This window comes from Panthera leo, chromosome A1 (assembly GCF_018350215.1).
Source record: "Panthera leo isolate Ple1 chromosome A1, P.leo_Ple1_pat1.1, whole genome shotgun sequence".
Taxonomy (NCBI): domain Eukaryota; kingdom Metazoa; phylum Chordata; class Mammalia; order Carnivora; family Felidae; genus Panthera; species Panthera leo.
In genome coordinates this window covers 93,696,771-93,757,718 of record NC_056679.1, presented here as the reverse complement: position 1 = coordinate 93,757,718, position 60,948 = coordinate 93,696,771, and the positions used below count along the sequence as shown (strand labels likewise).

Sequence of the window (60,948 nt, the reverse complement as noted above, 5' to 3'; positions counted from 1 at the left end):
CACAGAATCCGAAGCAAGCTCCAGGCTCCAAGCTGTTAGCACAGAGCCTGATGTGGGGCTCAAACCCATGAACCATGAGATCATGACCTGAGCCGAAGTCAGACGCTTAACTGACTGAGCCACCCAGGCGCCCCTTAAACCATTTTTAAGTGTGCAATTCAGCAGCATTAATTACATTCATGATGTGCACCCATCACCATTAACTACATCCAAAACCTTTTCATCCTCCCCGACATAAACTCTGTATCCATTAAAGAGTTAACTCCCCATTCCCTACCCCACTCCCAGCCCCTCTCATCTACGTTCTATCCCTATGAATTGGCTTATTCTAGATATCTCATATATGTGAAATCATATAATATTTGACCTTCTATATCTGGCTTATTTCACTTAGCATGTTTTCAAGGTCCATTGTAGCATTGGACATATTGTAGCATATATCAGAATTTCATTCCACTTTATCGCCAAGTAATAATCCATTATATGTATATACCACACTTTGTTTACCTTTCATCTATGGATCAACACTTGGCTTGTTTCTATCTATCTTTTTTTTTTTAAGTTTATTTATTTATTTTGAGAGAGAGAGAGAGAAAGTGTCAGCAGGGGAGGGACAGAGAGAGAGGGAGAGAGAGAGAATAGAAAGCAGGCTCCATGCTGTCAGCGCAGAGCCTGACATGGGGCTCCAACTCATGAACAGTGAAGTCATGACCTGAGCAGAAACCAAGAGTCTGATACTCAACTCACTGAGCCACCAGGTGACCCTCTATCTTTTGATTATTGTACAGAGAGTGGCAGTGAACATTTGTGAATAAGTATCTGTTTATGTCTCTGTTTTCAGTACTTTGGGGTCTATCACTAGAATTGGAATTGCTGGGTTCTTTGGTAATTTTTTGTTTAACTTTTGGCAGGATCATCAAACTGTTTCTCAAATGACTCTACCATTTTACATTTGCAGCAGTCACGGGTTCCAATTTCTCCATATTGTCACTGGCACTTATTTTCCAGTTTTGTTTGTTTGTTTGTTTTAATTATAGCTCTCCTAAGAGGTATATGAAGTGGAATCAATTGTGGTTTTGATTTGTATTTCTCTAATGACTGATGATGTTCAACATCTTATTTTTAAGTTTATTTATTTTGGGGGGGGGGAGGGAATATGAGTGGGGTAGGGGGAGGGGGGGGAGAGAGAATCCCAAGCAGGCTTCATGCTGTCAACTTGGAGCCCGACGTGAGGCTTGATCCCACAAACCCCAAGATCATGACCTGAGCCAAAATCAACAGAAGACCCACTTAATGTTTAATTATATCTCACCCATTAAGAAAAAAATTGCTAACTCCCATGTTAGACCACAAAAAGGCTTCAATATATTAAAAAATTCTTTTTAAGTTTATTTATTTACGTTGAGAGAGACAGAGACAGTGTGAGTGGGGGAAGGGCAGAGAGAGAGAGGGAGAGAGAGAATCCTAAGCAGGCTCCCAGCTGCCAGCGCAGACCCTGATGTGGGGCTTGAATTCATAAAACCATAAGATCACGACCTGAGCTGAAACCAAGAGTTGGATGCTTAACCGACTGACCCACCCAGGCACCCCAAGCCTCAATATATTTTAAAAACAGAAATCAGTTAAAGGATGGTTTTTGTTCAAAACAGCATTAGATTGGAAGTCAGTATAGAAACATGAGAAATCTAAAATATTTAGGAGTTTGGAATTTGTGAAGAAACCACATGGGTAATTTAGAAAATATTTCTCACTGAAGGAAAACAAAAACACAACATATGAAAATTTGTGAAATATAGGTAAATCAGTACTTAATGGTTAAAGACAGAATGCTTCTCTTCTGTGATTGGGAATAAGGCAAGGATGTCCACTGTTGTCATGTTGACTTAATATTGTGCTGAAGGTGCTATTCAGAGCAATAGGTGAGAAAAATAAAGGTATAAAGTTTGGAAAGGGAAAAGTAAAACTTGTTTAATTATACATAGTATGATAAGGAATCTACAAATAAAACCTATTAGAATTAATAAATGAGTTTGGTAACATTGCAAGATACAAGTTCATTATGCAATTATTAGTTGTATTTCTATATGCAAGCAATGAGCAACCCAAAAATGAAATTAAGAAATCATGTACCAAAAGGAGTACAGTGCTTCCAACACCCAAAGCTATTAAGCATAGCTAAGAGACGTTAAAGACAATCTCAATAAATGGAGAGATATTCCAGTGTTTTAAAACTGGATTGTGGGGGGCATCTGACTTTTGATTTTGTTTCATGGTTCATGGGATCAAGCGCTTCATCTCTCTCTCTTTCTCAAAATAAATGAATAAATTAAAAAAAAAAAACCTGGATTATGGGATGCTTGCATAACTCTATAATTTAATTTAAAAAACTGTCCACTTACAGTGGACACTTACATTGGTGGATTTTACAGAATGTAAATCATACTTCAACAAAGCTGTTTAAAAAAAACAATTTCAGGGCACCCGGGTGGCTCAGTCAGTTAAGCATCCAACTTCAGCTTGGGTCATGATCTCACGTCTTGTGAGTTCAAGCCCCACATCAGGCTCTGTGCTGACAGCTCAGAGCCTGGAGCCTGCTTCAGATTCTGTGTCTCCCTTGCTCTCTGCCTCTCCCTTGCTCACGCTCTGTCTCTCTTGCTCTCTCAAAAAGAAACAAAACATTAAAAAATTAAAAAAAAAAAAAGATTTGGGTTTTTAAAATGACCTTTCTGGGTACAGGTGCTAGGATGCATTTTTGTCAGAAAGCCACATTTTTCTGCTTGTACTTTTGAAATAAAAACCAAGCGTTTACCAAAACCGAGATCTTTTTTAGATTTCTTATTCCAGCCTCTAACTCTTAAACTGCTACCCATTCATCATCATAGATTTCAACCTTCTAAACCTCCACACCTATTTGTGTCCACAGTTTAAGAAAAACTTGAAATATGTTTTCTGTCAGTATTTGTTAAAACTCTTAATGTATCATGTTGTTTACCCTCAGAAGGAGAAAGTAGGGTGTTAGGGGTGAAAATGAAGTCAAGACTGCGTATGCGTTATGTTTACTTCAGTAATTGGCACGGTATTGGAGCAGTTGCATTGAAGTCCTTCTCTGTTAGATGGAGGTTGGCAATTAGAGGGTTTCCCACAGCAAGTGACCCATTTAGCATCGCTAGTCCTCTCTGTGTGAAAAATTCACACATTACATAATCCCACTGTTAAATACCTTTCTCTTAGGTAGGAAAGCTCCCTGTGAAGCAGCATCTGTCATGTTAATCTCGTGATATTTAAGACATGTGAATTAACTTTTTTAAAAAATTTATTTATTTATTTTGCAAGAGAAAGTGCAGTGTGTGGGTGCACAAGTGAGGGAGGGGCAGAGAGAAGGAGAGACAGAATCCCAAGCGGGCTCTGAGCCAACAGCCAGCGTAGAACTGGATGTGGGGCTTGAACTCGTGAACCCTGAGGTCATGACCTGAGATCAAGAGTCGTTCACTTTAATAGGCTGAGCCACCCAAGCGCCCCAGTTAATCTTCTTCTTAATTTTGGTTCCTTTGGGGAATGAAGTTTAATTGATATCAGTGTTTATCATATTAATCTTCATTTGTTCTTAGAAAAGCAATGATAAACCACACTTTTGTTTGGTACCTGTTGACTGTCTGTCCCTGTGTCTTTGAGGTTCATGCTTAGAATTTCAGGAGAGATTTTTGTGGTCTTTATTTTGTATGCCTGTCATCTTTGAGAGGTCTTTGCTCCACACCCAACGTGGGGCTCAAACTCACGACACTGAGATTAAGAGTCACATGCTCTACCAACTGAGCTAGCCAGGCGCCCCACTTTGAAAGGTTTTGAATGCTCCATAGTGCCTCACACACTGCCAACCATAAAGAGTGGTAAATACCACCAGGCGTCGGCGTAAACTCCAGGATCTAACCCAGGTTGTAATTTCTGAACACTGATCTGGACTCTCACGGGCACTTCTTCTCCTTGTTGCTGAGCAACTGATTCTAAGACCCTTGTCTCCACCACTATCTTGGTCTTGGGTAGGAATCCAGGCAACTGAGAATGATATTTTGCCTGGGGTGTTTCTGCGGTCAGGTGGACAGACCTTTGACAATAGCAACTTTTTTTTTCAGGGAAAAGTGCTGGTGCTGCCAGATGGCAAAGGGATCCTTAGATCAGAGATCTTAGCGTTAAGACCAGGGAGGGTTAGAGACTGTTTAGTTCCAAACTGGTCATTTTACAGAAGGGAAAGCTGAAACTCAGAAAATTGAATGGACTTACCCAAGGGATAGCAGAAACTAACAATTTCCTATCCAATATCTGTTTCTTCTTCTTCCTTACTAGCAAGTCCTTGATTTTGTTTACAGTGGCAATGCTCCCAGAGTAAAATAATCACCTTCCCAACCTTCCTTGAAGCTAGGGGTGGACATATGACCCAGTTCTCACAAGGGATATGTAAGTGGAAGTCATTGGATGGGGTTTGGGGGAAAGCTTTTTAAGAGGAAACATTTGGCTTGTATGCCCCTTTGTCTCAACTTTCCTCCCTCTTGCTTTTCACGCAGACGGAAGACTAGTTCAGTTCTAACACTGTGGTTTTTATTATGTGCCAGATTCCATTCTGGGGCATGAAAAACTTTCACTTTTAGAGCAGTGCCTCTTTCTGGTAATCTGTTGGCTATTGCTAATGTTAGGGAAGAATCTGTTCATAAATGCTATGGATGTGTTAGAATCCTGCTAGTATTTTGGGGCACCTGGGTGGCTCAGTCCATTAAGCATCCAACTTCGGCTCAGGTCATGATCTCACGGTTCATGGGTTCGAGACCTGCATTAGGCTCTGTGCTGACAGCTCAGAGCCTGGAGCCTGCTTTGGATCCTGTGTCTCCCTCTGTCTCTGCCCTTCCCTGTTTGTGCTCTCTCTCTCTCAAAAATAAAAATAAACATTAAAAAATTTTTTTAAAGAATCCTGCTAGTTTTATTATAGAAGCAAAGAGAACACAGGAGGTTCTCCAGAACTTGAGGACAAGAAGCTTCCAAGCAAGAAGTATTATGATTGTGTCTGACCTCCTACTCAGCCCCAAACACCTAGTGCCTTATCTTTTGCTGCTTTGCTCCAATCAAGAGTCAGCATCAGCTCATAGAGGAATGTAACACATTGAAGAAGTAGGAAAGTTATGATTAGAACAGTTAAGGAGCAACATTATTGAAGCTTTAAGGAGAGGTGTGTAGGGACCAGGGTGGGGGGTGGGTGGGGGAAGAAACACAGCTCTCTGGGCCAGAGGAGAGAAGTCAGAACATGACCAACAACAGAAGAGCCCAAGAGGACCCCCCCCCCCCGCCCCCGTGTATTATGGAGCCTCGAAAGCTGCCCTGTGCCTGCAAAATGGGTCCTTTCCATACACCACCCTGCCCACTGGTGCTGAGCCCAAGCTCAGCACGATGCCAACCTGCTTAAGGAAAGTGGCTTCACTCCTGTAGTAAATCTTGTGTTTGTGTCTAATCCAATTATCGCTGGCTGATTTTGTTTTTGGGGGAAAACTCAAGCCCTTATCGCTTTCCTCCTTTCCGAGGAAGATAAGAGACAGCCCACAGGGGAGTAATAGACCAGGGCAGACTTGTTAAGCCAAGTATTATTTTCAAGGGAAGCAAAGATTGTCAGGTATGAATGAAGCAGGGAGGAGACCGGGAGGCCATTTCAGCCCCCGCTTCCTGGGGGAGCTGCTATTTTAAAAAGAAGTATAAAATGTGAGAAACATGCGCTGAAGGCTTAACTCGGGTAATGAAACGAATTGTTGGAAAAGTGAGTGAGTCGTAACTAAGGGTGTTCATGCAGTGCTGGCAAAAATGATGCTTTTTTTTTTTTTTTTTAAATTATGGGAAAGTCGAGTATCAGGAGGATATAGAGATACAATCGCCCTTGCACACTTAGAGTGTTTAAAATACAATCCTTGTATTTGTTCTCATCTCGGAAGCGCTGGGCTTGGTCTTTGTTACCTATTGGGTTTCAGGAAGGCTGACTTGAGACGCGGCGTTGCCATTTTCTGGGCTCTCATTAATTTTTTTTTTTTTTTTTTTTCCGGCGCTGGCAGGCTGATCCTTTGTTGTTGCCTCCTCTGCATTCATCCTCTCTGCCCTCGCACCTCCAGACAGTGTGATGGTTTTTTTTTTTTCCCCCCAGTCCTCGCGCCAGGAGCTCCGGAAGGCCACCTTCCCCGGCATCCGAGGAGGCACCGCTCTCACCATCCCGAGGGCGGAGGGGGGGGGGGGGGGTGTCGTTGGGCTGGGACCGCGCCACGCCGGGAGCGGACCCGCTTTTGTGTCGCTGTTTGTCTCCGCAGCCGCTCGACCCCGGGCTGGAGGCGCGCGGGCCGCGACCCCCGAGGAGGCGGGGCCTCGGCGCGGGGCCCCGCCTGGTGTGCATTTCACTGCCGCTGCCGCCGCCCTGGTTTGTTCAGATACTCCGCCCTGCCCCTGCCGCTGCACCCAGATCCCAGGACGCGGCCGCCCGGATCCCTCTCGGGCCTCGAGCCCGCCCAACCCCGCTTTGGGCTTTTCCCCGAGCTTGCTGGTTTTGCCTCGTTAACCGCATCCTGGAGCCGCGCTTGGCAAAACTCAGACTAAAAAGAGAGGGTGGGGGGAGAACAAATTCGATGCACCCGTCCGGGTCCTCCAGAGTTTGTGAAGGGTCGTAACCATGACCGAGTCGGGGGAGATAAGTGAGTTTGGCTACATCATGGAATTGCTAGCCAGAGGCAAGGTAAGTGCTGGGGCGCGCGGTGTCGCGGCCTGGGCCCCCACCCCGGCCACTACCTGGCCTGTCACTGTAGGCGTCCCGGTCCCTTCCAGCGCCCGCGGAGGGCGGGGACCGGAACCCCGGGTCCGCGCTCCCAGCCAGGGCGTCCCAGCAGCTGCAGAATGCAAAGTAGCCGCCTTTTCTTTATCGCGCCGCATCTCTGAAATGAGCCAAGGGGACTTGGCCAGCTGGGCGACGGCGGGGGCTCCTGGGACGGCGAGGGGCGCGAGCTCAGCTCCGGGAGATGGAAAGGAGGGCGGGGCGTTGGCCTCCGGGGGCGCTCCTCGACGCCCCCAGGACTGCCCAGTCGTGGTGACTTCGAGTAGGTGACCTCGAGCGTCCAGGCGCGCAGCGCGGAGCGGAGCGGAGGGTCGGACCAGCGGGTGGACAGTCGGGAGGCGGGACCGGGTTCAGCGCGCAGTGCGACCGTGAGGCGGGTAAAAGGCAGAACCCCAGTTCGCAGGCCCTTGGCGTTGTCAGCCCTCTTTCCAGGTCCTTAGGCGCTGCCCGAGGCCGAGAGCATTTCAAGCAGTCTGCTTTTGCAGGGGAGGCGTGGGGGGGGGGGGGGGAATGCCAAGGAGCCGGATTTCAGGCAGGCACCTGTCCGGGAGCCCGTTCGAAACCCGGGCTGGCGCCGTCGGTGTTGCCTCGCGACCACGCCCTCGGCCGGCCCCGGTGGCGCCGAGCCTAGGCAGAAAGCTTGGCGGCAGGCTGGCCTCCGCGCTGCAGCCGAGAAACTGCCCAGGGAGGCACCTGAGTGCTTTGCCGGCCGGCGGTGTCGGGAAATGCAAAGCTGAGCCAGGCGCGCTCAGCCGGGAGTCGCAGCCGGAGAGAGAGAGCGAGAAACGGCGCCTGCCTTTGCCCTCTGCACCTGGAATTTCGATAGGTGCTGGCATGAGGGAGAGAAGGACTTCCTGCGCGCAGTCTTCAGAAAGGAGGATGATCCCGCAGCCCTGCTGTGAGCATCTGAAACTTCGGGCTCACACCTCACCAGCCCCAACTGCGCCAGGTTTTAGCTTTCAGGGCAGGCAGTCCCAAGGCTCCGCGCCGGCGCGGGTCCCCGCACTCCCAGATGAAAGCGTCCCGGGGGAACCGCGCGCCTCCCGGGATTCTCTCTCCCGTTCTGCAAACACGGAATACACTCATCTGAAATAGAATGCTGGTTAACATCTCCAAGATAGAAGCTGTGCTTCGGGCCGCCCCCCGCCCCCCACCGTTGACACCCGGGGCCCAGAAGTACACGTGGAGGACCCGCTTTCCACTTTTCTTTCTACCCTGGGCTCTAGCCTGCACCTGGAAGGGGCCTCTGGCGCGTGCGTGGGAACACCCGGACCACCACATCCAAGCTTCTGTCGCCCAAGAAGCTTCAACCTTGGCCACCCGCTGGGCCTAGGGTGCGTACCACAGCCCGCTCCACCCCTTGGAGGGCCCACCCTGGGAGGAAAGGAGAGGGCCAGAAAGAAGGAAGCGCCGCTTGGAAGGAGGAGACTTGCAGCCAAGGGGTCAGAACCCGGCTTTCTTAAGTGCACCGCAGGATCCAGGCTGTCCATGATCTCTGGGGGCTGGGGGTGCGGAGGAAGCAGGATGCCTTTTGCTGATTGCAAAATAAATGGACCGCTCTTGATGGGGAGGAGTGGGGTGATTGAGAGGTGAGTTCTTCAGAGGGAATCAGAATTGTATTCATTGGCTAATACTTTCCTTCAGTACAGGCCCAAACTTGCAGTTCTGAGAGAATAGCTCTGGGGCGGGCCCCAGGGATCTGCGTGTCGACACCCCAGGTGATTATGAAGCAGACGGATGAACTTCCCATAAACACCAAATAGGCAACTAAGGCAGCACCATTAGTGAATCCTTAACACTTACAATAAAACCAAAACCAAACGCTCAGAGTGAGCCACGTGTTCACACTGTTCTTTCTGAAATGAAACGGGGAGAGCAGAAGAACCTGGCTTCATCCACGGTGTCTGCATCGCTCAGTAGCCACTCACCCGCTCGCTAGGCCGACCCTGTACACCAGGCTTCCCGCCAAGCACCTGCAGCAAGCACATGAGCAGCGTTCTCCACCGACTTCCAAGGTTAGAGGCGTGGGTGTCTTTCTGAAAATCTCTGAGGTTGGGAACCAGGCTCTTGCTGTAAGAACTCAGGACAGTTCCGCCCTGGGCCTTTTTTTTTTTTTTTTTTTTTTTTTTTTTTTTTTTGATGGGGTGGGGGTGGGGGATTAGGAGTAGCCTCCTACCCATTTCCCCTCAAGCTTATTCTCTGCCCACTGTCCTCATACTTCCCGCCCCCACTTATGTGTGTGATTACACAGGATTGGGACACTGAATACCTCTGCGAGCATGAGCCAATGAATAGCAGACCGTTGAGATTCACTTGCTTTCTTTTCCTTTGGGAAGTTAGACCCCACTTTGGAGTTCAGACTTATAGTGTAAAGGATACTATGAAATGGCGCTAATGACACCAAGTCTCCCGAGTTAAAGGAGAGCAGAGGCCCATTATCTTCCTGCCCCCTTCACTCCCCTCCCCATCACTCTCCTCCACTGCCCTCCCCACCACACTTCCCTTCCCTTCCCTTCCTTTCCTTCAAAGTTGAGACCAACAGCTTGACCGTCATTCTAATTGCTTTTGCTTTTCTCTGATGGCTTTACAGCTTTACGACATTAATACGTGCTTGTTTGAGTGTAACAGACTTTACACAAAGTTTTACAGAGTAAAAAAAATGGCACTTCACTCCCACCTCCAAAACCCTGCCCCCCTCCTCCTGGGAGCTGCAGTGTCTTGTGTGTCTCTTTCCAATTAAATTAGCTTATTGTGTGTTCTCTGAACGTGTGTGTGGGGGGGGGGGTGGGCGGTGAGGCCACATTCATCTGAGGGTAACCTAAAACCTGCATCACAAACTTGATCAACCTATTTTGATCAGCTTATTTCACTCTCTTGTGATGACGACTTTAATATTTAATGGACACAGGATTCTCTACCATTGTGGTCTTTCTGCTCAGCAAACCATGACCTGGAAGTATAGTTGATGCCTGTGATAATTCTCAGGAGGCTTAAAAATCAACGTACATGGACCGCCTTATATTTCACTCTCAGAGACATTTGTGCCACTTCTGGGAGATACTTTTTGGGCTTTTGTTTGTTTGTTTTTGTCTCTTTTGTATCTCATCCCTTTGGACTAAAATAGACCTTTCCAAATCTGTGGTCCATGTCCAGGATTACTCAAAGCAATATTTTCAAAACTTTTGGGCTCTAGAAGGGTTTGGCTTATTAATTTTTTTTATCATCCTCATTCACCTTTTCCCTTCACACCATCACACACTCTGGAACCATATAATGAAGATTTGATGACAGTGGAAGAATTGTCCATACAAATGGAAGAATTTATATTTAGGGTACCTCTTTATATTTAGACAATTTAACACATTTATATTTATGTATAAATAGTCAGAAAGTACTATTTGGTTTTTGTTTTTTTAAAGTTTATTCATTTTTGAGATTTGAGAGAGGCAGAGCATGAGCAGGGGAAGGGCAGAGAGAGAGAGGGAGAACAGAATCCGAAGCAGGCTCCAGTCTCTGAGCTGTCAGCACAGAGCCCAACGTGGGCGTGGGGTTCGAACTCAGGAACGGTGAGATCATGACCTCAGCCAAAGTTGGACGCTTAACCAACTGAGCCATCCAGGCGCCCCTAGAAAATGCTACTTGTTTTTTCCCATAGTTCAATAGTTCCTGTTCAGACACCTCCAAGGAGTATAATAGTTTGAGCAGAATAAAAGCAGCTTTGGAAAGCTTACTATTTAACTTTGATAGAGAAACGGCGATGATTCCATTATCTGGTGAATTATTACTTTTAATTTTGAATATCTCTGAAGCATAAAAACTACAAGAACTTTCATAAGCACAAAATTTACTGTGAAACAAGAAGATACTTGTATTCAGAAAGAATTAGGTTTAGAAAATCCTCAAATCTAGACTAATGGAAAGTCTTAAAACCTCTCCCGGGACCAAAACAAAAATACCACCAAATGATCTGTTTCAGAAGGCTCAATAGGTACTTGCTCACACAACCAAAATCTAAACTGGGTGATAATGCTAAGGTTGGGTCCACTGCAAAGTATTCTTTAAAATATTTTTTTATATCCTGGGATAGGGTGAAATGTGTGCGTTGTGGGGGGTAGGAAAGGCAAACAGAAAATTCAGACTTTAGCAATATATTTGCAAAGTAGCCAATTTCACAAATATAATTTTCCTGTTTTTTTTTTTACTTGTTCAATAGATAATTTGAAAAAAAAAGGATCTTAAACTACTTAGTCATATAATGCTTAAATCGTATTTTTTTGTGCAACTGTGAATTACATGTTGTATATTTATCTGTGGGCAGTGCAATAGGGATGCTGGAGGGAGACTCAAATTTGAATCTCAAGGTTCTTTGGTATCTGGTCATGTGACCTTGAGGGTATTACTTAATCTCTGGTTAAAGGTGGAGAGCCCTGTCCTGTCTGAAGGGAATCATACCTATTCACAGTGTTATTGCCAGGATTAAATGAGTATTTTACAGAAAGTTCCTAATACTGTTCTTGGCACACAGTAGGCTGTTAAGTGAAAGTTATTACCTCTAGCTGCCATGACAGCAGAGTTTGGTTTTGAGACAACTTTATCCAAACTGTGATTACTAACAAGTGGAGATGGGGAGTTGCCAGCCAGATAAAATACAGGATATAGAATCACATTTGAATTACCGATAAACAACAAACAATTGGTTTTTAAAATTTTTTTAAACATTTATTTTTGAGAGATAGAGTACACAAGTGGGGGAGGGGCAGAGAGAGAGGGAGACACAGAATCCGAATCAGGCTCCAGGCTCCCAGCTGTCAGCACAGAGCCCGACATGTGGCTTGAACCCACAAACTGTGAGATCATGATCTGAGCCAAAGTCAGATGCTTAACCCACTGAGCCACCCAGGTGCTCCAACAAATGATTGTTTTAATAGAAGTAGGTCCCTTGCTGTTTATGGAGCATACTTACACTAAAAAAAATTAATTATGTGTCTGAAATTCAAACTTATCTGGGTGCCCTGTGTTTTTGCTAAACCTAGCAACCCCAAGTGTAGGAATAACGTGTAGTCCAAGGGGACCTGCTAACAACATCTAAATATTGTTGTTCACCTCAAGTTGGCCAAGGGGGACCAGCCAGTTCACTCCTGCCATTAATGGAAAAATGTCTGCCAGAGAGATGCTGTGTTTTTCTCATCAAATTTCAAATTACTGGGCTGGTGCTGTTTAGTAGGGAAGTGTCTATTGGATTTTCTCTCAAACAGACAAAAGCTTAAAAGGGAGGGAAGATAAGGCTTACAAGACATCAAACATTCATGTACGAAATGAGAGTATGTAATCGTGTTAAACTGAGCGGAAAGACTGTAAGTGCCAAAGGAGTTCAGAGTCAGGAGCTGATCAATGAAAACGAGACCAAGGAGGGAAAAGGCTCTAGATCTGCAGCTTGAAAGATGAGGAGGAGTTGGCTGGGCAATGGACATCTGAACTTCCGGCCTCCCTGGCTCTTCTCCCCCGAGGTTGTTCCCATAGAAACACTTTCTGACAGGTAAGCTTGGCCTGTCACAGGCTTGGGTCAATGATTGATAACTGCCATTCATTGTCCTTTGCCTGTAACCTCTTGATGCCCACTGGCGTAGATAGTGCATGTGCCAATCTCCTGGGAAGCCCTGTGATTTACGTCATTGCTGTCTTGTTCCTAGGGACTCTTCATTTTGTACCCAGGTTGTCCATTGACTAGGAGTCCCCAATAAGGGGCAAGGTGGAGGAGGAGGTGGCCGTATCGCCTAGTTGCGACTTCTTGTTCAGCACATGTTAATGGAATGGCACCCTGGCTGTTTGATCTCAGACCAAACAGATTAAGAGCCAGTGGTGTTGCACGGCACTGACTGAAATATGCACCATGGTCATTAGGACCTGACTGTGCCAGGAACTTAATCTCCTGTTGGGTATTAGGAGTCGGTATGGAAAGAGACCAACCAGGTCAAGTGTAGTGGATAGCCTAAAAGGTAACAGGTTTACATTTTAAATGTAGGTAATGAACACTTACTGAGCCTCTCTCCTTTACCAAACCTGAATGGTGGTGGTGGTGGTGGTGGTGGTGGTGGTGTGTGTGTGTGTGTTTGGGAGTGGCAACTGCTGGTAGCTGAACTAGGGGAAAATTGACAACATCCTTCCCTGACCTTTTGGGCTTGATGAAATATATAGATGCAAGACAGCTCATGCCTCTGTGATAGAAGAGCCATTAAGCAACACCGGATGAGATAATGTACGCAAGAGTGCTGAAGGTCTGTGAACTTGGTGGAGGCGGTGATAGGTATGGAGTAGGCTTCCTTATGTTGAACTTTGACCTGTATTTTATTTTAATTTTTTGGTGTTTATTTATTTTGAGAGAGAGAGAGTGGGAGGAGGGGCAGAGAGAGGGAGACAGAGAATCACAAGCAGGCTCTAGCAGGCTCTGCGCTGTCAGTGCAGAGCCCAGTGTGGGGCTCAGTCCCACCAACTGTGAGATCACGACCTGAGCCAAAACCAAGAGTTGGTTGCTTAACCAACTGAGTCACCAGGCGCCCCTGACCTATATTTTGAAAGAAAGTATTGGAGAGGTGCCTGCGTGGCTCAGTCATTGAGAGCCTGCCTCTTGGTTTTGGCTCAGGTCATGATCTCAGGGTTCAAGAGTTCAAGCCCCACATCGGGCTCTGTGCTGAGTGGAGCTGCTTGGGATTCTATCTCGATCCTTCTCTCTCTGCCTCTCCTCCACTTGTGTTCTCTCTCAAAAATTAATTAATTTAAAAGATAAAGTATTGGAAAAGGAGGTGCTAGGATACTCCAAACTAGGAAGGGGTAGGTACCCACAGGATGGTATGTGCAATGCAAATCGGGAGAATAATGATTTAAAAAACAAAATACAGATCACTTGTGTCCTTCCCACTTAAAAGCCTTCAAAAGCTTCCCAAAGTCTGCAGAAAAGATGCACGGCTTTCAGGTATACTAGACTCCTTTTGTATTATTGCAAGTTTATCACCCCTCCTGTAACCCTTGTCCCCCAACACACAAACATTTAAATCCACTCGCATGCACATATACCCCTCCTGTTATGGTCCTACACTACGCTTCTCAGGGTCTAGGACCACAGCTTTACGCTGTCCCTGTGGCAAATGGAGCAATAAGGACAGAGAGACCTGAATGGAAAGTCATCTGTAAATACTTAATGGATAGGCTGTTTCTGTAATCTAGGCACTGGTAGCAGAGACTCAGGGTGGGCAGGGGAATTGGCTGTAAGGATGAGAAAGGACAGGGATCTGAGAAGAAACCAGAGGATTTGAAGCCTGACCAGAGGTAGAGGGGAAGGAGAGAGGAGGCTTTAAAAACAACAACAACAACAACAACAAAACCAACCAAACCCACAGAATTTTAACTTGAGGAACTGGGAGAGATCTTGGTATGCTCGGTAAGTGGGAAGCTAGAATGTATGGGCCAAGGGGGGGGTGGGTAGGGTGGGGTACAAATGACTAGAAAAGTGGGTAGAATGGTTTAGAATGGTGGTTTTCATATTTGGCTATCTTCCTACTAATACACCCCCTCCCCCCTTAAGCTTTTCAAAATTTATGGGTTAATGGTTTAAATGAATATGGATCAAAATCTGTATGGATTAATTATGTAAATTGCATTAAAAAGTTTCCAGAATTAGGGGCGCCTGGGTGGCTCAGTCTCGGTTGGGTGTCTGACTTCGGCTCAGGTCATGATCTCATAGCTCGTGGGTTTGAGCCCCAGGTCGGGCTCTGTACTGACAGCTCAGAGCCTGGAGCCTGCTTTGGATTCAGAGAGAGAGGGGGTGGGGGGGAGAGAGAATGAGTCAGGGAGGGGCAGAGAGAGCAAGGGAAACACAGAATTCGAAGCAGGCTCCAGGCTCTGAGCTGTCAGCACAGAGCCTGAAGCTGGATTTGAACCCACGAACTGTGAGATCATGATCTGAGCAGAAGTCAGACGACTTTGACTGAGCCAGCAACTGAGGCACCCAGGCACCCCTGCTTTTTACTTTTGTAATACAATTTTTAGAAATCCTTCCTCATCAGTACGTTCATTTCAGCTGCTGTGCAGTATTCTACGGTATGGTTGTACATCATGGATGATAGATAATATAGATATTTCTTTAAATAAGGTTCGAACAAGGACTTTGTACATGTTTCTGTGCACACATGCAAGTCTTTCAGTAGGAATTTTTTTTTAAGTTTATTTATTTTGAAAGAGACAGTGTGCACAAGCAGGTGAGGGGCAGAAAGAGAGGAGAGAATCCCAAGCAGAATCTGACTCTGGCTCGATGCCATCAAGCTTGAGACCATAACCTGAGCTGAAATCAAGAGTCCAAGAGATGGATGCTCAACCGACTGAGACACCCAGGCGCCCCCAGTAGGACAATTCTTAAAGGTGGAATTGCTTAGTCAAAGGTATATGCATTTGACATTTTTGATAGGATGTGCAAAATTTCCCTTCCAATAAGCTGTACCAGTCTACAGCGTCACACACAAAAAGCTTGAATGTACCTACTTCTCCACATTCTTGCCAAATGTATTAAGATTATATTTGAACTTTGGGGCACCTTGGTTGGCTCAGTCAGTTAAGCCCAACTTCAGTTCAGGTCATGATCTCCCAACCCTGGGTTCAAGCCCCACCACCGGCTCTGTGCTGACAGCTCAGAGCCTGGAGTCTGCTTAGGATTCTGTGTCTCTGTCTCTCTCTCTGCCCCTCCCCTGCTCGTGCTCTCTCTCTGTCAATAAATAAATAAATAAATAAATAAAAATAAACATTAAAATTTTTTTTAAAAGATTATATTTGAACTTTGAGAATCAGGTGGAAAATGCTATGTCATTGAAGTCTGATTTGCATAATGGAGAGCTTTCAAATTTATTTGTGGCCAAATATTGTCTATACAAGTTTAATCTTTAGCTCATGTTAATGAAGTCTTCTCATCTCTTTTACTCAGTTAACTAGTTCGTTTTGGACCAAAGTGCTATTCAAGTGGGCTGATGTGAGGTTACAGCCAGAGGAGAATAATTTAACGCAAAGAACAGTATTAAAAACAAACACTGATTTATGCTTTTTAATGGCTGAGTCTTTAAAAAGTATATGGGGACATGGTGTGGTACATGATGTAGGTAACCGAATTACGCGGGTATTTGTTATTTTCCTCATTTCCCTCCTGATTAGGACGCTTCACAACCTGGGGGAACGAAGCAGTCTCAACTCAAGCACGCGGGGCCACAGACAGGGCATTAATCCGGATCAGACTAGTCCAGGCATTGCTTGGCAAGGCCTCTCTACACCTCCTCATCTGTAAACTGAGGGTTTTCCACTAAAGACAACCGCTCTAGCCCTTTGCTGTTCTTGTCTACACTGCCACCCCAGTATTTAATCGCCGGGTTGGAGAAGAGGCTACCGCTGCTGACCGTGCTGTGGGAAGACGGCGGAACTTTTCACACGGAGAGACTTCTCCCAAATAGAAAATACGTGGGAAGCATTTCAAAACCTAAACGGGATTCCTCTGCTGCAGCTCCAAGGTCCCTTCACCCAGCTGTTTAGGGCGCCCGTTTTCCCTGTCTCTACGTAAGGATGGAAATAGCCGGCTGGGAAGGCAGTGGCGTGATCCAGTAACACGGCTTCCAACCACCCCAGGTTAACCCGTTTTCGGTTCGCCGTGAAACGAGACAGGAGAAACGCGCTGGAGAGCCGCGGAAGGTGAAACCCGCGCTGCTGGTCCCTGAGCAGGCGAGGCACCGCGAGGGTGCGCAGGTGCCGGAGCCGCCCCGGACCCGCGGCGCCCCGCGCCCTGCGTCCCCAAGGGGGAGCCGCAGGGCGGCTGCCGGGGCGGGGGAGGGGCGCTCCCGCGTCGCCGGCTCTGGACCCCTACCCCGCGCCACTTGGCGACAACGTGTTGTGCGTGCCAGCGCCGCGCCCAGGGGTGCCAAAGCAGAAGGAGAATATGAGTGATTCGTGACCAGTTAGGGGATGTGAAGTTCACCCGACGAATTGGGCCGGAAGAGAAGGAGGAAGAGCCGGGCGGGGACGGGGACCCGCTAGGGGAACCCCCGGCCCGGGAAGGGGTGGGACGGGCGGGTCTCGCTCCGGTCGTCTCCTCCGGCGCTCTGTTCTGCGGCGCTCCGTGCTATGGCACCGGGAAGGCGGCCCGGACCCGCCCTCGCCCCCGCCGGCCGTCCAGAGTCGGGAAACGGGGCTTGTAGGTGATGCCTCACATCGCGCTTCACCAAAGCGCAGGGAAAGCAAAATGAAGGGCAGAGGGGCGGTGCCCGGCCAGCAGCCAGAGCTGCAGTCCGCGGATACTCTGCCGACCGCTCCATCCCGGCCCCGCCCCGGCCCCGCCCTCCGCCTCCCTAGCCCCCTCACTTCCGCCCCTCCGAGGCTTCCTACAGCGTCTGGCCGCGTAGGCGGCGGCCACCCGGGAAGGGGCGAGCGGCCGAGGGGGCGGGGCCCAGGCGGTGGCGACGGCGGAGGGAGCCCGGACCTCGGCGCGCGCCGCACTCCCACCCCGCCGCCGCCCGCGGCCCCGCCCCCTTTGTGCGGTGGGCGCTGTTGCCCGGGCGACGGCGCCGCCCCGCCCCGGTCCCGCCCCTCGGCGGCGTCCGCGCCCCGGTCTCCGCGCGGCCGCCAGCCCAGCCGCAGTCTGCAGGAGCCGCCGCCGCAGCCGGCCGCGCGGCGGGATTCCGGGGCCGTCGCAGGGAGCGCAGCTCGGCTCTCCGCGCGTGTGCTTTCGCCCGCCCCGCTCCTCGCCGCGTCGGTCCGCTGGCCGGGTCCGGCCGACCAGCTCGCCCTCTGGCTCCGAACCCAGGCTTCCCGGCCGCCGCAGGGACCCGCCCACCAGACCCTGCCGGGGCCGCCTGCCTGTTTGGACCCTGCCGTTGATGACACCTGGCAGGAGGCTACTATGGAAGGGGATGGTTCCGAAACGCTGGTGAGTGGGCGACAGGGGCCTCCACCTCACGCTTCCCTGGCGGCTCGCCGGGACGCCCGGGTCTCTCTCCTCCGCCCTGAGCCAGAGGGAGCCTCGCCTCACGAGGAGCGAGGGCGGGCGTGTGGTGGCCCCGCTTCCTCTTCGCCTTCCGCGCCCCGGGTTCCGCAACCCGGGGCGCCCCCTTTCTACGCCTCGGAGGGTCGGATCCCGGGTCTCCTGGGCCCGCGAGGGGGCGCCGCTCGGGTGCGGCGATCGCCCACCTGAGCACCTCGGGCAATCCGGGAGGGGCTCTTTCATGGGGTCCAGGCTGTAGACTTCATTCGCCTCCGGGAGTCGGGTGCCCGTCGCGGCGCGGGGCGCATGCCCCGCCCGTGTCGGGCCGTCCTTTGTCCCGGAGCGTCGCGGAGCCGGCGCCCGGACCCCCGCGGGCGCGGCCCACCCGGCTCGCGGTCGCGGCGCGCGGAGAGGCTCCTCCCCGGCTTCGCCAGCTTGCGCGCGGGGGGCGGGCTTGTCCTGGCAGCTGTCGGGGTGCAAAGTGGTTTTGTCTGAAAGGGTCGGATCGGCAGTTCTTTCCAACTTGTTAGTTTCCGGTCGAACCCCCAGTGATTTTCAGACAGCTTCATTGTGGGAGCCGCCACATCCCATTTCTCTTAATCAGGGTGTTTCCCTCGGTGGATGTAAAAACGGAAAACTCATTTTTTCTGTTGGATAAGAATTGTCTTGTATCTGTCGTGGGTAAAACGCTTACGTATCGCTTTATGGACCAGGAAGATGGAAATGATTTTAGATCTTCCAGGGGGAGGTAAACCTCCCATCAAATGAGAGCCTATTTTGGACACCCAGAATAATCCCCTTTGAATCTATTTTGGAGGCTCAGTTGGGTGTCACGTTCTTGGTGAAATGACATAGGACGTGAATATTCTATTTTCTTTGCCATGAAGTGTGGCTGTCTTCCAAATTTGAAAAAATCGTGACATGATGTGGGCTTTTATTAAATATTTATTGAATGATGCAGCAAGAAACACTTCAAAGACCCATCCACGGTGATAAAGGCATTTCAATGTGGTGCTGTTGTCACGGACTGTTAAAGCACTCAGGGTCACTTCAGGGGGAATACGTTTTTAATTAGTTAAACTAAATTAATTAACTCGATGTTGACGTTCTGTGTGTTTCCAGTAGTTGAAATGATTGCATGAGGTCTAGGAGTACTTTCAGATTTGACTGTAAAATGGTAGGGAGGCTGAATATAGATTCATAGCACCTGCAGTTTGGGAGGGGTGTGTGTGTGTGTGTGCGTGCGCGCGCATCCGCGCGCGCTCGCAGGAACTACATATGAAAGGTTGTGAAGACTGGTATGAGGTCATCTAACCTTTGAGACTCCGTGTTTCTCGTGGAAAATAATGCACGCCTGTAGTATGGAGAGCACTTAAATAATGGTGCTTTGTAGTCCTCCCCACCCTTTCAATATTCATAAAGTGCTTTTAAGAGAACCACTTCCATACCCATCGCCAGGAGATGAAGCATTTTAGCTACATTATAGTTGCAGCCTATGAAAATTGGTCACATTTAATGTAGAAAATTGCTGATGGTACAGCTCGTAAATAGATTTCAAGGAAGCTTCCACGAACATACTGGCGAACCCAGCTTTTGCCGGCTCCTGTTATTTGCCACAGAGTTAGTGTGCCCAGGAGGAACATGGTTTCATTCTCAGTATGCCATGTTCTTCCCTTTTACTGTAGTGATCTACTTGTAGGATTTCTCAGATGTCCTAAATCAGTGAATTCATGATGATTTGAGTAACTTCATAACAGATGAAGTATTATGGGCCCCTCATATTTTGTGCTGATTATTTTCATACTTCAGTTTTAACCATGTCAAGTGTCCCTTCTGTTCTACGAGGTGGGGGGTGAGGGTTGATGGTACGGAATTCTGTTGCCAAAAAGGGACTTCAGATTAAACACCTGAATTCTTAATTCTTTTGGAAGGGTGAACACACATGTTTAATGGGGTCCAGGCACTTATTTTGATTCTGATTTCTTTTCCTCAACTCCAGGTTACCATTAAGAATATCGAAAGAGAGCTCATTTGCCCCGCATGCAAGGAGCTTTTTACCCATCCGTTGATTCTCCCTTGTCAACACAGTATCTGTCATAAGTGTGTAAAAGAACTCTTGCTGACACTCGACGATTCCTTCAACGATGTGGGATCGGACAACTCCAATCAGAGCAGTCCTCGACTCCGGCTCCCCTCTCCTAGCATGGACAAAATTGACAGAATTAGCAGACCAGGTACGTGCCAGAAGCTTGGGGTCTGGGAGTTTCCGCTGTGTCTATGGAAGGGAAGTTACTGTTGCCACTTTGAGGGTTGATCTTTCCAGGTGAATTAATTAAAATTAGTTGTAAAGGAACCCTTCCCTCTTTGAAAATGTCAAAATGAACTCCTCACTGTCCTGGTACACACTAAAAGTCGGGTATTGAACACCAGCTTTGTGTTAGACCCCTTATTAACTGTATTTAGGGGATGTTCTGACCCTGTGGTGTCCTTTATACGAGGGATGGAGTAATGGACCCCAGAAGTACTTACTAGGGAAACATCTGTCTCTGGTAATATGTAAATAAATATTCCGATTAAAGGATGAGACTCCACAGTGACTACTCCTAAAAGACTTTTTAGATGGGTTATTTGGTATCGTTTTATTCTACCTGAGGATTCTGTTTTCTTCAGCCATTTTTAATCCATGTTTTAGAAGAAGAATTTTGAATATCAACTAAATAGTGGCGGAACTCTGTCGTAATGACAGAAGTAGATCTAGATGTGTGGCACATCTGTCTATACAGCCAGAGTCCTTATTATGCAGCCAGAGTGTAAATTGTTTCCCTTTGGGATGGTGTTGCTTTCTTCTGGACATCCATTGCAGGATTAAGGTAGATCAAAACTAATTTGAAATCATTGGGAACAGGGCCACTGAGAATTTCAGGGCCAAAATCAGCAGTGAGGGAAGACCAAGGGGAGGCAGAGCTTTGGGTAGAAATACCGCAGTGTCACGTTAGGTTCGCCCTTTGTTTGGAGGAGAGTCCTTGAGTGGCTCTGGGCACCAGACTGTTGGACTTCGAGGTTTTAGTTTTGATCCTTTAGGCCACTGTGTTTATTTCTCCCTCTTACAGTGTAGGAATAACTTTTTAATCTTATGTGTTAAAAAAAACATATCAGAAGAGAGCCTCCTCCTCCTTACTTGCATTTAGCAAATGCTGTCCCTTTTGGTCCACACTGTGATGGGGAATCTCTTAGAGCAATGTTGGTGTCCTTGTGCTCCATCAGACACTGGATAAGAGGGGATTTGTTCTAAGAGTCGTATTAGGCTGTTTTAAAAACATGTATTTTACTTTAAATGGTAATCACGAATTCCTCGTAAGATTATTTCGCACACATAAAAAAATTAGAAGCCTATATAAAAAGAGGAGCATGAAGTCGGTGGGGGGATGTAGGGAGTATGAGGTCAGAGAGGGTCCTGCCTATTGTGAAGTCATCACTTGTATGTTTCCCTCCCTGCTAGGAGCTAGCTGTCACACGGAGGAGGGAGGAGAGACATTTCAATAGCTTGAAATCACCTACCAGATAAAATGGAGATATTCTGTTGGTAGATCCTCCCTGGCTAATTAGGGATCCCTTACTGACCAAGAGAAATTCACTTTTTGTATATTAATATATAGCAGGTATTTATTAAATATTAGTACTTAACATTCAGAGGAATTTTGGTCACGTACTAATATTTCTGTAATTAGATTGAGCTTATGTACATATTTTACGAAATCCTGTATCTGCTGCGGGTTTTTAATCTTAGTACTTGGTTGGTTTTTATATGTGATTCATATGGAGAATGAATGAAATACAGATGAAGTATGTGTCTAGCAAGATGAGATATGGCTGTTTTTAAGAGCTCATCTGACAGTACTTGGTGGATGTTTAATAAATACTTGTGGAGTGGTTGTTGAATGTTGTGGGATTTCTACAAAGCATGCCATAGTGGCTTTTATTCTGTAATAGTGGTGTTTTTGTCCAGAACAAGAGATCCATTCCATCATACTTGATAGTGTCCAGATGAGAAATAGACTTAGTGACATGTTCCTCCCTCTTTAGGAAGAACTTACAGTTGGGATCATGTCCCAAGGGGGGGAAGCGAGAAAACTCTTCTGGGAGGAGCAATTACAGGAAGTCAGAGTATTTAACTTGGAGAGGGGGAGAGCGCAGGATATGATGGCGGTCTTGCGGAAGAGAACAGTAAGCTGGGGATCTTCACACAGAGGTTCCTGATCAGTGAATGGTAAAAGAGGAATGCAGATTTCAGCTCGGTGCGTAAGAAAACACACCCCACAGGCTTTCCCAAAATGAGATTGTCAATCCCTGTCACTGGAAGAGATCAGATTTAGATGCTGCAGGGCCCAGTGAACACATTAGCGAGGCAGGCCCCCGGCATAATAAATACAGGAACGCCTTTCATCTTACTTGATATGGAGATAGACGAGATTTCATTTTCCCGTTAACTCAGCTACCATAGGAAAACCAGCAGCCTAGGTATCAGCAGCCAGCTGTCTTCCAGGCCTCCCCTGTTAGAGACAGTGGCGCATGGTTCCGGACCGTAGACTAGAATGGATGCCTTGTCTAATGGGGCAGTAGCCGCTTGGCACTAGTGGGTTTGGGGATGCCAGACATTCCCCCTCCCCCCGCACAAGAGCCTGATGGTGGGTTTGACATGTGATCTTTTACATGTGGGTAGTTAATTCAAATCATTTAAAAACCACGCCAACTCAACAGGATAGGGCAGCCAAAACACATCTTTGACTGTGACCCATCCAGTGTTTGGGCCATCAGTATTTGGAGTCTTTTTTATTTTTTTATTTTTAATGTTTATTTATTGAGGGGGGGGGAGAGACATGAGCATGAGTGGGGGAGGGGCAGAGAGAGAGGGAAACAGAATCCAAAGCAGGCTCCAGGCTCTGTGCTCAGAGCCCAACGTGGGGCTCAAACTCATGAACCACGAGATCATGACCTCAGCCGAAGCCAGATGCTTAACCGACTGAGCCACCCAGGTGCCCCTGGAGTCTTTATTTTAAACACTGGTTGTGTGACCACCATTTGACCCTCCGTAGAGGGGATTTCTGCCTTGGGTGGTGGGTCAAGCCCGTTGTACATGAGCGGCCAGTACAGAGAACTTCTGCATTTCATTCATTCGCTCAACAAATACTTAATTTACCTGCTGGTTGCCAGACATGGCCCAATGCTGAAGAGGCATGAACAAGATAGATCCACCGCTCCTTTTTAAGAAGCATATAGTCCAGCATTGTACAGAGTCTTCATGTACACATGGAGAACACAGTCCTCCATCAAGAAGAGTGTACAGAGCAAATTAACAAATACAGATGAAGAACTCAGGGTGGGGAGACTCCAAGTATAGTAGTCACTTCTCAAATGAATGCAGATTTTAGGATTGTCCTCCTTTTCATGATACCAGTTTTAAATTAATAGAAGTTACTGTATCACAAATATAATGCTACCCTCCAGTTATGGGGCCTTTGGCTCTAATTTCTCTTCGGAGAGATTGAAAGAGAAATTTATAGGGAAGTAATGCACCCCCCCCCCCCTTTCCCTTCTGGCAGATTTTTAAAAATGTTTTCATCATTTGGACATACTCGGGGAGGAAATCCTATTCTGAGCAATTGGTGTGGGAGGAGCAGATTTCTAAAAATTGGTTTTGCTCTTGGTTTGCCAAAGGGATTAATTAGACCAGTACTGTCCTGTATAGTAGCCATAAGCCACATGTGGCTATTGAGCACTTGAAATGTGCCAGCTGGAACTGAGATTGCTGGAAGTAAAAAATATACTCTGAATGTCACACACTTAGAATGAAAAAAGATATAAAATGTCTCTAATGATTTTTATCTCTGTTTGCATTTTGATGGGATAGTATTTTGGATATATTGGGTGAAATAAATAGCATGTATGATTAAAATTAATTTCACTTGTTTCATTTTAATCTGGCCACTAGAACATTTAAAATGGCATATGTGGCTGATGCTTTTGGGCTCACATATCCCTTTTGGATATTGTTGCATTGGAGATTGGACAGATTTTTAAAAGGGTGCCCTGAAAGGAGGGTAAGGTTTGTGTGTATAACACAGTAACACATTCAGTGATGTAAAAATAGCCATTTTACTCTACATTTTGGGTCACACGTATGCAAGGCTTTTCCTGCATTTTGTATTTCCTTTTGTCAGGAGGATAAAATCCGCTTTAGCAATGTTTATATGCAGTGTTGATAATACATTGGTTAAAAAAAAAATCAAACAAAAGATGCTTGATATTGCTGTGTATTTTCAACAGTTACCAGAAATATGATTGCTTAAAAACGCAAATCTATAAGATAAAGTTTAGGCCTCTTAAGTGTTGCACCAACAATGATTTAATTCTGGGCTCCAGGATCAGCCTGATGAATGTTTTTTACAATGATGGTTTCATAAATACCACGTGTGCCAAGGAGAAACACATTTTCTTAGTGTTAATTCAAGAATTGTGTTATGTGCAGGACACAGTTGCTGCTTTATCTTTTGTTAACAAGTTGTGAATCTTTTCTTTGAAATTAAATCCTAAATCCAGCTTTCTGTTCATTGTTCACAGCATCACAACGGAGATCTTTGGGGTGGAGAGGTAGAAAATGCTTTTATTGCTTGTGTGGCCGCAGGCAGTATAGTGTTAGATTTAAATTGAGTAACCGTGTATACGTAAAGTTGTTAAACATCAGTGGTCAAGTGTTCAAAATTCTGTAGAACGTGAACACATTTGGGCTGAGTGACTTAAAGGTCAACAGGACTAAATTTCCACGCGAGGTCTGGTGTTTTTAAAGGGAGCACTGATGATTAGCGCTTCCGTTTTGTCAATCCGCGTGACAAGATACTTTTGAAGAAATGACGTACTCTTGCGGATCACCTTAAAAATCCTTTACGTGTAGTTTGATTAGTGGAACAAACTTGTATTCACGGCCACGTTGCTACCGTGAAGATCTTAAATCAGCCAGTGCCTTTTGTATTTAAAAATTTGCTTAAAGGTATCGGTAATTTTTTTTGTACTTAATTATATAGGCTTAGCTTGTTTTATGCCTATGGTGCCTTTCCTTTATTAATGTTTCAAAGTATTTGAGTTTTAACATTGAGGTCTTACCCACTTGTGGGTAAATAACATAAACTGCTTTTTTAGGCTTTCCAAAGTATCTGACTCCGAATGAAAGACGGACCAACCTATCTTATTAAAAAACACGTGTTTTTATTCCAGTTGACCTTTAAAGTAAAATTGGCTAGTTTTCTTGTAGAATGCTGGTGATACCATATATCTTATTGGAGAAAATAAACATCTGGAATGTTATCCCTTTTCTGTCTTCCTTACCTTCCTGTCTGCATGCCTCCATTTACAGACCTTCTCGTTACTTCTAAAAGCCACATGTAATCCTTTCTCTTACAGGCTTTAGTGAGTCCCCGAGAATTTTAAGCATTTTGAGATTTAGTAAATAGGAGGAAAGGTAGGAGCAGTTTGTTTAAAAAAAGTTCACTGCTTACTTCCTGTTTTTTACCCAGGCAGCCATTGAGAAAAAGATTCTGCAGGTCGAAAGTGCCCATAATACTCAAAGGGTAATGGTAACGCCTGGCCGTCAGATTGGTTACAATGTGCTACAAGAAACATTAAGGTGGCAGTACCATCCGTCAGCCCATTTTCAAGCATAGAAGTCCAGCAGGATAGTGGGAGGTGGTCCACTACCTGGCTAGCAGGTAACAGTAGGGAAGTTGTCTGTAGCCAGAATATGGGACAGGATGCAGCTCGCAGAGGTTTTGAACCTGTCATGAAATCGACTCGGTTTTGAAATACTTCATTTTCTCTTTGATGTTTAAATGAGAAATCATAGTGACCAAAGCTGATTTTGGGGGGAGATTTGCTCTAAATCAATTTGAAGACGTTTTTTTGGAGTCTTCATTTTAAAACTGTGTCATGATTCATACTCATTTAATATGTTTTTGAAATAAAGGTATACGGGGAAAAGAATGGATTCTGCAAAGTGACAGTGTTCACATAATCCTGAACGATTGGCCCCATAAATACAGTTTGACATATATAATTGCATTGCTTGGCCTGCATTGCTTTCTTACCTTTCAAAGCCATCATTACTTTTTCTTTTTCATTAAGTCATGCTGTTGAGGAGTATTATCCAATGGAACATTCTAAGTTCAAGGGAATGTTTGTTTGACCCAGCTCTGTACAGTATTGGAGCCAGTAGTCACATGTGGCTCTTGAGAATTTGAAATGTGGCTAGTGCAGCCGAGGAACTGAATTTTTTTTTTTAGTGTTTATTTGAGAGAGAGAGAGGGAGGGAGGGAGGGAGTGGGGGAGGGGCAGAGAGAGAGGGAGACACAGAATCTGAAGCAGGCTCCAGGCTCTTAGCTGTCAGCACAGAGCCTGATAGGGGCTCGAAGTGCAAGATCATGACCTGAGCTGAAGGCAGACACTTAACCGACTGAGCCACCCAGGTGCCCTAGGAACTGAATCTTTGATTTAAATTTAAATAGTGATGTTTGGCTAAATTGTTACTATGGTAGACAGCACAGTTCTAGACAGGAAAAAGTTGACTCTATTACATCTTATTCTTAGTTCCCCTGTCTTGATTTTTTTTTTCCACTAGATTTACTTCCCAGAATATCTTTAGATGTGTTCTGTTTCTTTGTTGCCCCGAACATATGTTCTATTGTTTGTTTTTGAAAACAGTGGTAGAAGTCCATGACAGATGAAATAAAAGATAAATGTCTTCACATTTGCGAAAAAATATGAGAATTTTTTAAAGATCTGTTTAGGAAAACAGCTAAGATTTATTGATCTAATATTTTGCCTGATTTATGAAAATTAGTGTGATGCTTGATACCTTATTTTTGTTAAAAGTTAAAAGAGGTTTACAGAAAAGGGACACAACATCTTTTTTGAAATTTCTGAACTTGAAGACCACAATCTGGGTGTCACCAGTATACAGGTTAAAGCATGACTTTGTTGTCGTGATTTAATTTGGTTTGATCCTGTCACTTAAACTGATAGCAACCTTCAATTCATAAAACCAGTGATAAATAACCCATTTTTGTTAAACATTGTCTGTTGGGATTCTCCATTTTAATTTCTGTCACCTGGTTCACATGTGGAAGCATGCAGTTAAATGTGACTTTCCATTACTTTCAACTTGACCACTGCACTAGATCACTTCCAAAATTATGTGGCTTGTTTTGTTTCACTGACTGAGATTTTTCATTGGCATGTGTCTTAAAAGTGGCTTTGCTGCTTATTTCGTTCTGTGCCTGCTGTGTTGTGAAATATCTCGCTTGGACTGTGTTGCATGTTTTGAGAATTATTAGAATATACTTTAAATAGACTTTTCAAACTGTTATGGGGAAACTTTTTTTTTTTTTGGTATGTGGTTTTTCTGTATGTTTAGAAATATAAAGGTTAAAATATCCTTAAAAGAAGATAATATAAGTATTCTGCATGTTTGTTAAGTAAGTAGTTTTTGGGACCCAGTGCACTCTTAGCATGTTGTAAAGTCACTTCCAGTGGAGAATAAATATGCCAAGACATTATTAATGTAGCTGTAGAAAGACCTTTTCTAAATGGGATCTACTGAGTTGCACCATTCATTTTCCATACTGGATACATGGCAGAGTGAAGGAAGGCTGTAGGTTAAGGAGTTTGTGTTTATGTTTAGGTGATTTTGTGGGCAATCAAGACTACATACTCTAAGAGTAGATTTATAAATGAGAGTGGGGAATTAATGGCATGCATACACCTGTGTTAAAGAGACAACCCCCTGGATTCTCGTGAACCTGTGGGTAAGGACGGTCGTGTCTTGGTTTCTTGATTCGTTAAAATCCAGATAATATTGAACCAAAGCATGCTATTTAAGGTCATTCAGTGTATTATGTATAGATTGGAAAGTTATTTGTAATGCTTTCTGGGTAGCTTTTGGCTTAATGAGTTAAGTAATTTTAATGATTCTTTTTTTCAGGTCATAAGAAGATTCTAAATGGTTGGTCTCTCTTAAAGTCACTAGATTCTAGGTCTATGGATGGGCTTTTCACTCTTTTATAGATTGCACTCCATTAACTAATGATTTTGCCTACCCAGATAAAACAATACTACCGTGGGAAACTCTCTTTTGCAGTGGTCCTTAACCATTTTGTGGTTACGTATGTCTGAGAATCTGATCATAGCTATGGATTGTTGAACCAGAAAATAAGCATAGGCATATTGATGCAAAATCTTGCGTACAATTTCGAAGAGTTTGCCAAACTATTTGGATCCTTCTGGAGCCTATCCATGGAGCACTGGTTAGGGACTCTTGTTCATTTATGTCTGAACTCATTTCCTCGTCATCAGCCAAGGCTGTCTTCATTTAAATGAAAACGAAATTACTTTGGAGGTGACATATAAAAGTCATTATGTATAATTATATGATTTCAAAAAAATCCTGACCCCGTGTAGTATTGTATTACATGTTTTTTCCTTATATCTGTTTGATTTGATGTGGTTTTGTGTGGGGTTTACTATAGAGGATTTTCCTTTCTGCTTTGATTTAATACCTATTTAACAATTTGGGCTTGTCTTTTGCATACCAAGGAAAAACAAGCGTGAAGCATTTTCAGAATTCAGACCAATTCAAGCGGAGCCACTTTGAGTATTAGTTTGGGAGTGGGTATATATTTGTAGATTTCTCTTTCCAAAATCTCTCTTCTTTTGTCTTCATTCTGTTGGTTTTCCTACTGCCGTAACTAAACAAGGACTTCCAATTACACAGGCTGGAAGCGCAGCTCCCTGACCCCTAGGACCACCACTTTTCCTTGCCCTGGCTGTGAGCATGACGTGGATCTTGGAGAACGAGGAATCAATGGTCTGTTTCGCAATTTCACTTTGGAGACCATTGTCGAGAGGTACCGGCAGGCAGCCAGGGCAGCCACGGCCATCATGTGTGACCTCTGCAAACCCCCACCCCAGGAGTCCACAAAAAGTTGCATGGACTGTAGCGCGAGCTATTGCAATGAGTGCTTCAAAATTTACCACCCGTGGGGTACCGTGAAAGCTCAGCATGAGTACGTGGGCCCAACCACGAATTTCAGGCCCAAGGTAAGAGAAGTTCTGATTTAGTTAGAATATCAGTATTACAAAAGGAATTATTACAAGACTAGAACTTGACAGGAAGGGACGCCTGGGTGGCTCAGTCAATTCAGTGTCCAACTCTTGATTTCGGCTCAGGTCATGATCTCATGGTTCTTGAGTTCGAGCCCTGTGTCAGGCTCTGCAATGACAGTGCAGAGCCTGCTTGGGATTTTCTCTCTCTCTCCGCCCCTGCCCTGCTTGTGCACTCTTTTTATCTCTGTCAAAATAAATAAACATTAAAAAAAAAAAAAAAAAAAGAACTTGACAGCAAGAATGGAAATAACTTGAAAAGCCTGTATGGGGGGTGGGGTGCAGGGCACCTGGCTGGCTCAGTCAGTGGAGCATGTGACTCCTGATCTCAGGATCTAGAGTTCAAACTACGCGTTGGGCATAGAGCTTATTTAAAAATAAATCCGTAGGTAAAATGGATGGTACATGCACGTAGAAATGTGTATGTTAAAATGAGAACATAAAAAAAAAAAAAGCCTGTACCAGAAACCAAGGCCTGGTATTTGGAGTTAATTTAGTCTGTTGTTAAACATCCCCGCAGCCTAAAGGCAATATCCTGGTTCACCGGGTTACAACAGTGTAATGCAGCACAATGCACAACGGTGAAGGTTCGTAACGAAACCTCTGCAAATAGGGGAAAAGTTGAGTTCTCTCCAAGATTGAAATGATTATCAAGTTAAAAAGCTTTTGTGCTTTAATGTGTTAGGGTCACAGTTGTGTAAAAGATTTTGATTGGGAAACATTTTTTTTGACATTTTTAGTTAGCTACAGTTGTGCTCTAAGTAAGTAAGAGTAAGTACAGCCTAATATTTTGAAGGTTGTGGTATAATGTTAATGTAATATCTGAAGTGGAAGTCATATTTCTTAACCTTTCTGGGTAATTTCTATGGTCATGCTCAAAAGAACTTTATGCATTGTTGTTTGCCTTGCTTTGTGACTGACAAGAAGAATGTTTGGATAGCTTCACTAATACTGCTTTCTCATTTATGCAGATTTAGAAAAACTAGTTGATTCTTTTGGTTAAAGTTCTTATTCATTACAACTTAGTAACTTGTGTATGAAAATTTATTTGCATTCTTGAGCCCAAAACTTTCTCTTTAATTTGTAATAAAAAAATGGAAAAAAAAAATCCCCAAAGTTATCTTGAAACTATGAGCTGAGTATTTGTTGTATCATTTTTTTTTTAATGTTTATTTATTTTTGAGAGAGAGTGTGTGCTCGAGCAGGAAACAGAGGATCCATAGTGGGCTCTGCTGACAGCAGAAAGCCTGATGCAGGGCTCGAACCCACGAACCAGGAGATCATGACCTGAGCTGAAGTCAGACTAGCTTAACTGACTGAGCCAGCCAGGTGTCCCCATCATTGTTTTGTTTTGTTTTGTTTTGTTTTGTTTTGTTTTGTTTTAGAGACAGAAAGGTGGGGGCGCAGAGAGAGAGAGGGAGGGAGGGAGGGAGGAAGTGGGGAAGGGGCAGAGAGAGAGGAAGGTGGGGGTGCACAGAATCCAAAGCAGGCTCTAGGCTCCAAGCTGTCAGCACAATGCCTGATGCAGGGCTTGAGCTCATGAACCATGAGATCATGACCTAGCCAAAGTCCGATGCTTAACTGACCAAACCACCTAGGTGTGCCCATCATTTTTTTTTTTTTTTTAAAGTACTACACCTCGTGTGGGGCTTGAACTCACGACTCCAAGATCCTAAGTCACGTGCTCCACTGACTGAGCTAGCCAGGTGCCCCCTCTTACATCCTATTAAGTGCAGGGCTAGTAGATTAAAACAAAAACAGTCTGTGCTTGTATGCTTTTTAAACTTCTGTGCTTGTTTTTCAAACTATGTCATTGTGACAATAGATTTATCAAATGATTTTTAACCCCCTATTATGTTCCTTATCTCATTTTAAATGCTCCAGGTTGTATACTTTTAGAAAAAATCATGCCTTCAGGGATGCCTGGCGGCTCAATTGGTAGAGCACACGACTCTGGATCTTGGGGTCATGAGTTCAAGCCCTACAGTGGGCATGGAACCTACTTAAAAAATTATATATATACACATATATACATAGGCATGCCATAAGCTTTGTGTTTTAATTAGACACAGATTAATTAAGTTGATTAATACTGTTCCATTATGAAAGAACCTGATTATTAAATGAATTCTATTAGGTTTGGGTTTTTATGACTTACAAACTCATGAAATCTTGAGTAACATTTTCAGAGTATTGCAGACTTAATTCTGTTTACAAATATAATGAAAGGTTGGTAAGAAAGAAACTGAAGATATAGGGGTAAGTTATATTGAGGAAGAAACTATTTCCCTTCAAGTCATTAGTGTTCCTGAATATAGCGAAATTTTACAAATTTTACAAAAATTTTACGAAGGTAAAGTATTTGCCAGTAACTTTGAGTTCTTGTCATCATTCCTTGCAGAAAGCCAAATTTTATAACTTATCTTAAAGGTGATGGCTTTTGGGGGGCCTGGCTGGCTTAGACAGTAGAGCGTGCGACTCTTGATCTTGGGGTTGTAGGTTCGAGCCCTACATTGGGATTACTTAAGAAACATATTTAGGGGCGCCTGGGTAGCTCAGTCAGTTAAGCATCTGACTTCAGCTCAGGTCATGATCTCACGGTTCGTGGGTTCGAGCCCCACGTCGGGCACTGTGCTGACAGCTCAGAGCCTGGAGCCTGCTTCGGATTCTGTGTCTCCCTCTCTCTCTGACCCTCCCCCGTTCATGCTCGGTCTCTCTCTGTCTGAAAAATAAATAAACGTTAAAAAAAAAAAAGAAACATATTTAAAAGATACAAATAATAAATGTAATGGCTCTGAAAAGTAATATAACGCTGTATGCTAACTATGCTGGAATTAAGATAATGATTAAATAAATACATGTAATGGCTTTGAGAATGTAGGCAGTTGGACCTGCTGAAGAATTTGAATTTTTTTCCTCTATTTTTCTCCTGGACCTGCACATTAGTATTAAGACTTTTCATATCGGATGTTACTTTTTGTCTCAGTGTTACCAAACCAGTTGTAGTGGCACAAAATCTGAACTGTCAGAGCCCCCGATAACTGTTTAATTTCATTGACACACTAGTCTAAAGGAATCTCCGCTTTCTTGCAAATGAACCCAGTTATCTCATGTACAGTTTCAGACATACCTGTGATGATAGTTTTCAGAGTAAAAAAGAAGGTAGAAGCTTACATCTTAAAAAAACAAAACAAAAAAACAATTCTAAGTTTGGTAATTGTGTGCATGATTAATATGTAAAAGCAAATATCTGGAGGCTCTCATCATAAAGTGTTCTAAGACTCCTCAGTAACAGATTTCTTTTTCTTTCTTTCTTTTTTTAATTAATTAATTAAATGTTTATTTTTGAGAGAGAGTATGAATGGGGGAGGGGCAGAGAGAGAGGGAGACACAGAATCTGAAACAGGCTCCCGGCTCCCAGCTGTCAGCACAGAGCCCAACGTGGGGCTTAAACTCAAAAACTGTGAGCTCATGACCTGAGCTGAAGTTGGATACCCAACTGACTGAGCCACCCAAGCGCCCCGTCCCTTTTTTTTTTTTTTTTTTTTGAATTTTTATTTTTAAGTAATCTCTACACCCAATGTGGGGCTTGAACCCACAACCCTGAGATCAGGAGTCACCTGCTCCACCGACTGAGTCAGCCAGGTGCAAATTGCTTATGAGGATGGTGAAGCCATGGGTTCCCATCAGCCATTTGCTATTGGACCTTACAAAAATATGGGTCATGGTCCTTAAGAATTGCCTACTCAGTGTGGCCAGAGGGCCTTTCTGGCCTGGTTAAGCATGCAAGTCTGATAGGAATGCAATTTTCATCTTCTTGCCACCAAGTTTAAGGGCGATAACGTCTATATATTTAACTGACCATTTGAACTCTCAAACCGAAAAATAGTAATTGTAATACAGAAAATTTTCATACGATATACCAAATGCTTTTATGCTTCTTCTTTTCACACTTTTATGTATTTCACTGGCTTTATTTGGTGATTTTGTAAAGCGCGTCTTTGTACCTTAGGGACTTTGTGAGTATCTGGCAAACTCTGCTGACCCTTAATTGCACTTCGGTTCTTTATTCCGTAGATTTTAATGTGCCCAGAACATGAAACTGAGAGAATAAACATGTACTGTGAGTTGTGTCGGAGACCGGTTTGTCACCTCTGTAAGCTGGGCGGCAATCATTCCAATCACCGGGTAACCACTATGAGCAGTGCCTACAAGACCTTAAAGGTAGGATTTGTGTGGTTTTGGAACTCGATTCTGGGTCTTTATAACTTTGTTTTACTTTGTGCCTTTAACTTTGTCTTCATAAGATCCTAGCTTCCTGTGTGGTCTTGTTTGACTGATGAGTTAACAATGTAAAGAGTCAGTCAGTGTTCTACTGATATTAGGTTGTTAGTATTTTTAACCAGGTAGTTCTTTGTGGTACTGATGGGGAGGGGCAGAGAGAGAGAGAGAGAAGAGAGAGAGAGAGAATCCCAAGCAGGCTCTGCACTTGTCAGCACAGAGCCCAATGTGGGACTCGAACTCACAAACCTTGAGATTAGGACCCGAGCCAAAACCGAGAGTCAGACGCTTAAGCCACTGGGTCACCCAGGCACCTCACAAGCTCAGTTGTGGCTGATTTTTCTTTTCAGTGTGATTTGTATGGTATTGTAAATTTTACCTTGTTGAGCACTGTATCTGTATCCTACAGATGTTCTTGAGTTTTCTTCTAGCGTGTGAGTAAGTTACTTCGACACAGTTTGCTCCTTCTTTGACTTGCTTTTAAGCTTCTGTTGCCAGGACAGAGCGGCAGTTAGCTCTGGGACTAGTTTTACCAGACCGTTGAAGCAAAACCTTACGTGGTTTACTCTTCTGGACGCCCCATGAATGTTGAGGGTTTTTTAATTTGTTTTTTTGCTTGTTTAGTTTGGCTGGTGAGGCACAGCTCTCCCAGCCTCGAGTTAGCTCCTGGAATTGTTCCTTGTTGAGCCCCTCAGGTCAGCAGCAGTGACTGAGAAATCCTCAGATCCTCTTCTTAGGGAGACAGCTCAGGATATTCTTATGCATATTTAGACTCTGAGTACACTTGTCTCTCATAACTTTGAACCCCATGGTGCTTCAAGGCTTTTTTGTTTGTGTTTTAATATACTTCAGTCATATTACGTGTTATTTTTTTCTGGGCTAAATGAGGGATCTCACCAACACCTATTATATTATCTCTACAATAAGCATGCTAATTTCAGAATCACTCCTTTATAAAGATGTTCTTTAACGAGCTCTGGTAGCTTAATGAGCTCTATTTAAAAAAAAATTTTTTTTTACTGTTTATTTCTGAGAGAGAGAGAAACCTAGAGTGTGAGAGGGGGAGGGGCAGAGAGAGAGGGAGACACAGAATCTGAAGCAGGCTCCAGGCTCCAAGCTGTCAGCACAGAGCCTGACACAGGGCTTGAACCCATGAACCGTGAGATCATGACCTGAGCTGAAGTTGGACACTTACTGACTGAGCCACCCAGGTGCCCCTAATGAGCTCTATTCTTATACATCTATATTTTCATTTTCGTGTATGTGTAATTATATAATGAATAGCTCACCTGGGCTAGGCTGTGAAGTTTATTTTAGAAGGGTCTTTGTTGCTGTTTGGGTCGTGTGTGTGTGTGTGTGTGTGTGTGTATGTGTGTGTGAGAGAGAGAGAGAACGAGAGAGCGAGGGAATGAATTATAAAATCTGATGGAGGACACACTCCCGTTTGCTATTCTTCCATTTACTCAGAAGCCTGAGGAGGAAGACCTTTGGGAGCGATGAGGAGACAACAAAAATGTATTATATATATATTCCAGGTTTTTGAATACCAGTCTGAGCATCACTGCCTTGTTCTCTTATCCAGCCTGCTTCTAATGTCTCCTGTGTCCTTGGACCTCAGTGTTCAAGGCCAGTAACTGTTTACTCCGAGTTAATAATGACAGTCTCCAGGGGCGACTGGGTGGCTCAGTCGGTCAGGCATCTGACTTTGGCTCAGGTCATGATCTCACAGTTCATGAGTTCAAACCCCGTGTCAGGCTCTCTGCTGAAAGCTCAGAGCCTGGAGCCTGCCTCAGATTCTGTGTCTCCCTCTCTTCCTGCCCCTCACTCACCCTCTCTCTCTCTCTCTCTCTCTCTCGAATAAACATTAATATATATAAATAATGACAGTCTCCAGTTCTCATCATAGGTTAAAGAAGAAGATGGGTATTGTGTGAAAAAAAAAAAAAAATAAAAGCAGGAAAAACCTGCGAGGCCTTTGTTAAACTCCTGCTTCTGTTTATTTGTGTTTCTGATATGCTCTAACAGGAAAAGCTTTCAAAGGATATTGATTACCTTATTGGTAAGGAGAGCCAGGTGAAGAGTCAAATTTCTGAACTGAACTTGTTAATGAAAGAAACCGAGGTAAGTGCTAACCTGGTTTGCATGTTTTTATTTATCCATCTAGAGAATGTGTTCCTTCACAAAACCCTGAGGGTAGTGGGTGCTGGGCTTACAGGATCGTGTTGGATTTCATCCCTGCTTTTCTGGGACTAGGAAAACACGTGTGAGAACTAAGTTACAATGTGTGATCAGCTCCTGATAGGGGCAGTGATTAAATTATATTGAAGCACAGGGCAGAGGATGACTCCCCCTTCACGTGGCGGTTACGGTGTCAGAAGTAGTCACGTGAGGTAAATGATCGCTTTGCCAATTATCGGCATTTTACAAAATGAACAGAATGCATCTGAAATACATACTGTGTGTTCTTGGGACCAGGTTGATTTAAAATGCCGGCTATCCCTAAGTATATATACCTGACATACGTTCACCAAAACATACGTATCAGAATGTTCCATCCCTGTGTTTGGAACAGCCACAAAGTGGAAACTACCCACACATCCATCAACAGTGGAAGTTAAGCAGAGGTAGAGTGAGTATCTACAACTATATGCAACAGTGTAGCTGAATCTTGCAATAGTATTGAAAGGAAGATGCCAGAGACAAAGGGGTACAAACTAACCCATTCCTTTTGTAAAAAGTACCAACAAAAGGGAAGCTGGATCCTCTGGTTAAAATTCAGGATAGGCGTTGTTGAAGGGTGGGGAGGGGAAGGATGGGTGCCTGGAAAGGTTATAGGGATGGTGTCTGGGATCCGGTAGCATTCCTCCATTTAATCCGGATGCGGGTTACATGGACGTGTTTACAAAGGTTCATTGATCTCCACGCTTACGTAGACCATTTTCTGCTTGTATATTACACTTCAGTAAAACAAGTGAAGAGAATTGGTAGCATTTAAAAAATAAAGATAGGACTGGGTTCTTTTAAAATTCCAAATGTTCACCGATCTTGATGTGTGTTTCTTTTCCTCTATTTAAAATAAACTGAAGGGCCATTACTCCTGATCACTGTAGAAGCTGTGATTCAATATAACAATATCCTAGCTAGTGTGAGACTGTTACTTCTTGAGATTTTATTTCCCAAAATGGGCTCGAAAATTGAGAAATTATGCAAATGAGCAGCATTATCGCCATCACTGCCTTTGTTTCTAATTTTTTTCCCCTGATATTCACTGATTGCATTCCCCACCCTAAGTAAGTTGTTTTTCCATGTACTTGAAAAGTGTGATTTTGTGTCTCCTATTTTTGTCTGATTGAAAAACTCTCTGTGTTTCATATAATCCCCCAATCCTTGGTAAATTATCACCTACCTGGTAGGTTGCTTCAGGGATTGTATCTTTGGTCATTTTAGGTTTGTTTTATTACTGGTCCTCAGTCATGCTGCCCTTACTTCCTGTTACTTTTTGATGTTTATTTATTTTGAGAGAGAGAGAAAGAGCGAGCACATGTAGGAAGGAAGAGCAGAGAGATATGGAGAGAGAGAGAATCCCAAGCAGGCTCTGTGTTGTCAGTGCAGAGCCTGACGTGGGGCCTCATCTCATGATCCGTGAGATTATGACCTCAGCTGAAACCAAGAGTCAGACGCTTACCTGACTGAGCCACCCAGGCGCCCCTGGCCTTATTTCTGAAATAAGGGATACCCAGGACCCGTTGCTGAGTTTGTGATTCAGTAGGCTGAAAACGGAGGAACTCTCACGTCACCTGTTCATGCAGACGCTCATTCCTTGGGATCCTGGAGAAATTACCTAGCTTCTTATACCTTTGACCTAAGCTGCATTGGTCAGCTCGTCAGTTAAGAATCTTTCCCATTGGACAATTTGTCTGCATTCTTGACTTTTGCTCGGTGAGGACTGTGACATGGTCTTTTTTTCTATAATTACACTTAGCTGGGAAAAAAAAAATCCCCCTTTTTACCTATGCGTAATGATCTTTTGAGTTTAATGTTGTGATCTCTCATTGAACTACTACCAAAATGTCACCACCTCTGTCCCCCTTCCTTCCTTCCCTCCTGCCTATCATTTAAAAATTTTTATTAAGGGGCGCCTGGGTGGCTCAGTCGGTTAAGCGGCCGACTTCGGCTCAGGTCACGATCTCGCGGTCCGTGAGTTCGAGCCCTGCGTCGGGCTCTGTGCTGACAGCTCAGAGCCTGGAGCCTGTTTCAGATTCTGTGTCTCTCTCTCTCTCTGCCCCTCCCCTGTTCACGCTCTGTCTCTCTCTGTCTCAAAAATAAATAAAAGTTAAAAAAAAAAAATTTAAAAAAAATTTTTATTAATTTTTTTTTTTTTTTTACAGTTTATTTTTGACAGAGAGAGAGACAGAGCATGATTTGGGGAGGGGCAGAGAGAGGGAGACACAGAATCTGAAGCAGGCTCCACGCTGTGAGCTGTTGACACAGAGCCTGACGCGGGGCTTGAACTCATGGACCGTGAGATTGTGACCTGACTGATCATGACCAAAGTCAGACGCTCAACCGACTGAGCCACCCAGGCGCCCTATCCTTTAAAAATATTTTTTTGCCTGTTGGGTTTAGGAAACAGAGAAAGGAATCTGGAAAAAAATTTCCTTTCATTAGAAATGTTGGCCAGAAGACACTGGGAAATGTACAGTGTAGTTCTTCCACATGTCAGCTTTTAAGAATGTGTTTGAAGCATTTTTTCTGATGTCTGCTACTTATGGGTCTATAATGATGGCTGCATACGTGTGCTCTGCTGGTTTTGTTTTCAGAATCAAGTTGGTCTCTGATGTTACAGACATTCAAAATGTTCAGTCAGTACTGCAGATAGGATCATTTTATAGCCAAGTAGAGGAAGAGCTGCATGTACAGGGAATATAATCTCTGTGTGTACAGACTATGTACCATTGTGGTGGGCATTTTATGTAAATAATCTTTTCCCATCTTCAAAAAAACCGCAAATTATTTCCCTTATCCCCAGTTTTCAGAAGAGAAAAACTCAGGGGTTCAGAAGTTAAATAATTTGCATAAAGTCATGTAAAATTTAATTTTAATTAAAGTACATTAATTTGAAGAGAAGAGTTACATTCTGATATCTTAGTAAAGGATGTCATCTTCCTGAGTTTTAACTGTTTTAACATCTCGTAAAAAATTGGAATAGGATAGAAGGGGTCAAAAGTTGCCTGAATTAGAAATGAATTAAAAGCTCTGGGATTGTATTCCCCTCCCCCCCATGCTCTGTCTCTCTCTCTCTCTCAAAAATAAATAGACATTAAAAATTAAAAAAAAAAAAAGGGGTGCCTGGGTGGCTCAGTTGGTTAAGCATCCGACTTTGGTTCAGCTCATGATCTTGTGGTTTGTGTGGGTTCAAGCCCCGCGTTGGGCTCTGTGCTGACAGCTCAGAGCCTGGAGCCTGCTTTGGATTCTGTGTCTCCCTCTCTCTTTGCCCCTCCCCCACTCATGCTCTGTCTCTCAAAAATAAATTAACGTTAAAAAAATTAAAAAAAAAAAAAAAAAAAAAGCTCCAGGATTATATTATCCTGTGTCTTTGGTTAAATCAGTTAATTTCTTCCTCAAGTTCCTTTGTATATAAGTTGAAGGCTGTTTCCCTACTTAATTATTTATTGCTGAGCTTTGGAGATTAAAGCTTAAGGAAAACACAGTATTATAAAATTACAAAGTACGTCTAAATAAAAATTGGCCATCGTTCCTTGCTAAGTGTATTCAGTGCCAAATTACTGTTCTGAAAATGTCAGAGTCATTCAAAATTGAATTTTGGTTATTTTGAGGAAAGACATTTGGATTTAGCAGATGAGGTAACGTGTTGCTTGTTTTATAATAGTGTAATGGAGAGAGAGCTAAAGAAGAAGCAATCACACATTTTGAAAAGCTCTATGAGATTCTAGAAGAGAGGAAATCATCTGTTTTGAAAGCAATTGACACTTCTAAGAAACTGCGATTAGACAAATTTCAGACCCAAGTGGAGGAGTATCAGGGGCTTCTAGAGAACAACGGGCTTGTGGGATATGCCCAAGAAGTGCTTAAGGAGACGGACCAGTCTTGTTTTGTACAGACGGCGAAACAACTCCACCTCAGGTGTGTTGCTTTGAATTTAGATCTCCTTGGCAGTATCTTTCAACTTGAGCTCCGAGTGGCTCCTGGTGCTGTGTCCTGTGCAAGGCACGGCCACACTCCTCACCTGAAAGTTGACGGAAGTATTTTTTTTTTTTTTAATCACATGGCAGATATGTAGTCTGATTGGCCTTTTAAAAAATCGTTTTTATATAAAATAATCTCTGTCTGCAGAATACAGAAGGCTACGGAATCTTTGAAGAGCTTTAGACCTGCGGCTCAGACTTCTTTTGAAGACTATGTTGTTAATACATCTAAACAAACAGAACTTCTTGGGGAATTGTCCTTCTTCTCTAGTGGTAAGTTTTACTGATGACAGAGCCTTACTCTTGTAGTCAGAATTCAGAAGGTATGGGAACAACAAATGCTTCGGTTTGCCATTATGAAAACTAGGTTTTTATGCACAAAAAGTATATTCTGTTAGTTTGTGTGTTTTATTTTTTATTTTATTTATTTATTTTTAAAGATTTTTTTTTAAAGTTTATCCATTTTTGAGAGAGAGAGCGTGAGCGGGAGAGGGGCAGAGAGAGAGGGGGACAGAGGATCTGAAACAGGCTCCGCCCTGACGGCAGCGAGCCTTGTGTGGGGCTCAAACCCACCAACCGTGAGATCATGACCTGAGCTGAAGTCGGATGCTCAACCGACTGAGCCACCCAGGTGCTCTGGTTCATGTGTTTTTTTAAACATTGTAGAAATAGGGGCGCCTGGGTGGCTCAGTCGGTTAAGCATCCGACTTTGACTCAGGTCATGATCTCACCGTTCCTGAGTTCAAGCCCCACATTGGGCTCTGTGCTAACAGTTCAGAGCTTAGAGCCTGCTTGGAATTCTGTGTCTCCCTCTCTCTCTGCTTCTCCCCTGCTCAGGTGCTCTTTCTCTCTCTCTCTCTCTCACTCAAAAATGAAGAAACATTAAAAAAAAAATTGTATAAATGGCATTACATTGTATATGTATCCTTTTTGTAAATTGCTTTTTTAAACACGTGAAGTTTAAGATATTAGCACACAAAGTTCTGGTTCAAAGCTATATTTTAGGGCTGCCTCGATGGCTCAGTCGGTTAAGCATCTGACTCTTGATATGGGTTCAGGTCATGATCTCATGGTTTGTGAGTTCAAGCCCCATGTTGGGCTCTGTACTGGTAGTATAGAAGCTGCTTGACATTCTCTATCTCCCTCTCTCTCTCTGTCTCTCCCCTGCTCACTCTCTGTCTCTCAAAATAAATGAACTCCCCTGCTCATTCTGTCTCTCAAAATAAATAAACATTAAAAAAAGCTATTTTAACTGCTTATAGTATTTCATTTTATAAGTCATTTCCCTACTGAGAGACAATTTGTTTTTGTTTTTTCTCTGTTGTAAACAGTGCCGTATTGAACATCTTCATCAGTGTTCTTTGTGCACATGTGTGTGAGTTTCTCTAGGGCAGAAACCTAAAAATGATGTCTCCAGGCTACAACTGACTCTAAGATGTTTTCGTCTTTACTTTGCTATGTTAGTTTGTTAGGACTGCTGAGACAAAATACCATAGACTGCATGCCTTAAACAACAGAAATGTATTTTCTTATAATTCTGGAGGCTAAAAGTCTAAGATCAAAGTGTTGATAGAGTTGGTTTCTTCTTCTTCTTCTTCTTTTTTTTTTTTTTTTAATTTTTAATGTCAATTTTTGAGACAGAGAGACAGAGCATGAACAGGGCAGGGGCAGAAAGAGAGGGAGACACAGAATCTGAAGCAGGCTCCAGGCTCTGAGCTGTCAGCACAGAGCCCAATGCGGGGCTCAAACCTACAAACCGTGAGGTCGTGGCCTGAGCCAAATTCGGATGCTCGACTGACTGAACCCCCAGGCGCCTCTGCATGCACCTGTTTTGCTTTAAAAAAAAAAAAAAAAAAGGGTGTGTGTGGGGGGGTGGAGTATACTAGTCATGTTATTTTATAACTAGCTTTTTTTTTTCTCCCCCAATTGTATTTTGAATGACTTTCCAGATCTCATCATGGCTGTAGAACATACAGTTGCATCAATGTACTCTATACAGACATGCTTACACATTGCTTATATATACGTGGGGAGAAGGACAAGAGGGAGACTTTTATTTTCAATTCATATACTTCTCTGACGAATGTGTGGTATGTGTATGTGACTTGTATAGCTTACCCCTGGGCAGTTAAGCTTGTGGGAGTTCCTTGTATGGAAAGGATTATGCATATGCACAGAGATTTAGCTGAGATACTTCTATGTTGTGTTTTTCATGAAAAACTAGAAACCTGTTTCTGAGTTTCTGAAAACAGTTAAATGTTGACATGACCATGCAGTGGAATTGCCAGTGGGAGAAAAATACTGGCAGGATCTATAAAAAATTGTTGTAGTGCTTATCTTGGAGTTGCTTGAAGTGTGTTTTGTGTAGTTTCTGATGTTCTTACAGAAAATATTATGTATTGGGGCACCTGGGTGGCTCAATTGGTTAAGCGTCTTACTTCGGCTCAGGTCTGATCTTACCATTCATCAGTTCCAGCCCCGCATTGGGCTCTGTACTGATGGCTCAGAGCCTAGAGCCTGCTTTGGATTCTGTGTCTCCCTCTCTCTCTGCCCCACTTCCGCTTCTGTGTCTCTCTCTCTCAAAAATAGATAAACATTAAAAAAAATTCTTTTTAATTAAAAAAAAAGAAATCTTAGTATCATGTTTATACCAAGAAAAATTCATTTAAATTGCCTTGCAACTCTGTGGAGGAAAATATGAAAGAAAATTGTGTGATGTTTCATTGAATTTTGTTATAGTCACCAAACTTAGATTTTAAAATTTATTTATTTTGGGTGCCTAGGTGACTCAGTCAGTTAAGCATCTGACTTTGGCTCAGGTCATGATCTCACAGTTTGTGGGTTCAAGTCTTGCATCAGGCTCCATGCTGACAGCTCAGAGCCTGGAGCCTGCTTCTGTGTCTCCCTCTCTCTCTGCTCCTCCCCAGCTTGCACTCTGTCCCTCTGTCCCTCAAAAATAAACGTTAAAAAAAATCTTTTTTTAATAAAATTTATTTTTTTGTTTTAGTTTAGAGAGAGAGAGAGAGCGTGAGTTGGGGAGAGGCAAAGGTGGGGGGTGGAGGGAGGGAGAGAGACACACACACACACACACACACACTTTTAATCAGGCTGCGTGCTTAAGATCGTGGGGCTTGATCCCACGACCCTGGGCCAAAATCAAGAGTTGGACACTCAACCAACTGAGCTACCCAGGCACCCCTGATTTTAAAATATAATTACAGGAGGGCACATTAAATATTTTGAGCCCCAGCATTACTATTTAGTAGGTGGAAATTGAAAGGCATATTGTTAAAAAACTTTACGGTGTTTCAGAATTAATATAATGCTTAAAGCTAAAGTCTTTTTTTGGTCTGTCTTATTTTTTTGTTCTTCTCCCTTTTAGTTACACACCTAAATATACCTTTGAAAGTCTTCATTGCTTACTCTTTCTCATTAAAAAAAATTTTTTTTAATGTTTATTTATTTTTGAGAGAGACAGAGACAGAATGCGAGTGGGTTAGGGGCAGAGAGAGAGGGAGACACAGAAGCAGGCTCCAGGCTCTGAGCTGTCAGCACAGAGCCAGATGCGGGGCTCGAATCGTGAACCGTGAGATATGACCTGAGCCAAAGTCGGACGCTCAACTGACTGAGCCACCTAGGCGCCCCTCTTTCTCATTTTAAATTTTGTGGTGAGAGCACTTACCTTGAGATCTGTTCTAACAAATTCTAAGTGTGGAAATACAGTGTTGTTGACTCTGGGTACAGTGTTGTACTGAGATCTTTAGAGCTTATACGTCTTGCTTAACTGATACTTGAGGTAACTGATACTTTATGCCTCTTGATTAATAACTGCCCATTTGTCCCTCCCCCGCCCCTGGAGCCAGAATCTCAGTCTTTGATTTTATGAATTCGACTCTTCTAGATTCCTCACATAAGTGGAATCATGCGTCAGTATTTGCCTTTCTGTGTCTGGTTTATTTCAGTTTGCATGTCCACAGGGTCCGCCCATGTTGTTGTTCACTACAGGAGTTATTCTTTCTCTTATACATAGTGTTACAAATTTAGAAAACTCTTAGTACAGAAATGATTTAAGGGGCACCTGGGTGGCTCATTTGGTTAAGCTTCTGACTTCGGCTCAGGTCATGATCTCATGGTTCTTGGGTTCGGGCCCCATGTCGGGCTCTGTGCTGATGGCTTAGAGCCTGGAGCCTGCTTCGGATTCTGTGTGTGTGTGTCTCTCTCTCTGCTCCTCCCCCACACATGCTCTGTCTCTTTCTCAAAACTGAATAAACATTAAAAAAAAATAGAAATGATGTAAGTATTTTCAATACATGATTTTTATCGAGGAACATATAGGTTCTGAAATAACAGTATTTTAACTCTGTTTGGTTTCTTCTTTCTTGCAGGTGTAGATGTGCCAGAGATCAACGAGGAGCAGAGCAAGGTGTATAACAATGCTCTGATCAACTGGCACCATCCAGAAAAGGACAAAGCTGACAGCTATGTCCTTGAATATCGGAAGGTTAACAGAGATGAAGAGATGCTGTCTTGGAACGAGATAGAAGTGTGTGGCACAAGTAAAGTCATTTCCGATCTGGAAAGCAATTGTAACTATGCTTTCAGAGTAAGAGCCTACAAGGGCTCGATCTGTAGTCCTTGCAGCAGGGAGCTGATTCTTCACACCCCTCCAGCTCCAGGTATTGGGAAGACTGGGAATAAAAAAACCACAGAGTTGGAAGAGACCTTGATAAAAAATAAACTAGGGGCACCTGGGTGGCTCAGTCGGTTAAGCATCCAGCTCTTGATTTCGGCTCAGGTCATAACCTCACGGTTCAGGAGTTCGAGCCCCAAGTCGGGCTCTGTGCTGACCATGCAGAGCCTGCTTGGGATTCTTTCTCGCCCTCTCTCTCTCTCTCTGCCCCTCCTCTGCTCTTTTACATACTCTCTCTCTCAAAATAGACTTTAAAAAATAATAAATAAATTAGGCACTGTTTTTATATAGCTTTACATTGAAACCAGTTTTCATTGGTTTGAAAAAAAGTTTTCTAGAAAACCCATTCCATCCCCAGCTAGGTTTTGGAAATAGACGAATACTTGAATTTCACCATGTAGGCTGGGAACAGGATTAGAATGTGGACTGACATCAGATGGAGAAAAACATGAAGACATTTGAGTGAGGGCTATTCATTTGAAATGAAAAATAGCATAAATATGCTGCCGTACAATTTTTACATGGTATAATTCTGTATTTTTGATAGGTTTATAGAAATCTCTACAACATAGATCTTGGGAGATTTTAAAAAAATTATTGGCATAATATGAAATATTTTGATTAACCTCATTCTGACGTGTCTGGATGTTCTCTAGAACTTGGTGATTCCTGCCCCCCTCAATATTAAAAGCTCATCTCGCCCAGCCCCTCCCCGCCCCCCCCCCCCCCCCCCCCCCCCCCCCCCCCCCCCCCAGGTCTGAAGCCACTGGTGCTACTTACAGAGTGCCCATAGATTTTTGTAGAAAGAATCATCTGCAGGTGAGCGGTTTCCCTGCAGTGTCTCCACAGACCAGGGACGCTGAGAACCAGTGCTGGGTTCATTCTGGTTATAGCGGGCACACATTGTACCCTGTTGCTCACTGCCTTTGAGGTTCCTGCAGTTGGTTTTTAGACCCCACAGACCCTGCCTGTTTTTAGTGGCTTGTGTGTCCATATTTTGTACAGTCTGTCCTTCCTTCCCTTTTTGTCCAAAGTGTACTAGCCACTACTTGTTTTTCATGCACATTGTGGCTAATTAAAAAAAAAAAAAAAAAAAAAGAATACAAATAAAGTAGGGTTGGCGAAAATTGGTTATCTTCAATTTGAATAAAATCTGATAGTTTTAGGGTGGATTTGCAAGTATGAAATAAATATTTGTACATTTTAGGCAGTTTCCCCTTTCTTTTCTTGTCTGACTGAAAGTGGAATTAAAAAGAAACCTGGAAGTAGCTGCTGGGTTTTCAGTGACTTGGTGGAGGGGGAAGGAAGAAAGGACACATTCAAAGTTCTTGCTTTCTTTTCTTTTTTTTTTTAAGATTTTATTTTTAAGTAATCTCTATACCCAGTGGGGGCTCGAACTCACAACCCCGAGATAAAGAGTTGTGTGCTCCACCAACTGAGTCAGCCACGCATCCCAACCCTAACCCTAACCCTAACCCTAACCCTAACCCTAACCCTAACCCTAACCCTAACCCTTTGGGTTTCTCTCCTCTGGGAATAAGGTGACCAGGGTGACTGTTACAATTTTTATTTTGCAAACGGGGAGACTTTTGAGATTGACGGGAAGATACCAGGCCAGGGCGATAGGCATTCCCAGAGAGGATGGTCCGCTTACATATGGAGAATGGCTTTAGCTTACTAGTACACAATTTCTTCTTTATCATGGTATATAGTATAGTCAAAAATTACTGTCTTAACCACGTTTAAGTGTGCACATCAGTGGACAGTGGCATTAAGTACATTCCTATTTTTGTGCCACCACTACCACTCGTATTTCTACAACATTTTCATTTTTTCCAGACTGAAACTCTGTGCCCATTAAACACAAATCCCCCCTCCCCACAGAGCCTGGGAGCCTTGATTCTATGTTCTGCCTCTATGAATTGCCTATACCTCATATAAGTGGATGGATATAATCCTATGCCTGGCTTATTTGGGGTTTCATCCTTGATGTAGCATGTACCAGAATCTCCTTGCTTATTTAGGGTGAATAATATTCCACTGTATGGATAGACCACGTTTTCTTTATCTGTGCATCTGTTGATGACCGTTTGGGTCATTTCCACTTTTGAGCCAATGTTCTGCTTAATGGATCTGAGTTGATAGAGACTTAAGAGAGTGGTATTCTGTCCATTCTGTAGTCAGGAAATCAAAGGTTAAGTTAAACTCCATTTAAATGCCTCAGCTGGAGGGTGCCTGGGTGGCTTAGTTGGTTAAGGGTCGGGTCTGGTTCCTGAGTTTGTGAGTTCGGGAGTTCAAGCCAAGCCCCACATTGGGCTCTCTACTGTCAACACAGAGTCCGCTTCAGATCCTCTGTCCTCCTTTCTCTGCCCCTCCACCCTACTCAAAACCAAACAAAAATGCCTCACCAGGGATTAAAACTCTGGTCTCTCTAAACTCAAAACGTGTGCCTTTTTTTTTTTTTTTTTTAAACTACTGTACAGTTTTTCATGTCTGCCCTGTGGATTGATAAGGAAAAGCCCCTACTGAAGTTGCTAATATTTAGAATAAATATTTAGAAAACTGTACAGGTAATTATGAAAAAGTACATCCCCTTATATTACAGGGAAAAGGGACAGATCCAGTAGTGTAAAATAGAAGAGATCTGCTGTGTCTCTTCCCAGGAACCACGTTTGTTAAGTTTTCTTGTACACTTGAAATACTTTTTCTGCCGTTTGATATTCCTAGAGATTTTCAGGCATAGAGAATCTACTGGAAGTGATTTCCCAATTGGGGATTCGGTTTGTAATACTTTGTCTAGGGTCATGTGACACATTCCTCTTCAAGTCTGTTTTCACTAATTTCTAGTTCAAAAACAGATCCTATTTAACTGTCAGTTATAGAAGTGCTCACCGATAATGATGAGACTAATCTTAAGCTCTCTTTACAGTTTTTAGTTTCCTCTTTGATGAAAAATGTGGCTATAATAACGAACGCCTCTTGCTGAACTTGAAGAGAGACCGTGTTGAGAGTAGAGCTGGGTTTAATCTTCTGCTTGCTGCGGAGCGTATCCAAGTGGGTTATTACACCAGTTTAGACTACATCATTGGAGACGTTGGAATTACCAAGGGGAAGCACTTCTGGGCCTTCCGCGTGGAACCGTATTCATACCTGGTAAAAGTGGGAGTCGCTTCCAGTGATAAACTACAAGAATGGCTCCATTCTCCCCGGGATGCAGTTAGTCCAAGGTAGGCTCTTTTTATTGATCTAGAACTTAGTGATTCTGTTAAAGGTACACATCGTTGTTTGGCCAGGTAAGACTGGAAATTGATGTGGGTTTGCTTATTACATCTGGAATACATTCCTTAGATTCAGGTGTTCTGGCCGTACGGATGTGGCTGGCTCCAGAAAGGAGTCAGGAGGTCTTGGGATACAAATCTCAAGTGTCTAAGCCTGTTTTGGGTACTTCTCGACTATCCTGTAGCTTTGCAAGTAAAAAAAATTTTTAGGGGCACCTGGGTGGCTCAGTTGGTTAAGCATCCAACTTTGGCTCAGGTTATAATCTCATGGCTTGTGGGTTCAAGCCCCAACTCAACCTCTGTGCTGACAGCTCAGCCTGGAGCCTGCTTCAGATTCTGTGATTCCCTCTCTCTCTGCCCCTCCCCTGCTCACACTCTGTTTCTCTCTCAAAAATAAACATGAAAAAAAGTTTTTTTTAATTTAAAAATTTCTTAAACCTTTTTTCTCCTAGAGAGAGAGCAGTGCGGGGGTGGGGGGAGGTAGAGGGGAGATGAGGCAGAGAGAGAGAGAAAGAGAGAGAATCCCAAGCAGGCTGCACAGTGTCAGCACAGGGCCTGATGTAGGGCTCAATCTCACGACTGTGAGATCATGACCGATCTGAAATCAAGAGTCGAAAGTTCAACTGACTGAGCCACCCAAGCTCCCCACAGTTTTAAATTTTGAACATCTTTCATATCCATTTCCTTAATTCTGTGATAAAAATTACTCACACGTATAGTGAAATGCTTCCAACTGCCATACCTCATAATTGGTATGAAATTGTTCTTTTGTAATGGGACATAATTTCTTTAAACTCCCCTGGAGGTACTTTACAAAATTGGGTCACGGTAAACAGGTTTCCACATCAAAGAATTCTGGTTTGTAAAGAGATTGATTATTTAATGGGCGTTGTGTGGTTTTGTCGTTTTACGTGGTATTATGTATACTAGCCCACACAAATAATTTATGACCTCTTGTGTGAACAGAACCCCAAATTGGTAATCTGAGTGACAGGAAAAGTTTTTTGCACAAGGGTGAGAAATTAACAAAACAGTGACTGTGGTAATCGGGAAATGGTTAATTAAACATGGTGCCATGACCACTCGATAGAATATTGATATTAATAATGTTTAAAAGGCTTGTGACATCAGAAATATCAGTGAGACCTGATTAAAAGCGTCAATATAGTATGATCACAAATACATAAAAAGTGAAGTATGCATCGGAAAATGAAGGAAGGACGTTTGTGTCAAAAATCTCTATAAGCTGCTGTTTTATGCTAGCTCCTCACTGTCAGCACAGAGCCTGACATGGGGCTCAGTCCCACGAACCATGACATCATGACTTGAGCTGAAATCAAGAGTCGGACGCTTAACCCACTGAGCCACAACTTCATTTTAAAGCAACATATGTCGGGGCATTTGGGTGGCTCAGTCGGTTAAGCGTCCGACACTTGGTTTCGGCTCAGGTCATGATCTCTTGGTTCATGAGTTCGAGCCCTGTGTCAGGCTCTACGCTACACTGAGCACAGAGCCTGCTTGGGATTCTCTCTCTCCCTCTCTCTCTGCCCCTCTGCTGCTTGTGCTTTCTCTCTCTCTTAAAATATGTAAGCTTAAAAAAATAAATAAAGCAACATATATTATCATGTGAAAACGTTTTGAGGATAGTTGACGGCCTGTGGATGGCGCCACAGCTAAGACTGCTTTGTGTGTGTATTGTGTTCTAGATACGAGCAAGACAGCGGCCATGACAGCGGAAGTGAAGATGCCTGCTTTGATTCACAGCCCTTCACGTTAGTCACCATAGGCATGAAGAAGTTTTTCATACCCAAGTCAGCCACTTCCGCCAGTGAACCTGAGAATAGAGTTCTTCCGATGCCAACAAGTATAGGGATTTTCCTCGACTATGACAAAGGCAGAGTGGCTTTCTATGACATGGATCACATGAAATGCCTTTACGAGCGCCAGGTGGACTGTTCGCACACGATGTACCCAGCATTTGCATTAATGGGCAGTGGAGGAATTCAGCTTGAGGAACCCATCACAGCAAAATATCTAGAATACCAAGAGGACATGTAGTTGAAGCACGTGATGTGACTTAGGGTGAAAAAGGGGAGCAAAACGACGGCTCTGTGTTAACCTTCGTAACTAATTACACATCATCTGAGTAGTCTGTGGCCACGCTTGTATTTTGTGTGTGTTTCTTCTTAAATCGGAAAAACCTAAACAGTCTTGCCTCTTTCCTGTCTTCATCCTGCCTTTCACAAACTGCGGGAGTAAAGACGCTCTCTCCTGGTTAACCCTGAAATGGTTAAACTGTAACTGGATTGTCTTTCCTTATGAACAGGAAATCTAATGTATTTATGTCAGTGTTGCTGATACTGATGCTTCTTTTTTGAGGGGGAAGGGATACAAAACTATTTATTATTATGTTTCTTTTGTGTTTGGTTTTTCATTTGGTATCATGTTTATGTCTTAAGAGAAGCTATTTTTTAGATGCCTTATGGATAGAAATTAGTACTTAGCATTGTGTCTTGTGTATGTTTTTCACAAGAAAACAAAGGTATAGTTAGTATAAAGGCCAGAGAAATGGTAGTATATTTAAATGGGAAATTATGTATTTTGAAGTGCGTAACTAATATTCAGAGTATATTCCCCAGAAAATGAATACTGCTTTTTTTTCTTTTGAGACGGCAAATTGTATTTTTAAGGATATTTTTAAGAGTTCGCTTACCTGTAATGCCCATACCTGATCGTGTGTAAACATTTTTGTTTTTTGTTTCTTGTTTTTGCAGGAAACACTAAGTTCTTGGCTAGCACAAGCAGCTTTTCACTTGGTGTAATTTTTTTTTTTTTTTTTTTTTAGAAAATTTGTCTTCAGTTTTTCTTACTCTGAAAATACCTGCGTCTGTATCAAATAATTTATTTTTCACAAATATTAGAGAAGCTGCACTGATATTTAACATATTTGTTCTTTGCCCTCTTATTGTGTCCTGTGATTTTCATTTTTTGGCACCAATATTACATATCACATTGCCCTGGTTTATGTTTACATGTTTGGAAAGTTCATGAAATATTTTTAATGTCATTAAATATGTTCTAAAATGTAGAGTAACTTACTGGTCAGTTGGATGATATTTTCTATGGCCTGTTGTTTGGCAATAAGCATCTGTAAAAGTCAGTAAAACTACAAGTCTAGTTTAGGAATAATAATGAAAATCATATTGACTTTGTGTGTACCCTTTTAAAAGTTCTTCTAATGTGAAGAATTAATACTTTGACATTTTACATTCATTTTTGAAAGATGTCCTTTAAAGGGTTTTTACTTAAACTGCTTATTTTTTAGAAGTCAAAATGTTCAGAAACTAAGCTGTTACACATTGTAGCGCTAATGATTTTGAAATGCTTTTGATCTCTCTTAATAGACCCACCAAAATCTTAGGCCTGATTTGGTTTCCTTGTTGTTTGCTTGTTTTTAATATATATTTTTAAGTGGAAATCTGTTATTCAGGCTGGTAGCATCAAATTGGCCTTTTCACCCCCTACCCGGAGTAGGAAATATCATGGAGAAGTTGAGTGTTTAGTAGGTTTGTACCTTCCTACCGATGAATAAGCACTTTACGACATAGGCTGAACTAAACAAATATGCAGTATTATGTGGATCATTGTGCAGTAAGACTGCTAGAGTCACGTGTGTGGTCAAGTTTGAGCCTCAAGCTTGTGTAAGCACATATCATGTAATGTAAGCATTTTAAATATAAAGCTTTAATAGGATAGGGAAGCCACTTAAAACATTGTATAGTTGTATAGAAATTGTTCTCCGTGTTTTCTTTCATTTTGAATAAAAATTAAAATAAGTGTAAGTATTGAACTGCATTCTGGAAATTCTCAGTTATGTTTCTGTGGAAAATGGAAACAAATCTTTCATGAAGAGATGTTTTGCCGAGTATATTAGCTTAAGAGAGAAGGTTTTACATAAAGTTATTCTGGGCATGTCCTTACTAGCCTGATTCTTGCCGAAGGGATCATTAGAAAAGTTTGACGTGAAGCTGGTTTTCTTCGGCTAACTGATCAGATTCTCTGATGTTGCTTTTCTGGTCCATAATAGATCAGATATTGATTATATGTGTGTTCTTTCAGTTCACATTCATACTCTCAGGCCTTGGGGCTCTGATAGTCGTGCATCACAATGAATTGTTATTTATGCTTCATGGGTTTTAATTTAAAAAAAAAGTCAATTCTGTGTTGTCCCGTGATAGTGTATGATAACTTAGCCTCATATTCACAGTTGCATTCTGGGGAAAGGAGTAGGAGTCGGAGCGATCTCCTGGGCACTGAACACCGTCTGGGTCTGTGAAATTTTGCCATGGTCCATCATCTGATTAGATCCCGGGAGCATGTCCCATGTGGGAATATGATCAATCGTGCTATTGCTACACAAAATGGAGAAGTGTTCTAGCCAAGAATACTCGTAAGAAATTATTTTCTATCAGACAGATGTGCATCCGTTTTATTTTTTTCAATGTTTTTGTTTATTTTGTGAGAGAGCAGGCAGGATAGGGGCAGAGAGAGGGAGGGAGAGAGAGTAACCCAAGCAGGCTCCCCGCTGCCAGCGCACAGCCCGACGCAGGGCTTGAACTCCTGAACCGTGAGATCATGACCTGAGCCGAAATCAAGAGTCAGACGCTTGACCCACCGAGCCACCCAGGTGCCACAGATGTGCATTCATTTTAGAGGATTTTCACCTGCTTGTTTATGGGGATTAACACGCTGAGAATTGGAAGTTCTCCTTGGGACTCTTCTGCTTTAACAAACCCGATGGAAGTTAGTTAAGTTCGATTTGGAACCCACTTCACTGACGGACAAATTTTTAAGTTGTGCTTTCTGAGACATCGTGCTGTGTGCTTACTGGGTTTCAGGTGAACCAGACCACCCAGCCAGGTTCTTCCTCTTAGGAGCTCTGTTCGCAGGAGGGGGGAGGTGATAGAAATGGAAGGTGCTAGAGAGTGTTTGAGAAGGAGGCTCTGCTAGACCCAGTGCTGAGGGAGGCCCCTCTGAGGAGGCAGCGCAAGATGGACCCCTGAGGTCCAAGATGGACTGCTAAGGAGCTGGCTGTACAAAGAGCCGAGTGAGGTGCATGCTGGGTAGAGAGGACAAGGAGCACAAGAAGGCTTTGAGATCGTGACCTGCTCAGAGTTTTGGCAGGAAACAGCATTCACCCTGGATGGTTCAGCTGGAAAGTGAATGAAAGGGGTACTTTGAGATGTGAGTGACCTTGAAGAAACAAGCAATGGTGAGACCCTGGAAAGACGAGCAACAGCCAGAAGCCATTAGTGCTTCCAGAGCAAGGAGGGCAAGGGGAAAGCGTGTTCCTAGATGTCAGGGAGAGTGAGACATTAAGGAAGGGTTGCTTGGTGGGAGTTGGGCTCACCATGGGAGGCAGCAGGTCCCTGAGACGTGGCACCAAGACGGGGAGGGAGTCAGAAATCTCCTTCACTGGATGTGTTGGTACTGCCTATTGACCACCGGAATAGCCTACTGGAAGCCACCCAGCAAGGGCTCTCTAGGGATGCAGGCAGTGGGGATCACCTTCCTGGGGCGGAGAAGGGAAAGCAGGCATCTGGTGGTAGTTCTGGCGGTGGCTTAAATGGAGAACAGCTGGCACAAATGGGAAGAAGCTGCATGTATTTGAGGGGAAAAATGCTATTGGCTGTTGTGCTGAGTGCTTAAATAAGGGTGTTTATAATGTTCTGAAATAATACAACACACAAAAACGAAGGCTTAGAAAGCCATGTACCTGGGAGGTCTCCTGCACGTACTTCCTGTCCCTGAGTTACTTCTCCAGTTTTCTTTAGAAGCTCCACCTCCTATGTCTGGAAGTGGGTGGGGGTGGTGGTGAACTATTCCCTACACTAACCTTTAAGCAGTCCCTTTGGCTCAACTTTGAGAATTTACCCAAAGTCCACTTTCTCCCACCTTCCCCCACCACCCACAACCTCACCTGATCACTATAATAACTGCCTGTCAGACCTCCCTTTCAGCCGCGTAGGAGTTGAATAGCTAAATTCTAATAAACCCTGAGCTAACCAAAATTCATTTTTTGCTCTCCCCTAATCTCTTCTAGATCACCAATGGCTTCCGTCCACCAGCGAAACAGGGATCAGGCTCCCTATGCTTTATGATGCCACCTTGTTAGCACATCATTTCTAACATTGCTAGTTTACATAGTTTCTAGAAAAAGAGCTTAAAGCCATTAATGCCCCCAGCACGTCGTTTGCTGCATTCATGTTTCATTAGATAGAATGGATCGCATGGTGCTGGCAGTCATGGGGGTGAGAAAATTGTTTTTTCCAAGTGCCCAGGTGGGGAGACCAGCAGATGTGGGCAAGCACTGATAATGTCCATCTCAAGCCTTTCTGCTGACTTTTTCTCGGTTGCAAAATAAGCGTGAGCTTTTTGCTAATTCCTACTGTTCCAGATATCCACACAGTCACCTTTGTCTTTTCTTCAGATGTCACCCTAACTGCTCTTTATTTTAATTTTAATTCTTTTAATGTTTATTTTATTTTGAGAAAGACAGGGCTTGAGCAGGGGAGAGGCAGAGAGAGAGGGAGATACAGAATCAGAAGCAGGCTCCAGGCTCCGAGCTGTCAGCACAGAGCCCGATGGCAGGGCTCCAACTCAGGAACCTTGAGATCATGACCTGAGCTGTAGTCACAAGTTTAACCAACTGAGCTACACAGGTGCCCCTGTATCCAGTTGTGTTTTTTTTAATTAAAAAAATTTTTTTTATATTTATTTTGAGGGGGAGAGAGACAGTGCGAGCCGGGGAGGGGCAAAGAGAGAGGGAGACACAGAATCCAAAGCAGGCTCCAGGCTCTGAGCTGTCAGCACAGAGCCCTATGCGGGGCTTGAACTCACGAACCTGGATCGAGCTCATGAAACTATCCAGTTTTTATCACTGCTGGATCCCAGCACCTTGAAAATCTGGTTTCCAGCCTGATGATTCTCTTACGTCTTGATGCACACAGTCTCTGCAGTTCTAGAACCTGTCTTGGGATCTGTGTGGACAAATTGGCTTGCAGGTCACGGGCTTCTCCCTGTGCAAGCTTTCAGATTTGAGCTTCCTCCATGGGGTCATTTACTTGCCATTTCTTTATTTGCTCATATGCCACAATAGTTAACACGTGTCCTGGTTGCACTGAAATTGGAGTTGGCTTCTCACTTCCCATGTATTTTTGTTTTGGGGTGTTTTCTTTGGGGGGGGAGATGATTTTTCAAGAGAAAGAGGCAGATAGGACTTTGCCAACTTGAAACTAGAAAGTATTATTTTTGGAATGATATGTCCATAAAAATTAGTATCTTTTCCAGATGTTCATTTTATAACACCTTGACTCTTAAGCAAAGCAAGGTTTTGTTTTTTTTAATGATGGAGTTACAAGGTGTAGATGTACCTTATTCTTTGCAGAAGATACTTTCTTGCAAAATCGCTTATGAATTGAACTTCTATTGTATATGGTGAGTGGATTCAATATTTGGTAAAATGTGAGCGTTTTAAGGGGCTTTGTAATACCTTAATCTGGTCCCTCCCCTTTTGATTCTTTTGCCCCTCCATTTTTAAGCAAAGCTCATCTGACTATATGGCAATATTCTGGGCAAAATCCCAGAAATGGTTTTCCTGGTAAAACTTCTTGGGTTGTCGGTTCTGCTCATAACTTTAACATGTGACTTATCTTTTTAAAGTTTTTATTTTTTTAGTAATCCCTGCACCCAACGTGGGGTTGGAGCTCACAACCCTGAGATCAAGACTCTGTTCCTACTGAGCCAGCAAGGCACCCCTAACATGTGACATTAGATTTCTTCTTAAGTGTACCTGACATGCCCTAAAATTGTTGATAGGGAAATGTCAAAACATTAAAAAAAATTTTTTTTTAACGTTTATTTATTTTTCAGAGACAGAGGCAGAGCGTGAGCAGGGGAAGGGCAGAGAGAGAAAGGGAGACACAGAATCCGAAGCAGGCTCCAGGCTCCGAGCTGTCAGCACAGAGCCGGACGCAGGGCTCGAACTCATAAACCACGAGATCATGAGATGCTTTATCGACTGAGTCACCCAGGCGCCCCCCAAAACACTTTAAAAATGTTGTACGTTGTAGTACATGTCTGAACAGTGATCTAGTAGTCGTTTATAGGTTTGGGGGAAAGGAGAGCATATTAAATTGGGGTGTTTCCCTGTTGGGCAAAGATACTTGTCTTATATTTGCAGGGATTCTCAGTTTTTACTGCCTGTTTGATTCTATGGAACACGTGGATGGAGTAGTAGTGGTTGGTGTGGGTTTTTTGCTTTGGATTCCTGAGGTTTGTCATTTATACCTGTGGGATTTGTGACAAGTGATTAACGGTGAGCCTCATCTGTAAAATATCTCTACGGCTACATACTCCAGGTAATTCAGATCATGTATACAAAATGTTTAACACAGCATCTGGTGTATACCGAATACCCACTATATGGAGGCTTCACAGACACATTCTGCTTTTTGATAGAGTTTTTGTTTTGTTTTTGTAAGTTTATTTAGTTTGAGAGAAAGAAAGAGCAAGCACAAGCAGGGGAGGGGCAGACAGAAGGAGAGACAGAATCCCAAGCAGGCTCTGCCCTGTCAGCGCAGGGCTCCACGCGGGGCTCAAGCTCACGAACTGTAAGATCATGACCTGAGCTGAGGTCAAGAGTCAGATGCCTAACTGACTGAGCCACCCAGGCGCCCCTTCGATAGCATTTCTGAACATAGTATTTAACTCCACAGATCTCTTTTACGAATGATGAGAATGTCTTTTGAGTACAAAATTGTACTAGTATATTCAAGTGCTATTATTTGCTTATAATACCCAGAGCCAAATGGAAAAGTGAACATGAATAACTTGAGGTATAGTTCAGACAGACAAGAATTAAATCTAGCTTTTGAAAGACCAAGACAATATGGTTCAGGTGTGTTTCTTTGCTATTATATAGCAATGAGCAAGCGCTCACTGGGAAGACGCAGAGGAAAAGGACTTCGTGTCAAGTTACCAGCTTCGCCGGGAGACTTAGTTCTTCGGGGTAGATTTCTCCCTGCTCCAGGAGTCTGTGGATGGACTTGTTAATTAACAAGCCGCAGCAGGTGTTAAATGCGTGTGGTTCACCTGGGGATCTTGTTAAAGTGATTTTAATTGAGTAGGTCTGAGTGGGGACTGAAGCATCCGCGTTTCTAACCAGCTCCCAGAAAAGCCCACGCTGCTGACCCTGGCTCACAGTAGGCGTTAGCTGGGCTTTAGAAAACCCGAACGGATGTGGGGGAGGAGGCATGAGAGCAGAACTCGTCTGCCCTGAAAACGAAGCAGGCTCAACTGGACGGAGAGGTAGACCTCCTGAGATTTACAGGTAAGGCCCAAATTTTGTTTCAATACAGTTTTGAATCAGCTTGGCCATGTGGGCAGTCATTTAATTGAAACTCCCCAGCTACTGTGTCATATGGTATAGGAGTTGAGGCTTCCAAAACAATGCGGGGGTTTTCGGCCGTTTAAAGCAAACCAACCGACCTCAGCCTGTTATCTTTCAGAACGTGAGTAGAATTTGCCTGATCCTGACCCTTGGTCCTTCGTGATACTAGAATGTGTGAGTTGCGCAAGATACCCAGAGGCGGTTTGCCTGCACAAGAGTTGCTTAGATAAGGATTTATTATTTCAAAAGTTGGCCATGCGTTGACTGCTGTGTTCCAGAAACTATGCTAATTGCTTAGTGTAGACCTTATGTTAAATTCTCAGAATATTGCTAAGGAGAGTGCATCATTTGTTAAAATAACAAAATCCAGCCGAGGACGTTTAGGAATCATTGGCTTTATCAAACAATTCTTGGATTAAGAAGAGGGAGAGACAAAATAGAAGGCTTTTATAGGAGGAGGGCGGGACAAGAAAGTTTTTAGCAGAAGAAAAGGATTCTTCCCTGCAAGACTGCTTTCCCATCAAGAAAAACAAGGGGTCTTCTCATGCAGATGACCTCATCTTTCTTTTTGGGGGGAGATGGAGAGACCCCCGAATGTCAGACTCACAGGCACTGATTGAAAAATTCCTGGGGCGCTTGGGTGGCTCAGTCGGTTAAGCGTCTGACCCTGGCTCAGGTTATGATCTCGCCGTCCCTGATTTCGAGCCCCGTGTCGGGTTCTGTGCTGACAACTCAGGGCCTGGAGACTGCTTCTGATTCTGTGTCTTCCCCTCTCTCTTCCCCTCCCCCACTTGAACTCTGTGTCTTTCTCTCTCAAAATAAATAAACATTAAAAGAAATTTAAAAAAAAATTCTTTTAAAAGGAAAAAAGAAAGATTCCTGACTGATGGTGTAAGACCTTTCTAGGGGAGGCTGATACTGTAGTTATACTAGGTATTAAGCCCCTTGAGAACTAGGTCTAAGTGACACCATTTTGGACCTGTGACTTTTTTTTTTTTTTTTTTTTTTTTTTTTTTTTTTTTTAAAGCACATTTCACCCATTTTACAGGCGAGGAAATAGAATCAAATGTTAAGGGGCACCTGGGTGGCTTAGTCGATTAAGCGTCTGACTTCGGCTCAGGTCATGATCTCATGATTTGTGGGTTGGGTCCTACATTGGGCTCTGTGCTGACAACTCAGAGCCTGGAGCCTGCCTCGGATTCTGTGTCTCCCTCTCTCTCTCTCTGCTCCTCCCCCACTCATGCTCTGTCTCTCAAAAATAAACGTTAGGAAAAAAAAAATGAAATAACCTGCTCGGGACAGAGTTGGGATTTTAACTCCAAACTGATTCCGAGGGCTAACTGCCGAACCATTATCCACCCTTTGTTTTAAACCTATTTAACTATCGTGCCATGTATGCCATGGAGAATGACAATAATTGAAAATACTGTTTTTTCATAAAGTCTTAAAAATTTTTGTGTTTTGTGTTTGTTGGATTTTTTAGTCTTGGCTCTTAGAAGAAATGTTTCAAAGAGTGTCCTTGGTACAGTGGTTTCAAAGTGACCACTCTTGGAGGAATGTGTCTATATGTTTTGTGTCCTTGTCTGTAGGTGGGAAACATAAATCTTGTAAAAAAAAAAAAAACAAAAAAACAAAAACAAAACCCAAAAGCTTGAATGCTTTTCTGCTGGTGGGCAGGGCATGTGGGCTTCCGTTTCAGGGTCACTGCACACCATTGTGACTTGCCCCCCCTCTGAAAGCCTTTGAGGTTTTCAAGGCTCACGAGTGTGGGTTTTTTTGTTTTTTTGTTTTTTGTTGTTGTTTAATCTCTATACCTAATGTGGGGTTTGAACTCACAACCCTGAGGTCAAGAGTCACATATTCTACCAACCGAGCCAGCCAGGCACCCCAAGGCTCGTCGTTTGTTTGTTTGTTTGTTTTTAATATTTATTTTTGGGAGAACACAAGTGGGGGAGGGGCAGAGAGAGGGGGACAGAGGATCTGAAGTAGGCTCTGTGCTGACAGCGACAAGCGGGGCTCGAACTCATGGACTGTGAGATGATGACCTGAGCCGAAGTTGGTCGCACAAGCACAACCCACTGAGCCACCCAGGCTCGTGGTTTTGAAAGGGATGTATCATGAATTGGGAAGACGTGAAATTGTCAATCTTTTCATTATCTTTAGTAGACTCCACTCTAAGTATCTTCCAAGGAAACTTGGTGAAGTTGGTAATGCCTATGATGTGTCAAGGATTTTGGTGGTAATATGATAGGAAAAGATAGGATTCACTAGGCAGAGAGGGGAAAGGTTAGGACCTGAGGTCCCTGGTGGGGAAAAACACCTATTTTGGAACAGTGCTGGGAGCGGCTGACCACGCAAACCCCCTCAGGCGTAAGGTTCCTCTTAAGAATGTAACAGACCCCACCTACTCCCGCCAAGGGTCCCCTCAGGAATTAGGTCTTCAGTCAAAGTAAGTAGTAGACCATAAAGCGTATGACCCACCAGAAAGGATATGGCCACAGACCACTCCCCATACAATAGAAATGAGCCAATCAGGAATGGACAACCCAGCACCTAGAACTATTAAGCCATTAATGGTAGAACCTGAGAAGGAATGAGGGGGAAGGGAAGAAGGGGGGCTGATCAGAACCTTATAAAACAAGGACCCTTGCCTATAGTCCTCGGGCATTCACCTTGGAATGTCCTGTCTCTGTAAAGAGTGCTTTCCTACTACTCTTCCTTCCTGATCTTATATTCTAATAAACTTTTGCCTACTGCTCATTCTGTGTCCACCTCTTCATTCTTCGAAGCATCGAGACAACGAATCCTGGGTATTGAGGTGGTAAAATCCCGCAACAGTAAGAAATATTCATAGGCCATTTTCGGATAGAGATGATCGCTTCTAAAATGGATGGGGTTATTCGATTTTACCTAGGGGAAATTCCATAATCTACATTCCTGTCTTGTCCAGTCATTAGCAGAGACGTGTGTACTTTGGTGACTGTGCCCCCAGATCTGTCTTGGTCCATACTCTCTAGTACCCTTCATGTTTTTCCTTTACCCTAAAATATAAGTTGCTTCAGAAACTAGAGCCGGGGGTGCCTGGCTGGCTCAGTGGATAGCGTGTGTGACTCTTGATCTCAGGGTTGTGAGTTCGAGCCCCAACGTTGGAGTAGAGCTTACCCTAAAAAGAAAAGAAAATGTAGCCAGAGCACAGGGGTGCAAGGGCACCTGGCTCCAGGGTCCCAAACAGACTAGGTTCAGTCACTTGCTGCTGACAAAACCTAAAAGCAGAGGGATGAAGGGATGTGAAACAGGAAAAGAATTTATTTCAGTGATGCCAACACCAGGAAGATAGTGGACTGGCTTCTCAAAGACTGTCCCCATAGCACTGAAAATACTTCCAGGTTTATATAAGGAAAATGTGGGACAAAGGTCAAGTACATGCAGGTGGGCAGTGAAGGTCACCCCGATGATTGTCTTGGGGTCAGTCCCGAGGGGGAGTTGGTGGCTCAGGGTAGCCCTCATTGCTTGAGCAGGTGGTTTCCTTCCCATCAGGGGATGCTTTGCACTTAGGGTCTTCTGTCTGAGTTAAGAGATGAGCTGGGAAGAAGAACTTGAGGTCAACTTTGACTTTGAGGTCACAATGGAGGTTGTCCAAGTCCCCTTTCAAAAAGATGTCACTGTGTGAATATGATGCAGGCAGGCCAGGTCTGCGAGCCCAGGGGAGGGTCCCACCGGACCAAACATGAGGGTCCTTGGCATCAGGCAGGATAGACATCAAACATGAGCCAGAGAAAGTGAAGACAGTTTATTGAATAGCGCGAGTGACAGAGAATAGGTGGAGTGTCTGGGAGACTAGGAAAACAAGAGAAAGGTCTCATCATTGCTTGGGGTTAGGGGTTTATGATAGAGAAGGGTCAAGGGTACATGTTCCTTCAGGAATCCAGGGGAAGGTCTGATCAGAGGCGAGTGTCAGGTGAACAATAGGTATTATTCCATAAAT

General features: G+C 43.7%; 1 protein-coding gene and 1 pseudogene across 1 annotated transcript; both read left to right on the top strand.

Moving 5' to 3' along the window:
- The first annotated feature begins 6,688 nt into the window (after positions 1–6,688).
- Positions 6,689–16,362, top strand: LOC122216456 (annotated as a pseudogene).
- A 1,104-nt stretch (positions 16,363–17,466) lies between these two features.
- TRIM36 (tripartite motif containing 36) lies at positions 17,467–49,661 on the top strand. Its single transcript, XM_042933309.1, has 10 exons — positions 17,467–17,798; positions 19,852–20,086; positions 28,669–28,994; positions 33,135–33,281; positions 35,364–35,459; positions 39,229–39,482; positions 39,693–39,817; positions 43,930–44,220; positions 47,164–47,461; positions 49,219–49,661. Exons 1-10 carry the CDS (start codon positions 17,772–17,774, stop codon positions 49,568–49,570), a joined length of 2,151 nt encoding a protein of 716 aa, XP_042789243.1. The 5' UTR covers positions 17,467–17,771; the 3' UTR covers positions 49,571–49,661.
- Positions 49,662–60,948: the final 11,287 nt, after the last annotated feature.

Bases quoted from the DNA above. Each gene is read 5' to 3' on its own strand.
- TRIM36 (XM_042933309.1), top strand. From the start codon at position 17,772: ATGGAAGGGGATGGTTCCGAAACGCTG. The intron at 28,995-33,134 runs GTAAGAGAAGTT...TTTATTCCGTAG, and splicing joins CCACGAATTTCAGGCCCAAG to ATTTTAATGTGCCCAGAACA. The intron at 33,282-35,363 runs GTAGGATTTGTG...ATGCTCTAACAG, and splicing joins GTGCCTACAAGACCTTAAAG to GAAAAGCTTTCAAAGGATAT.